Source organism: Arachis hypogaea, chromosome 11 (assembly GCF_003086295.3).
Source record: "Arachis hypogaea cultivar Tifrunner chromosome 11, arahy.Tifrunner.gnm2.J5K5, whole genome shotgun sequence".
Lineage (NCBI taxonomy): Eukaryota > Viridiplantae > Streptophyta > Magnoliopsida > Fabales > Fabaceae > Arachis > Arachis hypogaea.
The window spans coordinates 134,834,736-134,906,824 of record NC_092046.1 but is presented as its reverse complement, the minus strand read 5'-3'; the positions used below and the strand labels follow the sequence as shown (position 1 = coordinate 134,906,824).

Genomic DNA, 72,089 nt, shown 5'->3' with positions numbered 1-72,089 from the left:
TGTGGGATGTCCTTGAATGTTCGAACATCTAGCAGATAATTGCCTTACTGCTTGCTCCAGTTGATGAAGGGTTGTTTGAAGTTGATCTACTGTTTTCTTGAGGCGAACCTCTGATTCTCGGGGTGATAGATTTGGATATAGTACAGGCAGAAGTGGTGGTGTTTGGGAGTAATTGGATTGGAATCGGGGTAAATGTGGATCATGTGGTGGCGAATGGTGAAAAGGAGCTTGTGAGTGTGGTGGTTCGAAGTTACGTTGAGAGGATGGCCTATAAGCACAGGGTGGGGCTTGTTGGTGATTACAAGGTTGTCCACCATGTCTATTTTCTTGGTATGCATTGTAGAATGGTCTTTGTCCATGATATCTTGGAGGGTGTTGTTGCCTAAAGGGTTGATCAGATCCTCTTGGCTCTATCCATCTTTGGTTGCTCTGACCTTGATGCATGTTCCTGTTATAACTTACATTCCTTTCAATAACATTAGAACCAAACTCAAAGCAGAAGGGGTGAGAATTCATAGTAGCTAAAAAGAAATAAAGAGGAGAAAAATAAAGACAAATAAACAAGTAAAAGAAAAATATTTACAATAACCAATAATAAGGCACACGATTGCAGTTCTCCGGCAATGGCGCCATTTTGACGTTAGGATTTTTGCTAGTAAAGAATTTTATAAAAATAGTCGCGTTGTAGATATAGTCTCTAAACCAACAGAAATCCCTTCGTACAAACGTTTTGGTTGTCACAAGTAACAAACCCCTAAATAAATTGATAACCGAAGTATTCAAACCTCGGGTCGTCTTCTCAAGAAACTGCAGGGAAGTATGTTCTTATTATTGGTTATGGAGATTGTAAATTGGGGTTTTGAGAATGAGGAGTGAATAGTTTAATTAGCAATTAAAGTAAATGAAGAACAAGCAATTTAAATGGCAAGTAAAATAAATGAATGACTGTAAATAAACTCTTGGCAAGGTATGAGAAATTAGAGGTCCTATCCTAGTTATCCTTATCAATGATGATGAGAATTGAATCTTAATTCCACTTTGTTAACCTTTACTAAGATAAAGGAAGGTCAAGGGATTAATTGGTTTGATCTTCGGATCCTATTTATTTCCGAAGAAAAGATTGGGATTATTGAAGTTCAGTTTAATTAACAAAGATAACAATTATCAATCATGTTTGAGTTTGATAACTCCTGAGTTACTGATTTCTTAACCAAGACCAAAAGGAGAAAAGTAAATCTACTGGAATAAAAATGTCTTCAGATGGGAATAATAGCAACATAAATAAAATAAAGCAAGATTAAACTGAAATACCTCAAATAACATTAATTCAAAAGAGTAATCTATAACATGGAAGAATTCATAAATTAAATTGCAAAAGTAAATAAAAGGAATATTGAACCTGATAAAGAGATAATCCGGAAAGCGAATAAAATCCTAATTCTAAATCCTAATCCTAAAGAGAGAAGAGAGGGGAGAGAACCTCTCTTTAAACTAAATCTAAATCATGAAAACTAACTAAAGTGAAGACTCTCTTTGAATGGATGTATTCTTCCACTTCATAACCTCTGGTCTATGCCTTCTGGACTTGGATTTGGGCCAAAAAGGGCCTCAGAAATCGCTATGAGCGTTTTCTGCAATTTCTGGTGCGTGGCATCTGTCACGCGTCCGCGTGGGTCACGCGGTCGTGTCATTCGGAGTTTTTCTTTTCACGCAGTCGCGTCAGTCATGCGGCCGCGTCACTGCTTCTTCGCAATTGGCATGCGGCCGCGTCGTCCATGCGATCGCGTGGATGCCAATTTCTCCAAAAACTCCGTTTTGTGCTTTCCTTCCATTTTTGTATGTTTTCTTTCCATCCTTTGAGTCATTCCTGCCTTAGAAGATCTGAAACTACTCAACACACTAATCACGGCATCGAATGGAAATAAAGGTAATTAAAATAATTAATTTTAAAGCATAGAAAACATGTTTTTCACATACATCACATAATAAGGAAGGGAAAGTAAAACCATGCAATTAATATGAATAAGTGGGTGAAGGATTGAATAAATCACTCAAACTAAGCATAAAATATATCATAAAATATGGGTTTATCAGTCGATAAAGGTAAAGAAGTTGATGATGAAGAAGATTACTTTAAAGAAGGAGATGATGACATGGTTGGTACAATCTCGATAATTCCGACCGAATATCTGGGTGAGTATGAAGGTGACCCAGAGGAAGATTATGATATGGAGGATGAAGAAGCTTTTTCCTTCATTCGAATTGAGGATGAGCCATGGTATTTCCTTCGGCCTATTAAGAAGCAGATGTCTCATCTTCGCCCACTTCATATGACCACTACTTTGAGTGGAATTAAGGTAAACAAAGTCTTGATTGATGGTGGGGCAGCAATCGGTCTTTTACCCGAGAGAATGTTAATGAAAGTAGGTAAACATTCTGATGATTTGGTCCCCACAAATATTGTTGTGATGGATTTTAGTGGGGTATCGACACTGGCGAAAGGATTGGTAACTCCTACCGTGAAGGTTGGATCATCTGAGCGGAACACTATGTTTGTGGTGGTTCCTTCAAAAGCAAGCTATAATGCTTTGTTGGGACGAGACTGGATCCATGGTGTGGGTGCAGTACCTTCCACTGTGCATCAAAGTGTTCTTCTGTGGTCAAAGGATGGCAAACCTGAGATCTTTAAGGCAGATTCGAATATTTATGTCGAACAAATGCATATTGATTTCAAGATGTATAATCCTAAATTGAAGCCTCTAAACGTTACCCAGATTTAGGTTTTACTCCAACTAGTTGGGATTGTCTGCCTTGAAGGTCTTGTGGATCTGCACTATGGACCACGTTGAGGAGTTTCCGATTACCTGGTAACATTGCATAATTATTTAAGTAATTTTTATTCTGTAGAAAATAAAGATGATTCTTCTGATGAAGTAGAATCACATAGGGTTAGTAGTATTTCTAATTATAATTGTATCGACTCAGCGTCTTCAGTTGAGTTAGTTATAATTTTACTGCTTCATGTAATGGCAATAATGATGTAAGTCAAACTGCCGATTTAGTGGCTCAGGCCCATTGTGTAGAAAATCAAAGTAGTATTAATGATCAAGTTTTTCTAATTCTAAGGATGATATTGATTCACTTTTGATTGCATCTATGATTTGGAACCATTGGGTTTAGAGAAATATTCAGTAAGAGATGATGATTATTATAAAGGGTTTGAATACCAAGATCCCTTAGAAAAAATTAATTTAGGGACTCTTGATGATGTTCGAATAACATATATCTGCAAAGATCTCATGGATCCTTTTCGAACCGAACTCTTTAATCTTTTACATGAATTTAAGGATTGTTTTGCTTGGGATTATCACGAGATGCCGGGTCTCGATCGTTCCCTTGTGGAACGTCGATTACTATTAAAACCGAATGCTAGACCCGTAAAGCAAACTCCGAGACGTTTTGCTCCAGAAATCAATGGAAAAATAAAGGAAGAAATCAAATGCTTGATTAAAGCGAAATTCATTCAAACTACTCGTTATGTTGAGTGGGTCTCGAATATTGTTCCTGTGATGAAGAAAAATGGGAAGTTAAAGGTATGCATTGATTTCCGAGATTTGAATAATGCTACTCCAAAAGATGAATATTTTATGCCAATGGCAGATATGTTAATTGATTCTGCGGCAGGAAATGAAATCTTAAGTTTTATGGACGGTTATTCAGGTTATAACCAAATCTTTATTGCCGAAGATGACGTGTCAAAAACTATTTTTCGTTTTCCTGGAGCGTTAGGCACGTATGAATGGGTGGTTATTCCTTTTGGATTGAAAAATGCTGGTCCCACGTATCAGCGAGCAATGAATGCTATTTTCCATGAGTTTATTGGAAGATTTATGGAAGTATATATTGTAACAGCCCAGACCACCCGCTAGCACGATATTGTCCGCTTTGGCACACAAGGCCTCACGGTTTTGCCTTTGACGATAGGGATGATAGCCGAAGCCCCCCACACTCACTCGTCAAAACGCGTCATGCTAGGGAGAGGTATCCACACCCTTATAAGGCATACTTCGTTCCTCTCTCCAACCAATGTGGGCCTTACAGGCAGAATAGGGAGTAGAAGCTGGGAGTTCAAAAGTGGAGTTTAAAAAGTCAGATAAAAGCTGATTGAGAAGGGTATTTTTGATCCATGCATCCGGTGGATGATCCAAAAGTTTAAGAAGTAACCGGAGTTGCTCTCGAGTATCAACATCCAATTCGAATGGAGAACTGGATGAAGCAAGTCTAGGGAGTGTTGGAGCAGGAACAGGCACTTCGTCTTCTTGAATAACTCGATTTAAGACAAAGATCAAGTTAGCCAATGTAGCACTTGTGGGTATGGTAGAAGCTCCTGAATTTCCAGAACCTGATCTAGGGAGAGTTTGAAATCCAGCTTGTTGAGGAGGGCTGGAAAACCCTTGAGGAGTTTCTAAAACTTTGGATCGAGATGAATCTGAATTTGTTGTTTCAGCAACTCGAGAGACAGAATCGGAGTATGGAGCCGCTCGGTTCTCAGTAGAAATTGCAGCTTGATTGTTTGGTGAGTTCGACTCAAGTATTTGAGTGTCTATTGGAGAGTGCTGCGAGGGATCTGTTGTTAGATCAACCACCTGTGTTACATGAGGAGGTGGAAAAACAGTCTGAAGTGGTTGAATAGACCCCGTGACTTAAATTGAATCATGGGATGTGGAGTGCCCTTGATCATGATGTTGTTGTAAAAGTGGTTGATCAGGTGCCACAGGAATAGAAGAGAGAAAAAACAGCCCAGAATCGGTCTTCATCCGATTGTGTATTTGGAAAGTTGGGTTTGTAATCAGCTAATCGAAAACCTTCAATATGATGTTTATCAGTACTACCACCTCCAGGTTTTGTCATGAATTTTTCGAAAATAGCATTAAGCCATAGTTGGAGAAGCCAAAGAGGGCCACCTGTACTGATGATACTGTTGTCTCGGAGACAATGAACGAATTGACCAAGTTCTTCAAAAATATGCCCTAAAAGAAGTTTGGCCAGATTAAGAACTTTCCCTTCGTGAAGCAGACCAGCCAAGGGAAGAAAGAGCTTTGACATCTGGACGCTTCGAGAACAGAAAAGGATTACATTTAGCCAGTAGAACAAGAAGGCTACGTGTTCATCGTCTGTAACATCAGTGCCTTCCACGCCCATGTTATGAGTAATAAAATCACTGTAGGAGTTGGTCAAGACAACATTATATTGACGCTTCGGCTGCATGTTAGGAGTACAGTCTGGTGGGTTTATTGGAAGCCCTGTGATAGCGGCTACGTCTAGAAGGGACATTCCTATCATTCCACAAGGGAGGTGGAAGCTGTTGGTTGTCCTGTTCCAAAAACAAGTCACAGCCCCGATCATCCAAGGGAGCGTTATAAGTGAGAAATGGGAGAGTCTTAATAGTTCCTGAATTCCTAAAGCCCCCCCCCCCCAATCATCACTCTTTGTGGGTTCAAGGCGCTAGTACCAGGCTGTGAAATTGAACTCTCGAGGATTAATCTTTGGATTATTTCTGAAGGGTTTTTTATTAATGAAGTAGGAGGTGTTGAAAGGCTGATTAATCAACAGATGTTCTCCTTCAGCACTTGGAAAGAAAGAAAGTTTTTTATTCGCCTTTTCTAGGGATTCAATCGGTCCGAGAAAACAGTGAGTATCCGCGCCTATTGTGAAAGGAATTAAGATTCTAGCATTGTTAATTTGGAGTTGAGGATCGTCAATGACTTCATCATTGACTTGGTTTAGTATACGAAGGGCTGGAGGAGCCGGTGGTGCTACTGCATGACCTTTACCTTTGTCTTGGGTAGCAGTATGAGAAGAGGATGCGGCTATTGTAAGATGAAGGAAAAGGAAACAGAAGATTAAAGATTCTGTAAGGAAGTTTGATGTTAGAGAAATTCAGAGAGCAATGAGTTTAGAAAATTTGAACAGGGGTGAGATTGATGAATTTAAAGAGCTACCGTAGCCGTTACTGTAGAAGGAATGCGAATAGAGGTAACTTCGCAAAGAAGATGAAGTGGAAGAAAGAGAAAGGCGTGAGTTTCGAAAAACGTGTCGAGTGGATCAGTATTAATGGGAGGTTAAATGATAATTATTACTGATTTGAAAACGGAAGTTTGAATGTGGATTAAGTGTTTTATCTTCCAGTAATGTTTTCGAAGGTAAAACACATTAATCCAAGGGGGCAATTTGTTGATCGAAAAATATTTTTGATAAAGACAAAGGGTTCGAAGTGGTAAAGTGATCAAAGATATAAGTAGTTTTCGAAAAGACATACACGCAAGCATTAAATGGAAGTTTTTGACACAGATTTGATTTCAAGGCCCACCTTTCAATAAATCGAGCAAGTCAAATCGACCATGGGACTTGCGTCAGATAATCGAATAGCTTATTCGAATAAGAGATTCGGGTAGTTATGGTAGCAGAGAAGTTAAAGGCTTCTATCACGCGAGGAAATCAGGGGGAACGTTTAGGCAGGAACAGTTACCAAGGAAACATATTCAATGCTGTGATTTTCTAATTAATTGTAATTAATTATCAGTTACTAAAAGCAGGTTATAAAAACTAGGAGATCTTAGGGAATAGGGGTTGAAACTTTTACTCAGAAAAACACTCAAGCACACTCATATCTTAAGGAATTCCTGAGTCTGCAATCGAGTAACTTTTCTGTAGGGTTCCTTCCATATTTTACTCTTTCAATTTATCTTTCTGTAAACTTTATCTTTTCAAGTAAATTTATCTTTCAAGTTCTATTTATCTTCTTTGTCCAATTTATCTTTTTGCATTTTAAATTTTCATGTTAAAGTCCTTTGACTCAGTCGAAGGCATTCTATTGTTTTCTTTTAATTTCAATGCATTTCTTTCCATTTTCAGTACATTTTCCCTTTCGAAAACTTTATCTTTTTGTTCTTTTTATTGGTTTATAACTTTTAAGTTATCTGTATTCTCAACACCCGTCTAATCGAAGGCACTTTGATGCACTTTTAGAAAACTGGTACCTGCATAGAGGAGTAGGTTTCGCTCCCAAACTACTAGATATCGAACCACCGTTGATTTGCTAAAAATCGACAAAACACATCCTCAAAGTCGCGAGTGGCTTCGATGTCCTGGACGGCGCCACCCACTACGCGTAGCATTGCCAGCTCAAGATCTGCATCTTAAGCGGCAATGACACCATCACCAGTGTTACCATCTGGGAGCCCACGGTCCCCGTCTCCGTTGTCACTCTCCACGGAAGGTTCGAGATACTGTCGCACTCTAGCTCGTTCCTCCCGCCGCCTGCTCCTCCTGGCGCGACAAGCCTCAGAATATACTTTCTCGAATAAATCCCTAAAATGGAGATTAACGTCGTGTACCAAAACGTTCTTGAGATTTCAATTCTATCAATTACGTCTCTCCCAAATTGAAAAAATTGCACCATATTAGTGTCTGTCCCATCTTCCGTTAACGATGCGTTGATGTGAATCTTTGGTGACACGTGTTATCTCATGGTTTGGACACACATAATGATATGATGACGTGTCAGTCAGCGACACGTGACATGTTAAGTTGGATGGTTATGTCACGTGTCATAATGCAAACAAGCTGCGAATTTGAATCAACAGCCTGCAAAAGGAAAAGGATATCTAGATATTAAAAATTTTAGTATTCTACTCCAACCTAATTATCATTCTTTGGAAAGAAAAGCTAAGAAATAAACCAAGATGGGGTAAAAATTATAATCATTAATATTTAAACCCACTCTTCCCCCTTAAATAAATTAACAGAAGAATGAAAAATAAACTGCACATTCCTGCAGCCCATTGTAGACAGAATCCTGTCTTTCTTTTCCTGGAAGTGCAAATTTAAGTTCTACTTTGTCATTCATTTTCGCATCTGAGGGAAAAGAAAAGAATTATTAGTAACCAAGACACAAATATATGATTTATAGAACTTAAGCTAAGGAGGAAGGGAAGAAACCTTCAAAAATGTCCTTGTATGAAGGATCACAAACGACAATGATTTCTTTCACTTCAACCATGCGTGAGAAAGTGTAGAAACTACAAAGGATTGACATATATATATATATATATATATATATATATATATATATATATATATCAAGTCATATTGTAAATGAATAAATGAATGAATGAAACAGACTATAAAGCATAAGAGGATACAAAGGCCAAACAAAATCAATAGAGTGCCAATTATGTCTCTTGAAATCATGGTCTTAGCATCAATAATATCATACTGAACATCAATAGGTGGTCCAACATTAAGATTAGGATAAGTTTCAATACTATATTATAACTGAGATGTTACCTATAGAGTGCAATTGGTTGACCTAGAAGTGGAAGATACTGCTTGGGCATGTTAGCCTATTTGGATCGATAAGAAAGATGAATGAGTGAGTGTGAGAAAAAATTGTTTGAAATACATAACAAGAGGAAAGAAAACTGACACCCATCCTCTTCCCCTGGCCTCCAGCGAGTAGGACAACGGAGACACTTTTTTCTTTAACAATATACAACTCCTGCACAACAACAGACAGAGAGAATTTGAAGGATATGATATGATATGATATGAAATTGTAAGGATTTGTAAGTAGCTTACTTGGGGAGTTTGGGATTGTGATTGGGTAGAGCAGAGAGTAACAGTTGATTTAGCAATGGAAGCATTTGTCCTTGAAGGGGGCAATTTGAAGCGCTGACAAGACAAAGAAACAATGAGTTGATTGGCAAATGGCAAGGAAAGAAAATTGAAAAGGCGTTGACTTTACTTGCCTGCATTTGGGAAGGAGGATCTCTCGGGAAGGAAATGATGAGGTCTTGCAAAACATAGACGCCCATCAGAACAGCCAAGGGGACGATTCAGACACATAGTAGCTTGAAACTGAACAACCGCCATCTCAATTCTCAAAACAATAACTGCCTCGCCTGGTCCACAAACAATTCAATTCTTAATACTTAACAGTATATGTATATGATATCATAGCAAAAGCAGAACAACCATGAGCAATTCAAGTTGAATAGCAACGAATTGAAGTTGAGAGAGAGGGGCCGAGGGGGACGCCTACCTGAAATGACGCAATGGCAGAACTCGCACCGATGAGCTCCGGCGACAGCAGAAGACAGCGGAGAGACTCGGATAGGACGCAGAGTAGACGACTACTAGTAACACGGTGGATTTTTTTTGGTAATTTCATTTTTGGCCAAAGAAACTTAATATTTTTCATAGGCGATGAACTGAGTTGGATGAAGCTGATTGGTGCACTCTGTGATTGTGGGACCCATATTACCTATACAAGTCAATTATGGTAGGATCAATTTGGTCCAAGTTGGTTTCTCCAATTTTGAATTAGAACTTTTTAATTTTAATATGAAGGGAGGGTTGGTGTATGGTAGGATTACGGAGGTATATGGTGTTTTATCAGGATATGAGGATTGTGTAAGACAAATCGAATCGTTCGATTGGAGGTATTGTAATCGGACAGATTGAATATAGAAAATTTTGGGTTCGATTTGTGTACTAGTTTCACGTGGCAGACGAGACAGAAAATTCTGGATTTGATTTCAGTACTCCACACAAATCGAATGGTTCAATTTGTATTCTCTCTACAATAAAATCGAACGATCAGATTTTTTCTATTAAAACAAAAAATTAAACGATGTTACAACACTATATATCCTCCAATACTTTATAACTTAGCCTAACTCAGGTATCAACCTCATATAAAAAAATTAGCCGTTGAATTAGGCGGAAAGTAATTTTTATGTTGGTAATTTGAAGAAAGGAACAAATCAGACGTCTAAATTTTTTAATTTGATCAAATTCAATACACTAATTTGTAATTGAAAATATAAAATCGGATTCACCGTTTTTTCTTTTAAAAAATTAAAAGTTTTCATAAATAGAAATCGGAATGATTTGTTAAATAGTTTCTAATACAAGAGTTGTCTCCTTAGATTTTGGAAGAATCCAGTATCGAAAACGCTGAGACTGAAGTTGTGAGTGAGCTGAAGTGGCTACTAGAGCAGAAGCTTGAAGTCGGCCAGGACAAGGAGGCGCTCTCCATTCACACCTTTTGCAAAAAAATTATTTATAATTTGCTTGATCGGAATGACGAGGCGAAGGAACAATTTGGCAAGTATCAAGAGTTGTCACCCAAGAAGTTTGAAGTGGAGGTAGAGGACCGCACAAGAACTCGATTCTCTTGAACGCCATGCTTTCCAGAAAATTGCTCAACTTCGCGACTCTTCTACCCCTCCTTCTTCTCAACAATTCAATCTACAACAACATCATTTTTCAAAACCACTGTCTGCCAACCATTCCCAACCCTTCCCACCAAACCCCATTTCCGATTCCGTCCTCAAAGGGTAAAGTTATCCTCTTTTTTCCATTTCATGTTGTTTCCCATTATGTATTATTGTTCATGGGGCTTATCAAAAAAGTGGACTGTGGATTTCATTTATTTGAACTATGTGATTGTTGTTTAGATTATGAGTATTTTACTAAAACTTCCACTTCGAAAATGGTTCAAAATTTTGCTCACCAATTTTTATTGGTAAGATTGTGGTAAGTTTTCTTTCTAAAATTAGGTTATTTGACTTGGAAATGGTAATATGTGCTCTCCATATTTGGTTTGCATTTGAAGTGGTAAAATCTAGTCAATATTGGTTTCTAAGCCAAAATTAAGTCTCCCAAATCAAAAGATGAGTCTGAATCTCTTAAATTTACTCAAAAGAATCTGATTAACAAGGTTTGCATGGAAGAAGCCCTGAACATAATCTTGACCTGTACAATTTGTTTGGAAGTTTTTCTTATTACCTAGAACTATGATAGGTCTATAGTTTTTACTGCAACATTTTCTCAGGCCTTGGCCAATATTGGAGTAGTTTAAATCATTTTGACTGGTATATGATCAAAACTGAATCATGATATATTCAATTCCAGATATATACTAACTCTGCAGATGACAAGATTCCTGCTGTTCTTGAATATCTCGAAACTGTCATTGAGGTATTGCTCCCCTCCACTGCTTCAAAGCAATAAAATGTCAATAAAGAATTAGTGACTGCACCTGTATGTACTATAAGAAAGTCAAGTTAGGTTCTCAACTTCTCTAGTTTCTCAGCCATCTCCTTTGATTGGTGTGCTTCCATGATGCATGGTTTTTTGTCATCCAATAGTTTAAAATATGTTCAATGTTGGTTAAATTGGTCTTTTCTTATTGCTTTTATTGCAATCGGTTCCCCTTAATGTAGGACCATAAGTTGAATGAATTAAATTGGCTGAACAGTGTAGTGAAAATGTCAGCATATGACATTTTAATACGTATGCCACAATTATTATTGGTGTCAACGTTGGCTGGTGTGAGTGGTGACCAAAATAAACACGAATTGTAAACTAGATTATATGTTAATTCTTATATTTCATCCATCTTCCAGTGGCCCCAAATCATTGTGTATGCTTAATTTGAAAGTTTGATTGCTTCCAATTTTTTTTCTCTTGCTTCCATCTTTCTATTTCGTTTGGGCTATTGGTAGTTATCATGTGTTATATGTTGTGATCACTGCAGGCAGGTTGCAAGTTTCTTATATTTGCGCATCATCAGCCAATCATAGATGCGATACATGAGTGGCTTCTTGTAAGATCAGTTCAATTTTACTCATTTTTTTTATATTGGAAATTATAAACACTTACGAAAACTGTTGAAAATTTTCAGAAGAAAAAAGTGGGTTGCATCTGGATTGATGGAGGTACACCCAGTGCATGGTGCATGAAGGCAACAATTGGTTACAGATTTTTAGGAAAAGGATTATATCAAAGCGGCTGTGGTATGGTGGTATTTTTCGTTGTGCATTTCTTCCATGTGTTTCCATTATAAGCATCTTTTCTGTTGTATGGGTTAGTATTTGTGCTTGAGATAATGATTTCATGTGACACGTTATCATGCAGCTATCCATTAAAGCTGGGGGAGTTGGATTAACTTTAACTGCTGCAAGCTTTGCAGAACAATCCTGGACTCCAGGTGACCTTATTCAGGTCAAAGATCGTGCTCATAGAATTGGCCTGGTATTCTCACACTCATTAAGTAGAAAGGAGAGAGTTGTTACTAGTTGCATGACAACATTAAGAAAACAGATAATCTCAAATGAAAAGAACTCTCACATCTAAATTTTTGAGTAGCAAAGACATGTGCTCTTCTGTTTTTTTGACTAGTTAGTTCTTGTTTGCAGGTCTCATCAGTAAATATATACTAATTGTTGGCAAATGATACGGTTCACGACATCATATGGTAGGTTCTGTTATTTCTGCAGTCTTTCGCTGCTTGGTATAGGATTGACTTAACATGTATTATGCATTGAAGATCGAAATTTTTACATCTTAGGGATGTGGTGTAATTCAAACCGGATAATTTGGGGGCAGGTACATTTCTACATCTTCTTGAACTATCATATGTAATGCAAAATATACATAACGCTTAGTTTCAAGGTTTCTAATCTGGTTTATATTTATATTTGTCAAGATTTATACTCAAGTAGTATTTGAGAGTTACTTTTTGATGTTTTTGAGAAACCATTGTGAATTTTAGTTATTGAAAAATCAGATGTTAGATGGCCATGAGAACACCTTAGTTGTGCCAAATAATCAGCCATTGAGTAGCCCTGCAAAGCATACTACTATTGAGCATAGCCCTTCAAGGCAGAGAACTCTTGACCAGTTTGTTAGAAGATGTGATAACGTGGATAGGTCAGAAGTCGGAACATCAGCCTGAACCGAAACGGCCCTGTCAGTCATGACTTGCAAGATGCAAAATGGATTTCCATTTTCACAGATACGTGGCCAGGGGCAAGTGAATTGGAACTTAAATGTTTATGTCTACATGCAGAACCAGATGTGCTTACATGGGGAATTCACCTTTGATGACTCAAATGCCTTTTGAAGCTGAAATTCATTGTACAACAAATAATAGATTTTGAATAGAACTGACTACACTAAACTATGTTGCTTGTGCTGGAGATAATGGTTTGGTTATGTGAAATATGTATTGGAAGAAAATGTTGATAAAGTCACCCATCAGATTTTAGGTTTCCACTTCTTGTTCTTAACTTTTTGCTTCCCTGTCTTTTGTTTTAGTTTGGGGCTCTGTACAGAGTAGTACATTATCATATATGAATGAGACTTGTAAATTTCTTTACTCCATATGCATGTATCATTATATTTTGTAGCAATGATCATCTTTGAAAGAATAGACTCATAGAACCCCTCTATAGCACTTCCATTAAAACTGACCACCACATTAGCTTATTTTGTTTAGGAACATGACCTATTCTGATAATGTTACTTTTTCCCCTAAATTTATACAAACATATAAATAAAAAAATCACGTCAGGAATGACATTAAAAAAAAAAAAAAAAAACATCATTATTTCCCTTCAATCATTTAGAAACTTGATTTGAATTTTTGTAACTTGGACATTCTTTTTATTTTCTTATTTTCTTAATCTAATCAATAATATAATCAATCGACAATATTATAAATGACTCAAATCAAATTTTTAAACTAATTTTTTCAAACAAGAGTCATTCTAATTTTATGTGAAACATGTTTCTTTTGACATAATACGTGTGGACTATTAGTTCAATTAATTATTTAAAATGCATCATGTATTTTGAAATAGAAAGCAGTGAGTTGATCATTTAATATGATCAGCAGCAATAATGCAAATATCTCAGAAAGCACAGGTAATTTTGTATGACGAGCAAAAGAGAATATAGACACAATTCAACCAAGATTATATTACTGAAAGACATTAATATTTAATTCATTGTTCATTGGTAATCCTATTGAAAACGACTAAGGATAATAACAAGCCACAAGAAATAACAAGAAATGTTACTATGACATAGTTGTCCTGTGCTGAAATCTTCCTCCCTTAGTAGGTGGCCAAACAAACGCATGGCGCATATGATTAGTAAGCCCACAGTCCTCCATGGTGAAGACACTCTTCCTATGGACCGTCACTTGTAAGAAATCTCGCTCCATGGGAGGAGCCCCACTGTCAAATTGCAATGCTGCAAAGTCCACGGACAGTGTGAAAACTGAGAAGCAGAGCACAGATGAATTAGATTTGGAATAAACTAGACCCCCAGAGAGTATTGCACACAGCTTCCCGTTGCCAAGGTCAATCAAATTGAATCTGCCCAATTCTGCCACAGTGGGTTGAATACCCTCAAAACATACATCAAGGTATTGATATAATGCGACACGGCCATTCTGGTGGTTAACGAGAATGGCAAAGACCTTGTCTAAAGGTTCCTTAGGAGGTTCCAACACATATTCATTTGTAAGGCAAACGGTGTAGTTGCTGCTGCCAAGACCCGGAAGGGACACAGAAATGTGTGGGTGATAAGTAATAAGACCGTAGTTATCACCGGTAATGAGCCTATCCTTTATGAAGTTCGAAAGATTGTTAACAGAGGCGGGTTCGGTCGTCCAATTCTCTTTTATGGGGTCGAAGCGGGCCAAACAGGTGTCTCTTCCCCTTCCCCTTTCCCTCGATGAAAAAAAGAGGTTGTTGTCGACGACGAACATGCTATATCGAATTGAGTCGCTGACAGTAGGAGGAGCGATTAACGGTTTCCAAACTCTAGATCCAGAACAAAGGACGTAAGAGCCAGATGAATCTTTGACCTGTGATTCCATATAGAAGTAAACATCGCCTGAGCCTGGCGTGTTTGCGATGAATGCTTCGTGAAAAGGGAGCGGTGCATCATCCAGTGATTCTGCACGCTCAATTCTGCGCTCCCCAAATTTGAATTCGTAGATTGGCCAGGAGATCCTCGCAATCCCAAGTCTACCCGGCTCCGAGGACACTGCCATATAGATCTTGGAGTCGAACTCGAAAGGACACAAATCAGGCTCTGGAAGTTTCAACTCGAAATCGAACAGTGGTGGAGGCAAACAAGTCCAATCTTTGACATCAACTTCTTGTTTCTTTAAATTGCTTAGTTTGATCACGAACAACTTTTCATACGACACAAGGCAAAGGCACGCTTCCTTCGCCATTTCAACCTGCTCCGTTTGTCGTTTTTCTGATTCAGCAGCATCCAATTCCGCCATCACTCTCTCCGATCTAACGAGATCGGTGGTGCTGCGGCAGCAAAAAGCTAGGAAAGCACTGGAAAGTTAAAGGCTGTGAGGTCCCTCAGTGAAATGCCTGCACATGAGGATAGGGGCTTCTTGCTCCATGCAAAAAGGAATTAAAAAAGGATAAAATATATTTGTTGGGAAAGTCACTCAAATACGTTTAAAAGGAATATTTTTAAATAATTAAAATTTAATATATATAATTGATGAAACTATGTTATTTTTATCAAAATTAGATTAAATAAATTAATTTGGCCAAAAAATCGATAAATTATATCTTGAATCGGTCTAAATTAAGACCTTGAATCGGTCTAAATTAAAATTTTTTTTTATAAAAAATAACTACAATATTCTATTATAAAAGAAGACTAAAATACTCTTATTATTATTATTATTATTATTATTATTATTATTATTATTATAAAATTTGAAAATCCCTAAATTTTAACCTTTTTTTTTTCTATGTCATTATAGAGTTAAGATTTAGGATTTTTAATATTAATATATATATATATATATATATATATATATATATATATATATATATATAATAGGAATATTTTAGTTATTTTTTAAAATAGAATGATGGTAGTTATTTTCTATAAAAAGAATATTAATTTAAATCAGTTCAAGGTTTTGTTTATCGATTTTTCGTCCAAATTAATTTGTCTGATTTAATTTTTACAAAAATAACACAGTTTAATAGATTATATGTATTAAATTTTAATTGATAAAAAACATCTTTAAAAAAAAGACGTTTTAAGTATTTTTATCTAAGTGATTTCCTTTGTTGTCACTGAAATTTAGCAAAAATTTTAAAAGTATTTTTAAATTTTATTTATTTTAATTTTATTTTAATAATTTTGTTTAAATTTTTTATAATAAATATATTCTCATACAGTTAAATTTTTAAAAAAATTTCAGATTAATCCATGCACAACAATTATATTTAATTTACTTACTTTAAAAGTTAAAAATTGTTGTTATGTAATTATTATTAAATAGATTCTAAATTTTTTAAAAATTAATTATTAAAAGTATATGTGAAAATATAAGAAAATAATAATGATGGTAAACAATATAAACAATAAATTTAAAAAAATTAAAAATTTAAATTTAAATTTTAATTAATTATTTAATTACAAATTTTAAAATTTAAAAAATTAGAATTAATAATTATACACATTCGTACTATATTTGATTACTTCCAATTTTACCATAATATTCTAATTTTTTGTCCATGTTTAAAATTTGTCGTCGTCAATCTCCGGTCCACTCCCAAAACTCGTCGTCGGTACTGGAGACGGTTATTTCGATACATCAAACACTGCCGTTTTTCCTAACGCCGTTCGGCCGCTGTCCGTGCACGCCGCCACAATCTCATCCCGCGTCGCTGTATCCCATAGCCTGTCGGATGCATCCCACGCCAATATCGCTGCAACCTGCAACCTGACTGCGCATAGTATTTTTTTATTTAATTTTATAAAAAGACCTAAAATCCTTTTCTTTGTGTTGGACAAAATTTATCTCTTTAAATTAATCAAATTTTAAAATTGAGCTAACTTATATTTATAAATTTAAATAATTTAAAAATAAAACAACATCTGATTGATTATTGATGTACAGTCAATGCTTACACTCCTTTATAAACCTTAATTTCTGATGTTCATTCATACAAAAAAAAAAAGAACATATCTAAAAAACAAAAAAAAATTCAAAATAACTGTTCTAGTGTTCTTTATCTTTCCTGGGTTTTCTTACATCTCTCTCAAATATAACGTCTCTCTCAATTCTGACTGAAACTCTCTCTTCTCTCTCACACTAGCCCACTCGTCTCTTTCAGTCTCACTCGAATCTCGTCTCAGTCACACTCGCCGGCGTCTCCACGTGTCGCGGCCTTTCCTGGGATCCTCGTCGTCTTCTGGTTTTGGGACCTTGCCGTAGCCGTAGACCGTAGTCAGTTGGTGAGTCCCTGCATCGTCGGCTTCCCCTGTTCTGTCTTTTCCAGATTTTCTTTCTCCTTGTATTTTGAGATGATGTTGAATTGCTAACCAATTAATTCACTTTGTTTCTGATCTAAATGTTGTTGTAAATCATTGTCGGTAAAATCATTGTAATAATTCTCTTAAAATTGTTCATTTTATAATAATTGATTCAAAGAAGTTGTACCAACTTAATCTTGAAGAAGAAACAAATTATCTTTTGGAAAAAAGGAAGAAGAAGAAGAAGCCCTTTCCCAGTGGAGCTTCCACGGCACCTGCCAAATTTTTTTATGCTTTCACAGAATTCAATTGCAATACCGTATCTAATGCGTTTGTTTGTTGTGTTTCAGGTATTTCTAGGAATTCTTTGCACAAGAGGTGCACTACTGGTGGAAAGAAGAGGGTTTGAGGTTTGGAGAAAAAAGAGAAAGTATGCTTTCACTCTCTTTTTCAATTCTCTGTTTTTCTTAATTTTTTTTTTCGAAGTGCTTAGTTTCTCTTAGTTTCAAAACCAAATCCTCCCAAACTTCAACCCTCGTCTGAATTTCAACCCAAATCCTCTGTCCATATTCAATACCAAGATGATGGCACAGAACTTTGTAGTTGATTTGAATAAGCCCCTTGTTGATCGATGATTCTAATATTTACTTGGATCACTGATTTCACGTTATTGCTTTTGGATCATATTTACAGCTGTAGTAATTTTTGGAGACTGATTTTGAATATTTTTCCCAAATTGACGTTATTGCTTGAGATTTTATGTGTGTGGACATGCATATGGCCTTCTATTTCCGTTGTGGTCAATGAGACTAAAGACTATAACAAACAAATTAATAAAATTGTGTCACTGCACATATGTAAGAAATCATTAAAAATTTTCAAGTGCATATGCTCTATTTCCATGTGCCGGAGGTGGGTGGATGGTGTATCTAAATCTATGCCATTTAAGCAAATTGCTTTGATACTGCCCTAGACTGGCATCTTCAGTTGAATTTGGCATTTACTTTTCTAGCCATGTAACTTATTCTCAGTTGCTACTGTCTGGTTGTTGGTTGAATAGTGCATGTTTCATTCTCTCCCCTTGATCATCCTTTATTTCTTTTGCCTTTCTTTTTGTATGGTTGGAATTTTGGATTCTTTGAGAACAGTTGTTAAGATTTGGTTCGTGGTTGCTGAACTATACTAGCGTGTGAACATTTCAGGATTTATGGCCATCTGAACAAGGATTACATAACAATAAACATATATAGAACTTTCTTTTGTCTAGGATGTCACATAACATAGGGTAAAGATTTAGGGAAAAAAATGAGTGAATCATCTCTAAACAATTTTGCAAACTTCAGCAGAATTAAATGACATTCTCTCATTTGACATGATGGAAATAAGATTGCAGGATGATTAGCATTTAGCATTATTGAGTGGGTTTGTTTTGCAAATGTGGTTTCCCAGGCTTATTTCTTGTTGGATTTTCCATCATAGTTGGAATTGAAGCTGCCAAGGGGTTCAAGTGGCTTCTAAACAAGCTGAATATGTGTTCAGGAAGTGGTAATAACTCTGAAAACAAGCTGAATATGTGGCTTTATATATAACCAGATGAGCCTTCTAAAGAACTGCCGAAGTTTTCGGTCAAACTTTTTCTTCATTTCAGTGGGCATGTTGCGGTGAAATTCCAATATGACCAGGTTTCACATGCTAACTTCATCAAGAGTATTGTATTTTATATTTCTATCGAAAAATTTGAATTTTCCATAATTAGGGGCTATGTCTTTGGCCTTGAACAAGTTCCTGCATACTCATTCTTTATAGGCTATGTTTCATGGCAGGTAATAATTTCTGCTTTTCGGAGAATCCCTAGAGCTTCTTGGAATGCAAAAGAAAGGTATATCCCCCCCCCCCCTTCTCTCTCTCTCTCTCTCTCTCTCTTCCAGCAATAAGTGTGTGTGTTCATCCTAGCACGGTTTTCTGGATTGGCTGTTTTGAGGGCTTATTTATTTGAAAATTTTTGAGTCTGCAGGTTATGGATGTTCCCGCTGTCTTCCTTGTCAGAAGCAGAGAAGGTAATAATTCTTCTATTTTCATTTTCTTTATAATTGGGAAACTGATGTTATTATTTTCTATCTGAATGAGAATTGAGCTTGGCTTATATAATTCCTTTGGGGGGAAGCTGGTCAAGTGTTTGGGATTCCATCCATATAGTAGCTGTTATAGCAAAGTAAATTTTTGTTTCGCAGTACATATTTTTCCATGTTGATGGTCCTTGTGCTTTGTCACTTTGGCATTATTCCATCCATATTTGTGTTTTGCATCTATATCTCGAGACTAGTATAGCATCATGCAGTTCTGGTTATTTATGTTTGAACTAGTTGTGAAACAGAATTCTTGTATGTCTTGACAATATTCTGGTTATTTATGTTAGTTATGGAACATAATTCTTGTATGTCTTGACAACATGCTTATTTTGGGCATATAAAATTATTTTCTATTTACATTTTATAGGGTTATTGATATTCAAAAAAGTGGACTGTGGATTTCATTTATTTGAACTATGTGATTGTTGTTTAGATTATGAGTATTTTACTAAAACTTCCACTTTGAAAATGGTTCAAAAATTTGCTCACCAATTTTTATTGGTAAGATTGTGGTAAGTTTTCTTTCTAAAATTAGGTTATTTGACTTGGAAATGGTAATATGTGCTCTCCATATTTGGTTTGCGTCTGAGGTGGTAAAATCTAATCAATATTGGTTTCTCTTTTTTATACTGCAGTTGGAGGTGGTAAAAGACAAAATTAAGTCTCCCAAATCAAAAGATGAGTCTGAATCTCTTAAATTTACTCAAAAGAATCTGATTAACAAGGTTTGCATGGACGAAGCCCTGAACATAATCTTGACTTGTACAATTTGTTTGGAAGTTTTTCTTATTACCTAGAACTATGATAGGTCTATAGTTTTTACTGCAACATTTTCTCAGGCCTTGGCCAATATTGGAGTAGTTTAAATCATTTTGACTGGTATATGATCAAAACTGAATCATGATATATTCGATTTCAGATATATACTAATTCTGCAGATGCCAAGATTCCTGCTGTTCTTGAATATCTCGGAACTGTCATTGAGGTATTGCTCCCCTCCGCTGCTTCAAAGCAAGAAAATGTCAACAAAGAATTAGTGACTGCACCTGTATGTACTATAAGAAAGTCAAGTTAGGTTCTCAACTTCTCTAGTTTCCCTGCCATCTCCTTTGATTGGTGTGCTTCCATGATGCATGGTTTTTTATCATCCAATAGTTTAAAATATGTTCAATGTTGGTTAAATTGGTCTTTTCTTATTGCTTTTATTGCAGTCGGTGCCCCTTAATGTAGGACCATAAGTTGAATGAATTAAATTGGCCGAACAGTGTAGTGAAAATGTCAGCATATGACATTTTAATACGTATGCCACAATTATTATTGGTTTCAACGTTGGCTGGTCTGAGTGGTGACCAAAACAAACACGAACTGTAAACTAGACTATGTGTTAATTCTTATATTTCATCCATCTTCCTGTCGCCCCAAATCATTGTGTATGCTTAATTTGAAAGTTTGATTGCTTCAATTTTTTTTCTCTTGCTTCCATCTTTCTATTTCATATGGGCTAGTGGTGGTTATCACGTGTAATATGTTGTGATCACTGCAGGCAGGTTGCAAGTTTTTTATATTTGCGCACCATCAGCCAATGATAGATGCGATACATGAGTGCCTTCTTGTAAGACCATTTCAATTTTACTCATTTTTTTTTTTATATTGGAAATTATAGACACTTAAAAAACTGTTGAAAATTTCCAGAAGAAAAAAGTGGGTTGCATCCGGATTGATGGAGGTACACCCGGTGCATGAAGGCAACAATTGGTTAGATTTTTAGGAAAAGGATTATATCAAAGCGGCTGTGGTATGGTGGTATTTTTCGTTGTGCATTTCTTCCAATTGTTTCCGTTATAAGCATCTTTTCTGTTGTATGGGTTAGTATTTGTGATAATGATTTCATGTGACACGTTATCATGCAGCTATCCGTTAAAGCTGGGGGAGTTGGATTAACTTTAACTGCTGCAAGCTTTGCAGAACAATCCTGGACTCCAGGTGACCTGATTCAGGCCAAAGATCGTGCTCATAGAATTGGCCTGGTATTCTCACACTCATTAAGTAGAAAGGAGAGAGTTGTTACTAGTTGCATGACAACATTAAGAAAACAGATAATCTCAAATGAAAAGAACTCTCACATCTAAATTTTTGAGTAGCAAAGACAACATGTGCTCTTCTGTTTTTATGACTAGTTAGTTCTTGTTTGCAGGTCTCATCAGTAAATATATACTAATTGTTGGCAAATGATACGGTTCACGACATCATATGGTAGGTTCTGTTATTTCTGCAGTCTTTCGCTGTTTGGTATAGCATTGACTTAACATTTATTATGCATTGATGATATAAATTTTTACATCATAGGGATGTGGTGCAATTCAAACTGGATAATTTGGGGCAGGTACATTTCTACATCTTCTTGAACTATCATATGTAATGCAAAATGTACATAATGCTTAGCTACAAGGTTTCCATTCTGGTTTATATTCATATTTTGTCAAGATTTATACTCAAGTAGTATTTGAGAGTTACTTTTTGATGTTTTTGAGAAACCATTCTGAATTTCAGTTATTGAAAAATCAGATGTTTAGATGGCCATGAGAACACCTTAGTTGTGCCAAATAATCAGCCATTGAGTAGCCCTGCAAAGCATACTACTATTGAGCATAGCCCTTCAAGGCAGAGAACTCTTGACCAGTTTGTCAGAAGATGTGATAACGTGGATAGGTCAGAAGTCGGAACATCAGCCTAAACCGAAATGGCCCTGTCAGTCATGACTTGCAAGATATGCAAAATGGATTTCCATTTTCGCAGATACGTGGCCAGGGGCAAGTGAATCGGAACTTAAATGTTTATGTCTACATGCAGAACCAGATGTGCTTACATGGGGAATTCACCTTTGACGACTCAAATGCCTTTTGAAGCTGAAATCCGTTGTACAACAAATAATAGATTTTGAATAGAACTGACTACACTAAACTATGTTGCTTGTGCTGGAGATAATGGTTTGGTTATGTGAAATATGTATTGGAAGAAAATGTTGATAAGGTCACCCATCATATTTTAGGTTTCCACTTATTGTTCTTAACTTTTTGCTTCCCTATCTTTTGTTTTAGTTTGGGGCTCTGTACAGAGTAGTACATTATCATATATGAATGAGACTTGTAAATTTCTTTACTCCATATGTATGTATCATTATATTTTGTAGCAATGATCATCTTTGAAAGAATAGACTCATAGAACCCCTCTATAGCACTTTGTTTAAAACTGACCACTACATTAGCTTATTTTGTTTAGGAACATGACCTATTTTGATAATGTTAAAAAAATCATGTCAGGAATGACATTAAAAAAAATTAAAAATAACATCATTATTTTCCTTCAATCATTTAGAAACTTGATTTGAATTTTTATAACCCGGACGGAAGATTATTTTTCCTTTATCGTCATTCTTATTATTTTCTTGTTTTCTTAGTCAAATCAATAATGTAATCAATCGATAATATTATAAATATGACTGAAATCAAATTTTTAAACTAAATTTTTCAAACAAGAGTCATTCTAACTTTGTGAAACTTCAATTAATTATTTAAAATGCATCGTGTATTTTGAAAGTTGAAACAGAACGCAGAGGTAATTTTGTATGATGAGCTAAAGAGAATATAGACACAATTCAAGCAAGGTCATATTTCTGAAAGACATTAATATTTAATTCATTGTTCATTCATAATCTTATTGAAAACGACTAAGGATGATAACAAGCCACAAGAAACAACAAGAAATGTTACTATCACAAAGTTGTCCTGTGCTGAAATCTTCCTCCCTTAGTAGGTGGCCAAACAAACGCGTGGCGTATACGATCATTAAGCTTGGAGCTCTTCATGGTGTAGGCACTCTTCTTATGGACAGTCACTTGTAAGAAATCTCGCTCCATGGGAGGAGCCCCACCCTCAAGTTGCAATGCTGCAAAGTCCACTGACAGTGTGAAAACTGAGAAGCATAGCGCCGATGAATTAGATATGGAACCATGTAGACCTCCAAAGAGTATTGCACACAGCTTCCCGTTGCCAAGGTCAACAAAATTGAACCTGACATCTTCTCCCACAGTGGGATCAATACCCTCAAAACACTCATCAAGGTATTGATATAATGCAACACGGCCATTCTGGGGGTTAACGAGAATGGCCAAGACCTTGTGCAAAGGTGCCTCAGGAGGACATTCATCCACATACTCATTTGTGAGGCAAACGGTATAGTTGCGGCTGCCAAGACCCGGAAGGGACACAGAAATGTACGGGTCAAAAATAAAACGACCGTAGTTATCACCGGTAATGATCCTATCCTTTATGAAATTCGAAAGATTGTTCTCAGCCGGCTCAGTCGTCCAATTCTCTTTTATGGGGTCGAAGCGGGCCAAACAGGTGTCTCTTTTTCCCCTCGATGAAAAAAAGAGGTTGTTGTCGAGGACGAACATGTTATATGGGAAAGGTGGGTCGCTGACGGTCGGAGGAGTGATTAAGGGTTTCCAAGTTCTAGATCCAGAACAAAGAACGTAACAGTCAGGTGAATATTTGACCTTGACCTGTGATTTCATACAGAAGTAAACATCGCCGGAGCCTGGCGTGTTTGCGATGAATGTTTCGTCAAAAGGGAGCGGTGCATCATCCAGTGGTTCCGCACGCTCAAAACTGCCCTCCCCAAATTTGAATTCGTAGATAGGCCAGGAGTCCTTCGCATTTCTACCCTTTTTACCCGGGTCCCCGGACACCGCCATATAGATCTTGGAGTCGAACTCGAAAGGACACAAATCACGCTCTGGAAGTTTCAAATCCAAATCGAACTCGAACTCTGGTGGAGGCAAAAAAGTCCAATCTTTGACATCAACTTCTTGTTTCTTTAAATTGCTTAGTTTGATCACGAACAACTTTTTATACGACACGAGGCAAATGCACGCTTCCTTCGCCATTTTAACCTGCTCCGTTTTTCGTTTTTTTGACACAGCAGCATCCAATTCCGCCATCACTCTCTCCGATCGAACGAGATTGGTGGTGCTGCGGCAGCAAAAAACTAGGAAAGCACTGGAAAGTTAAAGGCTGTGAGGTCCCTCAGTGAAATGCCTGCACATGAGGATAGGGGCTTCTTGATCCATGCAAAAAGAAAAAAGAAAAAAAAAAAAAAAGGGGTTTTGCTAGGTTGACCATAATTTTTGTAAATAGTGGGCTTTAGAATTAATCTAATAAAGCAAAAAAATATTCTACATCAAATTACTTCCTAAACCTTAATATCAGCATAACTATTGAATTGAATATTCAACAAAAATCATTTAATTAAAAATGAGTAAAATATTGTTTTTGTCCCCAACGTTTAGGGTAAGTCCTAAAATTGTTCATAACGTTTTAATCGTCCTATTTAAGTGATGTTGTTCTGCCGTTAGGGATCCGTTAATAAAATTGACGGCGGGACAAAATTGAGACGATTTTAAAACGTTAGGGAGTTAAATAGGATGAAAACATTAAGGACAAAAACGATACATAAAAATAAATTTTAATTTAATTTTATCTTTCAATAATATTAATTTTTTACTGTACATAATATTCAATTATTTTTTAATTACATCTAAATAAATTACACTTAATCACATTACTTTCATTTTAAATAAATTTATTTTTTTATAATTTTAAAAAATTTTGATACATTAGAGACAAAAGCTATAATTTATATTTTATTGTATATATATATATATTTTTTTTTCTGCAAGTTTATATACTAGTCATTCTATAAACATTTCATGATAACTAAAAATTTTTAAAAGTAAAATTATAAAAAAAATTAATTTATTTAAAATAAAAGTAATATGATTAAGTGTACTTTACTTAGATATGATTAAAAAATAATTGAATACTATGTATGGTAAAAAATTGATATTATTGAAAGACAAAATTAAAATTTATTTCTATGTATCATTCTTGTCCCTAAGGTTTTCGTCCTGTTTAAGTTCCTAACGTTTTAAAATCGTCTCAATTTTGTTCCGCCATCAATTTTGTTAACGGATCTCTAACGGTAGGACAACATTGAATCAGTTTTGAAACGTTAGGGACTTAAATAGGACGATTGAAACGTTAGGGACAACTTTAAAACTTACTCTAAATGTTGGGGACAAAAACAATACTTTACTTTTAATAATGAACATAATCATCTGCATACTTATTGAATTGAACATCTAACATATCCATTGTTCACATTATTTAGAATTCTCATTGTCAACCTATACTTTTCCATCAAAAAAGGATAAAATATATTTGTTGCAACTGAAATTTGATAAAAAATTTAAAAATATTTTTAAATTTTATTTGTTTTAATTTTATTTTTAAATTTTTTTTGTATTAAATATATTCTCAGAGAGTTAAATTTTTAAAAAATTTTAGATTAATCCATGCACAACAATTATATTTAATTTATTTATGTTAAAAGTTGTTTTTAGGTAATTATTATTAAATTAATTCTAAATTGTTAAAAAATTAATTATTAAAAGTATAGGAAAACAATAATGATGGCAAATAATGTGAATAATGAATTTAAAAAAAAGGTAAATTAAAAATAAAAAATTATATTTTTTATTAATTATTTAATTATAAATTTTAAAATTTTAAAAATTAGAATTAATAGAGAGAGGAGGTAAAACTCAAAAAGTAGTGTCTAATCACCCAAATCAAAGCAAGTTAAGCTAAGTTAGAGGATAAAGATGATTTATTTCCATCTGCAAGCAATTTACTTTCTTAACTCCTCTAAATTTCTACAATTTCAATTTGGGATAAATGGAGAAAGTGTTCTTTGATAATCACAGCTGTGAATCAAAGGTTAAAATTATTTCTTGGGGACAAAGCACTTGCTCAAAGGTTCAGATTTAAGATTACCGTTGAAACATTTCTCTTTGCTGATCTGAGGTCTTCGGTCAAGCAAAATGACCAGCTTTAAAATCCCTAATTCGGGGGTTAATTGAAGAAAGTAAAACGACAAGTCTGAGAAGTACATAGCTCAAAGAGTTGACTCAGAAGAGATCAATACAACAACTTGAAAAGAGGTACAAAAAGAAAAATCTTCATCTTTCTGAAGACAAGGAGAGTGGACTTGATTTTGAGTTTGTTCTGAAGAGTTTTTCTGTGAAGAGTTCATCAACTTTGGACAGTGCTTTCTAAGTTATAGAAGCATTCCGCCAAGATGAAGAACTCAATCAGAGTCAGCTGAATCCGGTTCAACTTATAGCAACAGAGGCTGTTGATGCATTAATCTCCTTCATATTTTACAGTTTGTATTTCATTTTCAATGTATATCTTTCTGTAATTTCTTGAAAGGTAAACGATTGAAAGAGAGAAATCAAGAAAAAGCGTATGAGTGACAAAAGGTTGAGTGAAACACTTGAGAGAAAAGTCTAGAGTGAATTCAGATTTCTTTAGGTGGTTTCCTATGTCTTGTGTCTTTTACATGTGAGGTGCCCCTTTTTAAGTTGGGTTAGCACTTAGAGTAAATAGTTAAGTATTAGCATAACCAAGTCAAGTTAGATGAGAACTTGAGAGAGAAAGGATTGAGTTAATCCAAAGAATTGGTGTATGTAATACTTTAACTATAGTAGAAATTCTACCACTGTTGTGGTGGACACTGGATGTAGGTTGCATTGCACAAAGCAACTGAACCAGGATACATGCCTGTGTTATTTCTCTTCTCTTTCTCTGAGTTCTATTTTCTGATATTTATGAGACAAAATGAAATTGTCTCATAAAGTTTCCGCTGCACAGTTCAAACAGATTCTAAGTGAAAGTTTGTTATTAAAGCCTTAATTTTTAAAGTAAAAGAAGGTCATAGATTCAACGCCCCTTCTCTAAGTTTTCTATAACCTTCAGCATTACGTACGGTTACTTCTAATTTTACCATAATCTCCCAATTTTTTGTCCACGCTCAAAACTTGTCGTCCTCAATCTCCGGTCCACCTCCAAAACTCGTCGTTGGTACCGGAGACCGCCGTTCCGATGCATCACCCCGCGTTGCTGTCCCCCTATAGCCAATGTCGACGCTGCCGCACCCCACGCCAATACTGCTGCAGCTTGACCGTACGCCGCTGTCTCCGCAGCCCGTGCAGGCACAGCCGTAAAGAGAATCAATCCCATCCAATTGAATAAGAGTAACTATAAATTATCATATCTCCTTTTTTCTGCACTTCTTCTTACAATATCTAGGCAATGGAATTAGTAGAGAAAATATATTTCTTTTTATCAAATTTATACAACATATTCTCACTACTCATAGCCAATTAAAAAAAAAATAAATTTTTATGAAGGTGATTTAATCCATCTTTATAACTTCCTTTTTTATTGAAAATTTCACATTTATTACAATTCAAATCTTTTCAAAAACCATTATATTTTACAAATTCATCTCTATAACTCCCTAATTTCTTGCATGTGGATGTTCATTTTACATATAAGAAGAGATGATTGTTCTTGTTGCAAATCTATTATTATATTTTATTGAGTAAAGTAATGTTTTTGTCCCCAACGTTTGGGGTAAGTCCTATTTGTATCCCTAACGTTTAAATCGTCCTATTTGTATCCTTAACGTTTATAAAAGTGATTCAATGTTATCCTACTATCAATTATACTAACAAATCAAATTATATTTTTCAATTATTCTCATTTTGATGTATTCATTCTCAATTAGGTCTCACTTGGATATGGTCGATTTTAATATTATACCCACTATTTGTGTTTAGATTCAATTATGTCCGTAGAAAAGTGAATTATGTAAATGTTGTAGGAATTAGTTTCAACATTTGATGAGCTATTTTTTGGAATAGATCATCGATTCTATTCCAGATATTTGTATTCTAACTTCAAGAAGAGATTTTTAAAACTCAAACTAAAGCGCTCATGATGTGTAATTGACGGCAGGATAACATTGAATCACTTTTACAAATGTTAGGGATACAAATAGGACGATTTAAACGTTAGGGATACAAATAGAATTTATCCCAAACATTGAAGACAAAAATAATACTTTACTCTATTTTATTTTACATATAAAAAGAATAGACGTTCATTTTACATATAAAAAGGATGGTTCTTGTTACATATAAAAGGAATGTTTATTCTTATTACAAATTCATTATTATATTTTATTACATATAAAAAGAATAAATGTTCATTTTACATATAAAAGAGTTCACAAATTTAGTGTGGGCTGGTGGGACAACAATGAAGTTGATAGAGTTTCGAGAATGATTAAAATTTTGAAAAGATAAGGTAAAAAATTTTTTATTTCAATTGGGTGATTTTTTTTTTATTTTTAGTGCCTTACTGGGCCAAAAAATCAATCTATTATTTACCTTGTTTAAAATTTTTGGTTGCCCCGAAAATATATTTAATATAAATAAAAAATTTTAAAAATAAAATTACAACAAAATAAAAGTTAAAGAACATTTTTATAACTTTTGACAAAAGACAAAAATTATTCTTCACCCTATAAAGTATAAACAAATGAAACTTGCATCTTGCTGGAAGAGAAGAATTAATTTTCTTGATTTATGAAAAAGGATTATGGCAAACAGCTAGAAGTTGTCACAACTTCTTCTCTTCCACTTTACAAAACCAAAATTACACTTTTAACAACACCATTATCACCACTCTCAAGAACAACATCAACAAATAACAAATCGTGCAGCTGCACCACAATTCTCCAATGAAGATAATGATGATTGCAGCTAAGGCAATGGAAGCGGATGCGAAAGAAGTGCTTTTGAGCTCGCCTCCGCCGGCGGAGTCCGCCGTTCCAGGGGCTGTCAGCGGGGTTCGAAGAACAAGCCAAAACTGGCAGTCATAATCACAAGAGAGAGCGCCAACACGCATAGCTTACATCCTCAAAGTCGCGAGTGGCTTCGACGACCTGGACGGCGTCACCCCCTACGCGCGGCGCCGCCAGCTTGGGATCTGCATCTTAAGCAGCAATGACACCGTCACCAGCGTTACCATCTGGGAGCCCACGGTCCCCGGCTCCGTTGTCACTCTCCAAGGAAGGTTCGAGATACTGTCGCACTCTAGCTCGTTCCTCCCGCCGCCTGCTCCTCCTGGCGCGACAAGCCTCAGAATATACTTTCTCGCATCCAGCGACAAACTGAGAAAACTATAGCAAATGCGTGGTGAGCTGCGGGCCTTTACTTAATTTCTTCTTTCTCCTTTCTAAAGGAATACCGAAATGGACATATATACTCTCGGGTTTTGTTTGGGCCGAGTCCAGGTACTGAGCCCAAGTTGAGCTGAGTCCGAGAAAGGAAAAGGAAAAGCCATGACCGAAAAAAAAAAAAAAGGAAAGGAAAAGGAAAAGGAAAAGCTAAGAGGAGGAGTTGGTGTTGGAGAAGAGGAAGAAGAAGACGCATAGGAAGAGAGAGAATGGGTTCAGCAGGGAAAAACACAGCAGAATTCTTCAGGAGGAGGGACGAGTGGAGGAAGCACCCAATGCTCACCAATCAGTTCCGCCACGCCCTCCCTGGCTTCGGTATCGCCGTTGTCGCCTTCGGCATCTACCTCGTCGGCGAGCAGATCTTCAGTCGCGCCGGCGCTCCTTCTTCCCACTCTCACTCTCACTCCCACTCCACCGCTTCTTCCTCTCACTGATATCTCTTCAGGTACCCTCCTTTCCCTCCACCATCCATTCCCATACATTTTTAGGGTTTAGGATTTGTATGCTCACAGATCTGCCCTTTAAAATACATTCAATTTTGACTCTGCTATTGCACCTATCGCACAAATCATGCTAGGGACAGAAATACGATTCAATTTCTATTCTTGCGTTTTAGTTTTACTTGGTGATTATAGGACGCTGGTTCTTTGATTATACTGGTAACTGCACTGGCCCCTACTTTCTATTACCAAGTATTCCTTTTTGGCTGAAAATTCCCTTAAAAAATTACATTGTTCTTGTAGGTGATAGTGGAAGGAGGCTGGGAAGAAGTAACAACTATGGCACTTGCCCCTTTTTAATGTCCATTAATAAGCTTTTAAGTTCAACTTAAACTGGCACCCTTGAATTTGTAAATCTCAGACTACTTTACCTATCTTGGTATTTTGTTTATCACTATTATTGTTGCTACATTCATACATTGTGCTGCTTGTGCTTTTGAGATTTTACTCGTTTTCTTTCTTCATTTATGTTTATATTGCTTTAGAATGTTATCTCCTCCCAAATACCTTTTAGAAAGAGAGAAAACAAGCAACTCTTTTTAATATCAATCACAAGTATTTTGAAGTAACAAGACTATTTGAATTTTAGATTGAGAAATCAGAAATACAACATTATATTTTGGTTTGTGTTGCATAGTCTCCCCTAGTTGTAGTCTTGTCGAAAGCCGTACATACCAATTTATTAGGTAGGCAATTGACACAGAACAACATGAACCCAAGGTATATATAGCTGTAGATTAGCATGACGAGACCAAAGAAAACAGAGATAATAACAATAATCACGTAGCCCAAGGGATAAAGAAAAGGTTTTGATGCTGATGATAGTTCCTCCTGTTTGTGTGGCTTTCTTTCAAGACAAAAGGTAGGCCTTTAAATTACAGACTGTTATTGTTCCTTTTCCTTGTATAACTAAGATAAACATGCCTCTGTAAACATAACTTTTACAAGGATGATTGAACAAAATTCTACGTATGGCGCGGTACGAGGAGGATTTATTTTTTTTATATATAAAAAAAATCTCAATTAAAAAAAAAAAGGCAAATGGCACTTCTATGTTGAATTATAGTATTCAGTTACAAAAAATCTTATAAAATAAAAAGAGAGATAGATCATGGTGGAGGAATATTACACAGAAAGTGTTACAACATTGAGAAACATTCTCTCCTCTTTCCCGACTAAATTTGAAAGCTTTCCAAATCTGAAAATATTTTTATAGCGGAGAAATTTCTCTCCTTGTATCTTCATCTTAGATATATAATAATATATTCAAAACACTCGTAAAGAGGACTACTACACCACAAAGAGAAAATAATCATAAAAGAATTATTTTAAATTTAGATCTGGATCTAAAAAAAATACGGAAAAAGGAAAGAGAGAAGAGGAGAAAGACAAGTGAAAGGCAAGGAAGATTTATTTGAAGAACTAATAAGATTAGGGTTGGCAATGGGTAGGGTTCTACCCTAACCCTACCCGCGGATTGAAAATTTTATTAAAACTTTACCCTACCCTATCCGCGGGTTGAGAATCTCTCAACCCCTAACCCTACCCGCACCCTAAAATTCTGAACCCTACCTTATCCTACTCGCAGAAATATCAAAATTTTTCAAAATAAATATAAAATTCAATCATTTCAAATTTTATACATATTAATAACATAAAAAATAAAAAACTAATGTTTTAAATTACTAAATTAACTAATTAGTTTAGTGGTTGTTCACTTATTGTAAGTTATTATATAAGGGAGGTTGTGGGTTCAACTCTCACTTCCTTTCCTATATATTTAATTTTTATAAAATGTGTTATATATGAGATAGGAGGCGGGTAGAGTAGGATGTCGTACACCCTAAACCCGTACCCTACTCTACCCGAACAGGTCACTTTATTCGCAAGAATTAATGTGTACTGAATAGAAGTTTATACACTCTTGACCAAATAAACACAGGACATCACAAAAGAATCGTTTTATTTGTTCTGCATTCCTTGCGTATCACCTGCCTTTCCTAGGTTGCGAACACAAAATGTGATGCCATTGATGAGGGGAAACAAGAAGATTGATAACTAGGGGCTAGTGCTTAAAAACCAAATCAAGTGTTTGACAGAACACAGAAGAACTGTCTACGGCTCCAAAGTTTAAGCTATACACTACAATAATTAGATACTCCACGTCAAATTTGGCATTATCTACCATGTAGCAGAGTAGTGCCCATTGGCAGTGAGCCGGATGTTCAGATTCTATAGCAAAGGCAGAAATCTGAGGTTGCGAAAAAAATGTGAAAATAAAATGATAATACTGACGAGATATATATACATATTAAGGTTCCACAAGAAAGGCCCAGGTATCCTTCCTACCTAAGTCTAAATTCAAGCAAAAGTAACAATATGTAAAACTATACTGTAAGTCTGTAACAAATTTATTGATGATGAGACTAGTTTTTAACGAGATGATAAAGTTATATGTATGCAAATTGTTGAATCACCAGTAGCTCTTGATTGTTGATGTGTATAACAAGAGATGTGTGCCACTGAGATTAACAATGTCACTGAGAGAAACAAAGCTCAAGACATGGGGCATTGCTTGCATTCTGGAAGAAACCTTGGGAGTATGAATGAGTTTGAAGGAACCAGTCTGTGGGGAATATGAAACTAGAGAGTATGAATCAGAAGCAGAGTCATCCTTGAGCCACATATCACCATTATCAGCGAAGGCAATAGGTCGGTGGAGGTCCGGGATCCTCAAGCCACAATAAGAGTTGATATCAATGTAGAATGAAAGGCTCCAAGAGCGCTGCACGCCGTAGTCTCGCATGAACCACGTCTCGAATCTGGCGGCTCCAGGGACAACAAAGCAGAGGCAGAGGCAACCTTTGAGAACCCCGAGAGTGATGCCAGAGAGGCTGTGGATATACTGGGCATCGAAGTAGGAGGGGGGCGGTACCCATTTGAACTCATTGGTGTGGAGGTCAAAGGAGCATATCAACTGACAAAGGTGGGTATTGGTGGGTTGAGCGAGCCAATGAAGAGAACCGTTGAGTGAGTGGTGAAAGGAGGCGTTGGGCCTCGGAGTCGCAAGGGCAAAAGCACTCCGAATTGTGGTCCAGGCCTTGTCCCCCACACTGTATAATTCAGCCACGCTATGGGCGGCAAATTGAAGGATTTTGTAGCGGTTGCTGTGGGGATCGTAACCAAATGAAGAGAAACCAATACATGAGGTTGTGGTTGTGGGAGGAGGAGGAAGCTCCAGAATCTCCCCCAACAGAGGATTGCACACATAATAAACACACCCACTGCCACGCAAGCACACCAGCCCCTCGCTCGAGTTCACTAAAACTAAATCCACGTCTTTCTTCAAATCCACTGCACTGAATATTGAACTTGTCGTTGACTTTGACCTTGGACAGCTAACGTTACGATCGCGATTGCGATTGCGATTGCGCTTTGTATCGGGTGCAGGTTTTAAGGAGGCGAGGGAGGAGGAGGAGTGAGGGATGAGGAAGGAGGCGCTGCCCCACGAGTGGAGGCAGAGGAGGCGGCTGTTACGCGAGAGGAGGAGAAAGGAGGTGGGTGCACGGGAGACATAAAGGGAACGGAAGCGGGGATCGGAGACGAGGGCTCTGAAGGAGGTGCAGACGGAGGCGCAGCGGATGACGGAGGAGGCTGGCAGCCTTGCGATGATCTCAGAGAGCAAGTGAATTGGAAGGTCCAATATGTGTACGGTGGCTAACCCTAACTCTGCCCCTCTGCAACCCCGACTCCTCTGTTTCTTCTTTTCCATTCAAGTTCTCAATTCCCAATTCCCAATTCCCAATACCCAATTGCCAAAACCCTTACTTTCCAGTTTATATACGTACTTAACGTTAATAAATCACTAATTAGCCGGAGCTACTTCTAAATTTAATATTATAATTTTGGTTTATCTAACATACACGTCACCATTTGATAAGATTATTATTAAAAATAATAAATAATTACTTACTCAAATTACTGAAATTAGTCTCCAAAGCTTTTACAATAAGATATTTTAGCCTTTTAACATTTAAAATAATATCTAACATTAACTTTTATTAGATAATATAATCTTTTTAAAATTTTTAATCTATTTATTTCAAATTTTATTATTTACATATACAAAAGTTTTCTATATATTTTAAATAAATTATAAATTAATTTTAAAAAGACATTATTTTTTAAAAAGTTAAATAATTTAAAATAAGGACAATTTACCTAAATAAATAAATTGAGTGAATTCTTTACCTAAATACACAAAATGAAAACTTGTTACGTGCATGTGCATTTTTACTATTATGTAAACCGTGGTAGCCAATTACGGTTTCTAATTTCTACGTAAACCGTTGTTACTAAGGATGGATTATGGTTGGAACACATTAAGCATAAACCGTGGTAGCCTCCCACGGTTTATGAAGAGAATTCGTTGAACATAAACCCTCCTAGCTTCCCACGGTTTATGAAGAGAATGGCTTCAACATAAATCTCCCTAGGTTCCCAAGGTTTACATGTTAGGTAGTATAAATACATAAACAAACATATAAAAGTGATTCAATTAAACATATAAAATAAATGGACTTACTCAGATGAATTTAGTACACTGAACAAACATATTAAATTTTTTATTGAACAATAATATTAATACTTATTGAATACTCTATTATTTTTTATCATATAAAAAATTAAATTAAATAAATAGTAAAATATAAAATAATATTAAATTAAATAAATAAAAAATATCTAATTTTTTATATTTGAACTTAAAGATAGAGAGAGTGTTGTTTATTGAACTTCTTAGATACTTTAAGTCATAGTAAAGTATTTAAATCAATTGAATTATTTTTTATCTTTTGAAAAAGTACTACTAAGTTTTTTATAAAAAGTTTGGGGGGCCATGTCCCCCCTTATCTGAACTAAGCTCTACCACTGGTTTATTGGGTCGTCGTTGTTGTTTAAGTTGTATTAGGCACTCTTAATTTGAGTAATGTAAGGTTGGTTAAGTCAATGAATGTCGACATGTTTGTTTAGTGTACTAAATTCATCTGAGTAAGTCCATTTATTTTATATGTTTAATTGAATCACTTTTATATGTTTGTTTATGTATTTATACTACCTAATATGTAAACCTTGGGAAGCTAGGAGGGTTTACGTTGAAGTCATTCTCTTCATAAACCGTGGGAAGCTAGGAGGGTTTATGTTCAACGAATTCTCTTCATAAACCGTGGGAGGCTACCACGGTTTATGCCTAATGTGTTCCAACCATAATCCGGTTCCTTGACGGTTTACATAATAGTAAAAATGCACATGCGCGTAACAAGTTTTCATTTTGTGTATTTAGGTAAAGGATTCACTCAATTTATTTATTTAGGTAAATTGCCCTTAAAATAATTGAACTCATATTTATTTTTAATCATATAAAATATTAATTTAATGTAATTTATAATACTATATTCTATAATTATTTTTTGATAAAAAAAGAGAATGACTTAGTGTTGTTTAAAAAGATGGAAGAACTCTCATTTATTATAAAATTTTTACATAAATAATTAAGAATATTTGTGCAAATACTTATAAAGGTAATATTTTAAAATATATGTACAATATGAAGCAAGTCATTTTTAAAGTCAAATTTACAAACTTTGGTAAGCTACAAGATTAATGTGCGCTCAAACCTGCTTCGCACTTAATCCTATCCGTGGCGAATCGAGTTAGCAATCCTATTCAACCGGATTGAGTACCCATGAATAAAGAGCATGTTGTCATCCCTGCGAAAAATGACTGTATTATCTAATAAAAACAAATATTAAAAATTATTTTGCGTATTTTAAAACTTAGAAGATTAAAGTGCTTGATTTTAAAAACTTATAATTTGGATAATTATTAGAAAAAATTGAACGTTTTAGTTTAATAAATATGTAATAAAGACATTAGAAATTAGAATTTTGTATTTCTTTTTCTATAAAAACTTTCGTAACTAGTAACTTTATTATGTATTTTTAGAATATATCTTAGCTACATTTTTTTAATTTTGTTGTGTGATTTTTTAAAATGATATTCATTATTATTATTATTATTATTATTATTATTATTATTATCAAAATTTTAGATTGTAAAGATAATTTGAAAGTAATATATAATAGAAATATGATATTATTACTTAAAAAGTGGTAATATACTAATATCTGCAATTAATAGTTATTTATGTGTTAATTAATTTATCTTTTTTAGGTTTTCTGTTATTCTTATCTTCAATTTATTTTTAACTTTTCAAAAATAAATATTTATTTCATAAACAATAACAAAACACAAATATTCAATATCAGGACTGGTGACAAAAATAAGGATCTCCCAAACTTTATAGTGTGTGCGTGTGTTCATGTAAAAGCTGTACACGAAGGTCTTCCAGATAAAACAGAACTTAACTTTGAAGTTAGAACCAGAACTTATACTCCGTTATTTCGTGCATCTCAGCAAATTTGGACTAATTGGATTAGATGAAACGAATAAATGACCATTTATATCTATAAAAGATGATAATGCTGATATATGTACTCATAATAGATCAAAACTGATCTTGTACCCACGAGAGTTACCCTTCGTATGACAAAATTACCCTGTTTTGATTAAATGCTTGCTTCGTTATTATCCGAACCTACATAGCACCCCAACCCTCCAAAACCCTATCCCTCTTCAATTTCAGTTCTAATTTCAACCACCTATTTCTCTTTTATGGTGGTAGCTTCCTCCTCCTCTGCCGCCACTACTGCTCTTCCATTATTTGGCACTATCGCTTCATCTCCGCGCTTTCCTTCCCAAATCCCAACTCTCCCTCTTTCATCAGCATCGATTGGAGAAGGTGGAGGAAGGGTGTAATTATTGTGCAAAGTATTACATTTGTTGTGATCCAAACTTGTGTGAAAACTATCATCATAGATTATAATGATCTTATTGGTCTCAACTACAGCAATAAGGTTCACGCTTTTGCTATTGTTGCCAAGTTGGATCAACTTTGGTGAAATAGCATTGAGGAGGCAGCCTTGAATGGGTAACAACCCACACTCATGATGCTCTGCCATAGTGATTGGGTACCGAAAAGTCCCAAATTTTCCACAAGTAAAGGAGCTTGGACAGTTTTTATGGTTCCCATTGGCATGAGCAGCAGTAACAATCAGTAGAATGTAAGAAAACAAGAAGCAAAAGAATAAGAAAACATGTACTTTTGTTTGGTTTCGAAATCTAAAATTAGGTTCACAAAATAAAAGTGGATTCATATAATAAATGTGTTCCACTGGAGCCTGGAGTTCCCATTTATTTGAGACTTCACTTTCATCAACATCGAAACCCAAGACTTGAACTCCATGATTGTACAAGCCTGTATGAACATCGAAAATCAAAACTCAAGTCTCGCCAACATCCAAAACGAGCTCGTCAAGATCGGCCCCAAGCCCCACTTTCGTGTTGAGCGCCGCAGTTGGTGAGCAAAGTTCACCACGTTCTTCGTGAGCAACCGCGAGCAACTAGACATAGAAGACTGTAAGGAGCTTCTAGACTATTCAGTTTCGGAGCTGGCATGGTCCATGGGAAGGATGAGAAGAATCCGTGGCGGAGATACAAGTGCGTAATAGGGTTGATAGATGGTGTTGATTTTGTGGAAAATCGTGCGCCAGCGATGGAGAAGGGTTTGAAAAAGAGGGAGAGTTGGAAAAGAGAGTGTGAGGATGAGACGGAGGTGCAAAGGGACGGAAGAGCGATGGTAGCGGCAGAGGAGGAGGAAGCTGCCGCCATGAAATAGGGATGGGTGGTTGAAATTAGAAATGAAATTGAAGAGGGATAGGGTTTTGGAGGGTTGGGTGCCACGTAGGTTCAGATAATAACGAAGCAAGCACTTAACCAAAATAGGATATTTTTGTCACACGGAGGGCAACTCTCGTGGATACAAGATCAATTTCGATCTATCATGGATACATATGTCAGCTTTATGAGTACAAATGGTCATTTATTCTAGATGAAACTATGCCTCATGATTTTTGTTAAACTGATTTTTATTTTTTATCTTTTAATAAAAAATCTTATTTAAGAAATGATAAGGAAATTATGGTAAAACAGCGGGAATAAGTAATTTTAAGGGTTAAGTATTGTTTTCGTCTCTAAGGTTTGAGGCCAAAATCAAAATCGTCCCCGACATTTTTTTGTTATTAAAATCATCCTCAACGTTACAAAATATTATAAAATCGTCATTTTCTACCTTAATTTTATTTTTTTTACCAAATTATCCTTAATAATTAATATAAATAATAAAAATAATATTAAAAAATAAAAATAAATCCTCCCCCCTCCACCTATACCCCCACTCCGTAATCTCTTCCCTTTCTTCTCTCCCCATCCCCTTCCTCATAACCCCTCTCCCTTTTCCAATCCCTCAAAGCTTATGAATATGTATGCCAAGTGTAGCGACCTTGATGCGGCCAAGGGTGTGTTCTTTGGGATGTGGAGGAAAGATGTGGTTTCTTGAACTTCCATTATTGTCGGCAGTGCGCAGCATGAAAGAGCTGAGGAAACATGGGCTCCGTGACAGCATGGTTTCGACTGATGTTAAACCGAGTGAGGTGACATTTGTTGGATTGATTTAGGCCTGTAGTCACGCTGGTTTGGTTGGCAAGGATCGTTGGATTGATTTACCCCTGATGAACCTACTTGGGCTGCTTTACCGAGTGCTTGTAAGCACCATGGTAATGCCAAGATGGCGATTAGGATTGCTAATCATCTATTGAGCTTAAAACCTGAAGAGTCTTCCTCCTATATATTGTTATCTAATGTTTATGCTGGGGCTGATATGTGAAAAAATGTTTCAAAGGTGAGGAAGATGATGATGGTAGTGGAAGTTAAGAAACAACCTGGGTATAGCTGTAGCTACATTGAATTGGGAAAGGAGAGTTATGTGTTTTATGCTGGAGAGACGTCTCATCCGATGAAGGGAATGGGGAGAGAAGAAAGAGAAGAGATAGGGAGTGGGGGTGCAGGTTGGGAGAGGGGAGGGGAGGGGAAATGGTTGGTTTTTATTTTTTAATATTATTTTTATCATTTATATTAATTATTAAGGGTAATTTGGTAAAAAAATAAAATTAAAGTAGAAAATGACGATTTTATAACGTTTTGTAATGTTGAGGATGATTTTAATAACAAAAAAAGGTTAGAGACGATTTTGGTTTTGGCCTCAGACCTTAAGGACAAAAACAGTACTTAACTCTAATTTTAAAGATATTATTTAAAATTATAATATTAGTAAATATAAATAAAAAATATATTTTTAAATTTCCTTCGTTTCTTTTTTATTTTTTGGTAGATGGATTGAACAACTTTTAATTTTAGGTTACACACACTACACCCACACATACACATAAAATTTACTTTTTTATCAAGTTTGCATTACATGAAACTTGAACTTAAGACCTCTCGTTCATTTCTTAATATTTTGTACAGAATTTTATTTTTCGGACTGTTATTGAAAACTGGGCTGAGGCCCAACACATTCTTGACTAACCATAAATCATCCTGGTCCGGTACCACTAATGATGAATAATACGTAAAAGAAACAAAAGCCCAACAAAAGACTAAGCCCAACCTAAACCGATGTCATGCTTGCCTGCAAGATTAAGAGAAATGGGCCTTTGCCCCTGCTGGAATACAAAAACATCAAAACAAGATAAATTGTGGCATGACAAAAAAAAAATTTGTGGCAATGTATATTTTCAGCATAGTCATAGTCATCCATAGTCAACCAACTTGGGTTGGTCGAGTGGTCAGCTCACTCGTCCGCTTAAGCAAGTGTCGGGAGTTCGAACCCCGCCTTGTGCATGCAGCAACTCATTGGCCAGCGACAGACCCTTAAATGGAGCTCAGATTCGCGACGGATTAGTCTTCAACCTGTCGGGTTGGGGGATACCGTTTGGGTAAACCAAAAAAAAAATAGTCATCCATAGTCATGGACAACAACTAATTTCGATTGGTCTAAATAATTTATTGACAAACAACAAATTTTTTAATAAAACTAAAATCTATAATAAATTAGTCATTTGTCTACGGGGACGAACGATACCACGGAGAATTAAAAAAATAGTCATAGACAACCAACCTCAAATCATAAACATTTCTATCGCTAAGATTTCTGACCAAGTTAATATGTGGCTATGTGCATCCTCTTCCATTTCTTTTAAGATGAATAATATTAACTAGCTAAATCATTAAAGGACGAGTAAGGAGCCATCAGATCATAAGACTAACTTCATAGAAAGATGTATGTTCACTATTCGGACCAAATATTTATCAATATATAGAGATCGAAAGTGATGGACTCTGAGCTACCAAACAGAAAAGCACTGTGGTGGTGAGCAGGGTGACAGAATGCGATAGATTAGAGGCAACTTTTTTTTTTTTATTATTTTGTTAATTAATGTATGCACTTCAAATTAAATAAATTATACATTGTCACTGCCATGCATTAACATAATATATATGTTGCAAGTTGCAACGGTCTTGGCTCCGATCCGCGCATGATATATAGTAGTATGTATATTTACCCGCTATATATATGAGTTACAAATTGAAGGGAAAATAAAGGAAGTAGCAGGCATGCATTAAACCCATAAACATGAAAAAATTAATTGCTGGCACGAGAGGTAGGGTTCCTTAGTCCAATATCTAACATATATGTCCTCCAGCCATATGGATATGGCCATGGCCATTTCAGAGTGGCTTTAAGTAAATGATTGCATGGGCTTCCCATTTATGGGAAACACTTTTTACTACTCTCATCCTCGTATCATCATCACCTATGGCCTATGCGCTATGGGCTAGCTATATGGCTCATTCATCCATGCATATTCACTCATTCATTTTGGTTTCATGGGGAATTGGATTCTTTGTATTCAATTTATTGCAACTATACTACTACTACGTACTACATATACCTGCAAATCAAACTGCTGTACGTTCTCATAAGCACGCAGGCACACGCATATATATATATGCGTGACACGTATACTTATATATCAATTTATATTACATTATATGAAGAAGAAAATAGAACGAATGAGTTGCAACAGAATTAATTGAGAAAGAAAGTCAGGTGTACGTGTGTGTTGTTTTGTAATAAGTTGAGGTCGTTTCATGGCCCAGCAGATCTCGCGGATGTTACTTATTGTTTCATCCTAAAAGTCTAAGGTCATATATACATACACATATTATATATGCTGCTCTTTAATGAATAAATTGTAATAAAGTATGTAACTCTTTCATACTCACACACAGATTTCAATTAAGTACTTAATTAAGAAACTTATTTAATTACCAAGCATAAGTGACTTAAATTATAAAATGGGAAAGAGAAAGGAGTAGCAAGTTGGTGGGAGCCACAGGCACGCACGAAGAATGAAGGAGAAAAGGGTAATACAGATGGATATATCAGAGGAGACAAACTTTTGAATGCTTAATTCATGATGCCATTTTCCCTTCGCATGCGTAAAACACCCCTTCCCCTCTTTCTAATATATATTAGTGACTGATTTTAATGTATAAATATTATTTTTAATATTATATAAATGACTAATTAGTATTCTAATATGGATTGAATTTTAATATAATAATAATAATGTAATTGCATGCAACGAAGGTTATTACAAAGTGAATTATTGCTAAAATTGATTAAATGTCTCCATAAAAAAATTGAATATTAAATGTATATAAAAAATTAATTATTATATAAAGGTTTAATTATTCTGTTGGTCCTTATAGTTTCGTGAAATTTTCAATTAGGTCCCTGTACTTTTTTTCTTTTTAATTGGGTCCCTACACTAATTTTTTTTTTTCATTCCCTCTTAGTAGTAATTGACTTAATTTTATAGTGACCCAACTAAAAAAAAAATTGGTATAAGGACCTAAATAAAAAGAAAAAAAAATGTAGAGACCCAATTAAAAAAAAAAATTGGTGCAAGAACTCAATTAAAAAGAAAAAAAAATATAGGGACCTAATTGAAAATTTCACGAAACTATAGAGACCAATAGAATAATTAAACCTTATATAATATATATATATATATATATATATATATATATATATTAATTTATTTTTAATATATATTTATATTTTAACATATATTTTATATTGATAATTATTTTGATAGCTGATTTTAGTTTACATATAGTATATAGTATAGTCGATATATATATATAAAATACATAAATATATAACATAAGCCATAAAAAATACAACAGAAGATACTACTAAAATTAAAAGGATAAAAAAATAGCACATAAACATCACAAACATCAACATAATAAAGTGAGACCAGCAATATATAGAACATAATTAATCCTATATATAGAAGTTTTGTCATAGGTCAACTTAATCTATAGTAAAAGAACTTTGGTGATTTTACATCCCAGCCACCTGTCGTGGTTATATATTGTACCTACTTTGTTATGGCTATTATTATATAAACCCTAAACTAATTAACCAGCTATTAGCATTAGTAGTGACTGATAATTATTCAAAACGCACGCATGCATGCATGCAGAGAGTTTCTCAAATTGAAAATTAATTAAGTATGGAATGAAGTTGTAGCAACGAACACATATTATTTGGTCTCCTGATATTAATATATCACTGCTTTACTATGATATTAATTCATGGGTCGTCAATAAATGAAATTAAAAAGGATACAAATAAATAAAAGTGTTGGCTTCTTTTATTGTGAGAGTAGTGAGGCAATTTGTCATTACTTATTATTAGTTAGTTACTTTGAATCTCATGGCATAGCTTAGGTAGGTAGCTAGGTTGCTTTGCAGATCAGAATATTGTATGTATATATGTTGATGGATGCATATGCATATGCATGTGCCCCTTTTGGCTTTGGCTTTCGAGTGTGTGGCCTTTACAATTATTAATTTGGGTGTTACGTACACTCTTTACACAAATATTTAAAGCAATGGGAATGTTCCCAACGGCTACTTGTCCTTGCTTTTCATCATCATATATAATAAGCAAAGGAGAAGAATGGGGTCCCCCTAATCCCACACACCCTACCCCCCAATTTGCTTTAATTCATTCAATGCTTTCTATATATTATGCTTAATTCTTCACATAATTTATAATCTTTCGTGTTAATCAAGTGCATAATATGATGGTAAAATGATTGTCCATTACTATGGTGGATTCGGACTAAGATCATTATTATAAAGATTGGAAGGAAAGAAATTAATAAAGTTGTTACACTACACACATACAGTACAACACACATTCTGAACATTTGAAATTGAAGCTTAAGGAACCAAAGTGTAAGTAAGTGTGTGTGTGTGTGCATGTGCCTTTGCCTGTGCAAGAGTGAAAAATGATCCTTCCTTTCAATTCATTTCCTACATTTTATGACTCACAGAAAAAAAGGTAGGATGAAAAGTTAAATTGTCCATGAGTAGGAAGGGAAGCTAGCATGCAAGAATCATGTCTGTCATCAATGTTTGTCGTGGTGGTGGACACTTGCCTCCTCTTCTAGCGCTTCAAATTACTTAATAATAAGTGTCCTTTAAGATAAGAAGAATGATATAGAAGGTTTACAGAATTTAATCAACAATGTTTAGAAGTGTACATTAAAAATATGTTATTAGATTGTGAGACTAAAAAAATTGGACTCATACTAAAAGTGCTGACAAAAAAAATAATAAATTTTATTAGATTTTGGAATTTTTTAAGATATTTATTAAGGTAATTAATATTAAAATTTTATTCAAAAAATCAACAATTTAAAGTAAAAAAAGAGTTTAATTTTAATGAATTGATATAATAAAAATTTTTATATAATTATCTAATTAAATTGATGTATTTAAACAATATTTAATTTTAAGTATTATATGTAAAAATTAATTATTTTTATTAATGGAACAGTATATAATTATTTATTTATGTAAAAATGCCAACAATGTATGAAAGTTAAATTTTAGAAAATAATTTTTTAAAGATTGATACATAGATAATTTTTTATCAGTAACATATATTATCAATAACATTATATGTTCCGCCACTAATACTAATAATTTTATTTAATTTAACTAACATATATTTTAAGAATGAATTATAAAATTATTAAATAAAAAAAGTTGTTTTTATAAGAGAATACAAAATTTAAATTTGTAATATATTAATTATGTATTTATTCAAATAAAAAAATTATTAATAATAATCTTAGCAGGATGTAATTTAAAGAGATACATAATAGCTAAATAACTGTTAATTCTTTTTCTGTCAGCAAGAAAATGAGAAAAGGACAAATAGGTTTCTAACATTTTGTCCTGCGGATATTTTCATCCTTGACCATTAAAAAATACTTTTAAGTCTCTGACCTTCACAAAACTTGGACAGATCAGTCCCTGACGGAGGCATTTGGACGGAGGGACTGATCCGTCCAAATTTTATGAAGGTCAGAGACTTAAAAATATTTTTCAATGGTCAGAAACAAAAATGTCTGCGGGACAAAAAATTAAGGACCTATTTGTCCTTTTCTGCAAGAAAATTAAACCCGACTTCCTTACCGTACAAACTCCATAAAACCAAAGTTATTGTGACTATTAAATAATGCAAAACATAAACCTTGGCCTCCAAATGTGCAAACACAGGTGTATATATGATAATAAAACACATGTGTTAGTAGCTTTTTATAAGGAAACGAATTATTTCGCTGCTTGTCTTCATGATGACAAGCATGTCGAAACCAAATCATCCAAATTAAATTAAAGGAGGATGGAACCAATCCAATCTAACAAGCTAATCTGATTCGTTAATGGAAAATGATTGGCCTAATAAAGGTACCATCGGTTTCCTAAGACAAGGGCACCTAGGAAAACGGGTTGGTGATAGTATATATACATAATTAGCAACAAAGTTGAGCATCTTATGGAAAAGAAAGCAAACTACAAATTATGTATCATGAGGATCAAATCTAGTTGACCAAGAATAGAATTTACTTTTCTTGTTTATTTGGTCACTGAATAATTTGCTTTTTAATCAATGTAAGCTAAAAAAGTTTTAGCTTTTCATTGGGAACATCTACTCTGATCTTTCATGTAATATTCCTTTCATTTCTTGTCCGCTTGCAAAAAGAAAAGCACAATATATATAGCAGGTAATCAACACTAACCTTTGAATCTTCAATGATGTAACAAAACAATAGATATATAATAATGTTCTCTGGATTTACCAAATTCCAATTAAAGCCCCTTTTGCTAGCCAGGCTATACTATATATAATTATATATACTATACGCATGAGTGTAGCTGTTTTACATGGTTATAAAGGAAACACTTTTACATCAAACAATTGTAACTAAATTAATTAAATCCTCTAATATAATCTTCTGGCAGACTGATAGACTTATTGTGTTCCTTTCATCTTAGTAATTTCTTGATGAGTCGTTCCTTTCTTTTTTTGGGATGTAATTATATGCTCTATTTTGCAACATAAACTTAACAATTATGTCAAGTATATAATACAAAAAAATTAAATTGTATATTTAAAAAATATTAAAATTTATTATTTTTAATAATTATTTTTTATTTTTAATATTTTTTAAATATATAATTTAATTTTTTTAATTTAATAATTTTATAATATATTTAGTTTATATTTTAAATATTAATAATTAAATAATAATAAAAAAATAATAAATTAATATTTGTTTATATATTTTTATATAAATATATGATGACTAATTTTAGTGTATATAGAAGTAATTATATAATTTGAACCCATATAATAAAAAAGAAACGGAGTTTTCAAAGTGCAAATTAGAATTTAGAAGGGCTTGCCCCGAGGACCGACACATGTGTTTGTCATGTGTTGTTGTTGGAAACACATAACTAATTGGTTGTCACTTGTCAGTAGAAATATTAGTGGAGATTTCAGGCAAGCTAGTCCTAATTATACTAAGATAACTACTTATATAATATTTTTTTTATATATAAAAATATAATTAAAAATTATTAAATGATGTAATATTTTTGCCTAAATTGCTTGGCCATTTTATATCAAACATTGCCAAGACTTAAAACCATGAGAAGATTATTATTATTATTATTATTTAACTAATATATTCTAAAAATATATGATAATAAAATATTTTAAATATTTTTTTAATAAATAAAAAATAAATACATTAAAATTTTAAATTTTTATATTTTTAAAATATTTTTTTTAATTTTTCATTTTAATATGTGTCCTTAAAATACAAATTAAATAAATTCTTATTATTATTATTATTATTATTATTATTATTAGGTGTGCCAAATCACTAATGATCCATACCAACAATTCTAACATATCCAAATCAATCAACTAATCTGTTCTGATAGGTAGACAACGAAAATTGTGAACAACGTGAACAATAGGTCGCACTCTCGGCTCATAGAAAGGCAAAAAAAAAAAAATAGTCCATCACAAATTATCCTTTCAAAAATCCTACTTTCACCTTTTACATTTTAACCATTTACTTTCTAACTTTTTTACCGCCGCATACCCCTCCCCAAACCCTCATTGCGCCGTCGGTCCCTTCCTCACCAGCCAACCTCAACGCCGTCGAGTTTCTTCTCTATCAAGAACGTCAGTTTAGAATAAAAATAAGCATCCATATACCTAGTAAAATAAACATCTAGCAAATTTTCATTGTATCTATTTAAATCTAATTCAGATGTTTATTTTTCCTACAAACAAGATGTTTATTTTTCATACAAATGGAATGTTTGTTCTTAATACGAATCACATTCTAAAAAGAAAAAGAAGAAGAGGAAGAAGAAAAGGATGAATCACGGCGGCAGAAGGAGGATGGCAACGAAACAGTAGCAGGCTAGCAGCGCCACCCAAGAATCGCGAGGCAGCAGCAGCGATGCCCGTAGAACACGAGATAGCCGCAGCAGCGCATGGAAAACGCGTTCGGTGGCATAACTCACGCGGCTGCAGCCGACAGCAGCAACCTGGCCGGACAACGACGATGAGCGAGGCTGGTGGTCGACGCAGCGACGGCGTCAAGAGCTCGGCTGCGATGATGATGAGCGTTGAGGGAGAGATCGACGCCGGTGAGGAGAGCTGGTGGGGTACAAAATGGCGACACTGAGAAGGGTTGGGAAAAAAACTTATGCGACAGTGAGGAAGGCGCCGGTGTTCTTCTGCGTCTAAACGGTTGTCTCTGGCGACCACGGTGGGATATGGTGGTAGATTTAAGAGAGACTAGTACGAACATCGAAATTATAGTTATTGTGGGATTAAGAATAACCATACGTAATCTAAATATATTTAGATACTAATCCTAATTTTTTTAATTTTAAAATCTAATAATAATTATTTAATTAACTAAAAATCTGAAATTTAAAATTAATTTTACTTTTTTTTTAACCATTCTTTACGTTATTCACTATATACTTTTCCTAAACTAATAAGTGTACAAGCAAGTGATGCATTAAAAGTTCAAAACAATGCACCTCTAAAGAATATAAATGAGTTTATGGATTTGTAGAAATCAAAGTAGTTATCATCACTTATTCTCGATATACACAAATATTGAATCATCCAAATAGATTACTGTAAACTAGTTTCAAACACACATAGATTACTATGCATTCTAAAATATGCACAGTAGCAATAGTACTATACGGTATGGTATGGGTGAAAGTGAAACGTGTTTGTGCTTGTGTGAGTAATAAGTTACATGACAAAACATGAGATGAAATATTATATATATAAAAAAATATTAGTAATAATTAGCTAATGGGTAATGGGTCTGGGCATATCATATGTATGTTATATATGTGGTTTTCCCAAAAGAAAAAGCGACATCAGAGAGAAAGAGAATACACAAACACAATTACGCAATTGCATTGGGGGGCTCTGAATGAATGAATGAATGAATTGAAGAAGCATCTTGAAAATTGTGATCCCATCTCATCTGTCATCAACACTATTTATTCCTGTGGACCCTTCTTCCCACCACCACTCTTCCCTTCTCGTTTCTCACTAATCTCAAATCCAAATTGTAAAGTCTCCTTAATTAACATCTTCATTAGCATTTGATATTATTAATAAATCTGACAACCAAAAAATAAAAGTGTGTGTGGCCTCTTTAAGTGCATCATACGTTTGGAGCAGCTCTTGACAAATTACAAAAAGAGAAAAGAAACAGAGCATAATTTTGTCCGAGACAAAAAAGAAGAAAAAAAAAGTAACAAAGAAAAAGTAATATTCATGCAGAATTACTAGAACAAGAGACAACCGAGATAAAAACAAAACTCTCAAAGATGGATATAAAGTAGTCTTAATTAAATGTGGCGTAGAAACTGGAATAAAGGTAAGGATAATAAAAGAATAAAGCGATTGCGATCAATTATTATTATTATTATTATAAACAAATAAATTAACAAAAAAGAAAAGAGGGAATCCTTTTCCAACTTCCCAGTAGAATGTGTAAATACCAGCTTTACAGAGCAGCCGTGACGTCCTGGTAACCCTTTTTTTACCACCATCTTTATAATAAAAATGTTATTGATGTTTATTAATTAATTGTGTAATATTATTGAAATTAAAGAAGAACTAAGTAAGCATGTTTTTATTGTCTTTGTGTGTAGCATAGCTAGCTTATAGGTGTGGTTATATTTCTCTCTCACATGTGCTAAATCTGAATGAAATTCAGTTGCTGGTTGTATTCCAAAGGGACATCATTGACATGTTGAGCAAACTATTTCTCGACACAACACCACAAGAAGCAATTGCACACAGCAACAAACAATGATTTAGTTATAGTGTTTTAATTAGTTTTCCCTTACCAGTAATGCTGGCGCGTGAAGAAAGATTCCCACTATCACCCAAAACAACCCTAGCTAATTATATCACCTCTGCTACGTGTACTAGTACTATATATATATATGTTACTAATTTATTATCATCTTTATTTTAATACACTGACCTAGAATAAAAATATTTGATAATAAAAAAATTTAGCTAAAATTAGTTAAATTTATTTTATTTATTTAAAATTTATTAATTACTACTATAATTAATAAATATTAAATAAGACAAATTATAACTATTTTTTTGTCTTTCTAATATTATAAAAATATAATCCATCATTTTTTTTTCACACTCAAGGATGAGCACAAATTTACTTCTTTTCAAAATAAATTCTATAAAATTATGTTCATTTAAGTTGTAGTTTAATAAACACCAATTCAAACACACACATAATCGTTATAGACATGTAACTGTACAAAATATAGGGATAGATAGAGATATAAAGAAAAAAAAAATGAATATGAGAAGGAGTTGGATGTGTGTGTTAAAAGTATGGATTTGTAAGAAGAGAAATTTGATTTGGTTGTTAATTGAAATAGAGAAATGAAAGAGTGAAAGAGTGTGTGTGTGTGGTGTCCACTAGTGTCTGACACACTGACTGCTCCCCTCTAAATGGCGTAAACTTGATGGCTGATAGTGCAAGCAAAGCAACCCTTCCTCCTTTCTCTCTCTCTTTCTCTCTCTTTCTATAAGCTCTTGCTTTACTGCTTCACTATCAAACCAACCTCCATCCATTACTTCTCCATTTTTCAAATCCTCTTCAACTAGTGTGTATCTCATGCATCATCGCTAGTAGTTCATTCCCATGCCCTAAATTCTCATTCCTCCTCTTTAATTTCCTCTCTTCTTCTTCTTCTGCCTTAGTTAATTAACAAGCTAGCTAATTAGGGCAAAACACTGGATTATTCTACCTCTCTCTTCAGTGGATGTGTTTCTTGGCTTTGCTTTTCAAACATAGATAGTATATAGGGTTTGAAAAAACAGAATGGAACTTTCGAGTCAAGAAGGAGATATACCAATCGCAGTAAACACCACCGCCAATTATGGTGGCAATGGCCATGGCGCCCACATCAACATTCACCACACCCAAAACCCTTCCAATGGCTCCTCTATGCACCCGCTCGACAATGGACCCTACAATAGCAAGCAGGAGGAGGAAGAGGAGGAGGAGGTGGTGGTGCCGCTCGTCAGGTACAGAGAGTGCCTCAAGAACCATGCCGCCGCCATGGGAGGAAATGCCACCGACGGTTGTGGCGAGTTCATGCCAAGCGGAGACCACGGCACCATGGAAGCCCTCACCTGCTCCGCCTGCCGCTGCCACAGAAACTTCCACCGAAAGGAAATCCAAGGCGAGCCTTCAGCCCCACCCCCGCCCTTGCTGGAGTACCACCACCACCACTTCAACACCGCCACCAGGCACCTCGCCGCTTCTAGAAAGTTCCTTCACAAGAACATGCACCATCATCATCATCTCGGTTACCCTACTGCTGGCGGCGGTAACATCCTTCCGTCGAGAACGGTGCCCCCGGCGCAGATGATAATGCCCTACAACATAGGCCCCATGCCGTCGTCGGAGCACTCGGACGAGCAGGACGAGCGGGTGAAGAAGAAGCGGTTCAGGACAAAGTTCAGCCAGGAGCAGAAGGAGAAGATGCTGGCTTTTGCGGAGAAGGTTGGTTGGAAGATTCAGAAGCAAGAAGACTCGGTTGTTCAGAACTTCTGCAACGAGATTGGAGTCAAACGCAGAGTCCTCAAGGTTTGGATGCATAACAATAAACACAACCTCGCTAAAAAAAACCTTCTCATCATTCCCCCATCCTCTTCTACTTAATTCTTTCTTAACCCTTCTCCTTCTATTATAATTAACTCTATATTCTACTTCTACTACTACTACTACTACGTCTCTTAAATATTATAATATTTAAAATAACATCCTTAGTTATTCTGTTATCGTTCTCATCATGTATGTCTAGTTTAGGAATTTAATTTCTTCTACTGTTTCTGGGTGGTATTTTAATTTGTTTATGTCCTCATCAAATCCCCTTGTTATTAGGTGATGAAGGCATACATGGAGTTAATATTATTAGAGCCTGATGGATGAGATAGTGTGTGCGTTTATTAAACAAGATTTATTTATATATACAGGGCCTTTAATTAATTTGCTTATTACTACTTTTCATATGTTTCACCTACCTTAGCTTATACTATCTAATGCTACTACTGTTTCTGCTAGTTATTAACTATATATATCACAAGTCTTAATAATAAAGCCATGAACAAATTATTGGATAAGTAAGAAATAATAATTTCGTTATTTAGGTGAAGATTTTCCTCAGGATAAGCTTGCATTGTGATGATAAATATAAACTTTCCCTAGCTAATATGTACTTGTAGAGTGTATGTAAAAACACTAAATTACCCTGACATCTACTCATTAATATTTGATTGTTTTAACATTCACAATTATTTGTTGTTTTCATTATTCGTATAATTACTACAAACACAAGGCAGTAGTATATAAAACATTGATATTGAGCAGCTTACATTGCGATAACTAAACCCTATATATATATATATATATACTCTTTAATTCATCTTATTTTTTGATTATCCATTTCTTCGACGGGTATGAGCGAGCCTCTTCCAAGAGTGTGACGAGATAGACAGTAATAAGTACACCAGACACAATTTTATTTATTTATTTATTTATTAGTAGTACTATGTATATCAGTATAGTACATATGTGGAAGACTTTTATCAAAAATTAATAATTATAATTATGTACGTGGAACACTTTTTTACTTCAACATAAGTCCAAACTAAAAAACAAGGAAAATATTTTTAATATGGAAATAGAGATGTATTTTGTTTGAATATTGGCATTTGAAGTATATTATAGTATTGTGGAAATTATTCAATACGTCACCTGAGTGTTGGTCAGAATGTTGCCACGTGGACAACACGTCTCCACGTGTTGACTCCTTGCCTATCAAATTCACTCATCCAAATGTCCTACATGACAGCAGCACAAGAACAAAATCGATAAGGAAAAGTCTAGGAGCCAGCAACTTTTTCAAATTCTGGCCAGCATGTAACCAGCAAGAAAAAGTGAGCCATTGGATGAAATCTCACATCAATCTCACACCATTAAAATCATCATTGATGGTTATTTGATAGCTACAAATCACAAAAGTTACTGCACCCTAGCACTCCTCAATCGATAATATGGAGAAATCAATCGTGAATGTATCAATACATGTATTTATCATTTACCTTAGTTCTATAAAAAATATTTCATTTAAATTGTAAAAAAAATGATAAATAAATGTATTGATGCATTCACAGTTGATTTTGTACCTCTAAAACTTGTATTTATTCTCCAGATTATCGACTTTGTTCTTGTACTGCTGTCATGTAGAATATTTCATTAATTATTTAACTTTGACATCACGTGGTGGAACTATATTGAAGTTAAATGAAACTTTTTTAGATTCAAATATGACACTTTAAACCTTAAAAACCAAAACAATATTACATCTAAACATAGGACACCAATTTAATACTTTATCCTTTCTAAAAAAATGCTTTCAATCAAAATTTAATAATGTATATTAAAACTTTCATTCCATAGGTACATATCCTTGTTCAAAGAAAAAAACATTTTATGTTTGAAAAAATAATTAATTATTATATCCTTGTTAAGAAAATTAACTAATTATTTTATGAGTTAGTAATGATTGTGAAGTGATGATATCAATTTCGTCTGCCATGCATCAGACTTTAGTTATGAATAATGATGCAAATGATGGTCATGCAAGCATGCATTGCTTTGAAAAGGGGGAAGAGTGAAAATACGAATGGTAATACTTGCAACGAAAAACTAATCAAGAAAAAAATAAAGGGTGAAAGGAACAAAGCTGCACCCTTTAATTTGTATCATCGGGATGCACATTCTTCCATGCAGAATGTTCTTTGGTTCAAGGGAAAGCAACACAGTTACAGAAAGATGTTGAAACTATAGAAAAGTAACTTAAAGCAACAATACAAATTAAAATTTCATCTACACAGCCACAAAGGGCAACATTTCTGCATAATAATGCACTTTACTGTACTCCACAAATGCACTTTACGCGTGCTTCATTCTGCCTAAAAATTGCACTTGAGACTTGAGATCCATAATACTTAAATTTAACCTACTCTAGTACTCTTTTTAATCTTGATTTGATATCGTGCCTTTATATTAATATAAAATGAGTTTAATTTTGATATCGTGCAAATATATTTGTTCTTTTAGACGTAATTAAATGAATGCACCAAAATTAAATTCATATAAAACATAATAAAATAAGAATTTTGAGTAAGTATGTAACTACTCACATAAAATACATAAAGATAATAATTATTAAAGAAATTTTTATAGAAAGATAACAGTTAAAAAAATTAAATAATTTATAAATTTTATTTAATTATTTGATATAATATATATTTTTATTTCAAGTGATTATTTTCACATGAAGTTTACTTTAACCATCTTCACGCGTGAGGAATTACCTTTTAAATAATCAATTTAATTATACAAAATAAACAACAACAAAGGTTTAATACAAATTTGAATTCATAAAGAAACATGACTGCTGAGAAGGGCACCGATTAAGATGGCAAAATATTGTAGTGTGTTGTCAGTTTTATAAACAGTAATGTAACATGTTTAGTTATTTTTGTCTCTCTTTGATTTAAGCAATAATGCACGAATGAAATAACTGCCAGGCGATGCAATGCAACGGTCTTTTTATGGACTGAAACGACTGATGAGTATCACAAATTGAAATATAAAAATTTTTAAATACTTTATTTAATAAATATATAATAAATATATTAAAAATTTAAATTTTATATTTTTTATAATAACTTTTTAATTAATAATTTTATCATGTATCTTAAAGATACATCTTAACTAAACTTTTTAAATAATGCTATAGAAAGAAAATTTAGTATTGCAAAACAGTTATGATTCATTAATTTTAACAGTTGAACTTAATTTTTATATATTGTAATAAAAGATAATGACTAAAATTATTAAAAACAAAATTTGAAAAATTTTCAAATATATATATTAATCATATATAGTTTTTTTTTTTTTTAAAATACTAAAACATCATTACAATTTATTATTTTTGTTTATTAATTAAATATAATTAAATATCTAAAATATAAATTAAAATATATTATTAAATTATTAAATTAAAAAAATTAATAACTAAAAAAGAATAATAAAAAATAATAAATTTTAATTACCTCTGTCCTTTCTCAAATCCATCATAGTTAAATGCAGTCAATGATGTTTGAAGCTACAACTACCATATGGGATGGTACGTAGATTAGTGCTACTATTCACCCCCTAACTACTAGTAGTGTTACTACTATACTATACGGTAATAATACGGAGTAGTAGAAGAGAAGAAGGGTTGAAAATTGAAATGGCTAGGCACGACACATTAAAGAGGGGGATAAATTGTAATAAATATGGAAACATGGAGTTCACAGCCATATTTAATATGGCGCCATTGCTGACAGTGAAGTGACGTACATATTAAAAAGACAAATTTGTGTTCGTAAGCAGCCTCACTAGTCACTGCCTGCACGGTAAGTAAAAGTAAAACGACAACAACAAATTCAAGTAAGTATGCCACCGCTTACAACGTAACAATAATCTCTGCTATTCACTCTCCTCCACACCACGCACACCCTTCTACATTTACAATTAGGGCGATCATAGCCTAAGATATAGACCTCCCACCTATAATTAAATTGGTCGGTCATAATTTACGCCACACCCATTTCCTTTGATTTTTTGTTCGCTATCACGTGACTAATGTATTGCTAATTTATATTCCCAGGTTACCCGTTTGCTTTGATTAATTCAACCATTTCCACCAGAGGAAGTACTGGAAGTCAATAAATTTAATGTATAATATATATAATAAAATAAAATTAAAATTAACATCAAATAATAATTAAATTAATTAATTTTTAATAATTTTTAATTTAAAATTTAAAATAAATAAAGATTTGTAACAGTTACGTATTTCTATAAAAATGGTTTTTTTCTTTTTTATGTGATGTGATTTCTTTTTCGTCCAATTTCTTCCTATTTTAACAGTATTGTACTGCCACCGACAGCAGCTACTGTCGCTCATAACAATTAAACTCATTTACAATATGGACGGTTACTCCTATTCTCATTATATATTCTCAATTTTCAGTGTCCCTCTTGCTACCGCAGCCTCATCTACACCGTTGCAATCTCTCCCGGCCGACCGTGCTGTCGACGCTACCGCAAACTCCAGCCGATGCTACTACGGGTTTTCGCATACGCTGCCAAAAGCTCAACGATGTCGCTGTTTGAATTAACCGTGTGAATATGGTGGATGTAACACACGCGTGCTTGAAGACAATATTAAATCAAACACTCAATTACTTACTTTTGATTCTCACTCATGTCTCCTCATCTATTCAAGTTTTTTTTTCTATTTTTTGTTTCTCCAGTTTTATGGTTACATCAAATCATAAGATTCATGTGTCAAATTATACATTTTTTTTAAATAAAAATTAAATTGTTTGATGATCATAGTTGCTTCTTCTGTTTATTCATCATCATCTTCTTCTTCTATTTTAATGGTCAATTTAGTAGGTATGCGGATGGTTATTTTAATTTTTATGTAGATGATTATTTTGATTGGATTGGATTTAGTTATATATAATTAAAATATGTTAGATGTTCAATTCATTAGGTATGCGGATGATTATTTTTATCCTTAAGTGGATGATTATTTTTACTAAGGGTGAGTGGCGTGTGGCAAGTCAAGCAACGACGATGAAGTGGGATGATTATTGATGAAGGTGGGGTGGCCGCCGGTTGAAAAAGAAGAGAGCATTGGAGTAAAATACTTTAGTAAATTAGGATTTTAGATGGTTATTTTTTTGAAATCAAGGGATTTGAAATTTGAAATTTGATGTAAAATAGTTGAATGAGAGTTTTTGAATTTAGGTAATCTGTGGAGTGATTTTTATTATTTATCCCTATTGGGCTAAATAACTAACCCATTGTACACATTGTTAAGATTTCTCATTGTCTCCTTAGCGGGATTCCTTCCATTATTAACTACAGGAAAAGTAAGAAGGCACATCCATACAATACCTATGTTATGTATATCTAGATAGACAATAAAGATTGTGAACAACGCAAATAATATGTCGCAGATTTAGCCTATTAAGATAAAAAGATACTCCATCTTCATCAAAATCCTAATTTTTACTTTTCAATTTTTAACCATCTTCCTTCTTATCTTGTTGATCACCGCACACCCACACTCTCAAAACCTCTCGTTGGCGGCACTCCATTATTCATCAGCCACAGTGGTCAACGTTATTCCGTCCCTCACAGCAAGAATCAGAGGCGTCTCACTATAACATCCTACCACACAGAACTTTACGTTTAAGTCGTAAAATAGAGCCTTGAAAAGGAAGTTTAAACAAAAGTCGTAAAACAAAAAGCACAACACTTATGCAAACGAAAATCAAACACAAAAAAAGGGTAAAGAGTGAAAACATAGAGAGTAGAATATTAAAGGTACAAAATATCAAACTCCAAGCTCGACTTGCGAAACCAAGGCTGGCCAGAGAATATATATACCCAAAATACATAAAATAAGTACCTAGTTCTCCATAAAAGCCTCTATGAGGATTAAACATAATGTACACATGGAGAAGAGTCTATATACATATATACATAGCAAAATAACAAAATATAACATCCCCAACTTTGCTTGCATTAGGATTTAGGAACTTTCAGACCCTTAGTGAGGTGCCTCCCGACCTGCATCTGAAAAGTGACAACATATGTATGGGATGAGAATCGGGAGTTCTCAGCATGGTAATGGTTCCCATATACATAATATATAAAGTCCCAGGAAAGCCAAAGGCGATCCTAGAACTTTGACACTCAGATATAAAGTTTAGAGTTAAGTTTAAAACCATAATACAAGATGAGCTATCTAAGGTTCCTAAGTCTAACTTAATTCTACTTATTCCCTCAACTTCTCGCCTTCCTCCAATCCTCCAAAGCTCTAGTGCACAGACAAGCAATATAGACAAAGCAAACACAAATAGGATACAGATACAGCAGGTAGCAAATATAGCAGGTAAGCATAATAATCACATCGACAAGCCCAATTAATACACAATTAAACAAAACACGCATATGCATATGATGTATGCCTACCCTATGGCTAATGAGTCTCATCTGTCGATTATATAGCCAACCCGACATGTCCAGTAGCTAACCCGAGCATCGTCCTCTTGAAAACTGGTGAGCGGTAAACTAGCTCGATCCCCACCATCTGCGAGCGGTAAACCACCTCGATCTTTACAGACGTTTTCAATTGGAAAACAGTACACACGTGTGTGGTAAATAACCACGATCCCCACAAAATAATTTCATATCAAATCTGGTGGGTAGTAAATAACCACGATCCCAAAAAATAATTTCAAATCAAGTTCATTCTCATCATCACATAGTATTTTACTTCATTCAAAATTATTCATTGTCATTATCATCGTTAAATCATCTCCCATATTATCTCAAATTCATTCAACATTGTCATCATTCATATATTTCCAACATTTCCGCACTTCTCATCATAAGTCATCACTCTAAAATCTTCCTTCACTTTCAAATTACTTCCCTCTCTAGGTTCAACTAGCTCACTATGATTAAAACTAAGTTTTAGGATCTTAGAAAGTAAAAATAAAGCTTCAAAGCTTTAAAATCATGTTTAAATCACAAAACACAATGTTGCTGAAAAACAAGGTCCCGCGTACACATGACATGTCGCGTGTACGCAGGGGTGTCATTTTTCTCACTCGCGTACGCTACCCCTGTCCACATACGTGAGTACCCCTGGACAGAAATGATTGCTCGCGTCGCATGTACACTCGCGTACGCATGCCCCTTAAATTGGTCAAAAAGCTATTAATGCTGCAGAGTTCATCTTTACACACTAAACTTCCGACAAGCATACCTTTTTTGTAAAATATCATTTTTGGTCCATTCTTCAAACGACGTAAATTTCACAAACCTAAATTTCATATAAAATAAGTTTGAGAGAAATTGAGGGTCCGGAAGCCAAGTTATGACTCGCCGAAGTTTGGCCAAAAACTAAATTTTCATTCAAAATCTCAAAAATAATATTTTTACAAGTTTTGATCTTCAAACCCAAGTTCCTCAACCCAAAACAACACCAAATTTTATCCATAACCATACCATACTCTTTTCACCCCATTCTCAACACATAAATATCCAATTCTATCAATTACAAAACAATAACTTCATAATCAACAACATTTATGCATAATTCAACAATATATCACTATCATCCCTCATCATCAACCATCAACCTTATCAACAATTAATAATCCATCACATTATCATAATTATCTCATCATGTACATCAAGAATTACTAACTCATAACAAGTCCAACTAATCCAACTTATCTTACGCTCAACTAGCCTAAGTTTTCACAAGACATTATATACTATCTACGAGAAACCAAGATCATACCTTGGCCGATTCTTTCCTAAGCTCGGAACTCCAAAATCTTCTCCACCACAAGCTCCAATTCCTCCAATTATCAATTCAATAAGCTCAGACCTGCATCACTTACTCCACTTCACCAACTTGATTTCAACCAATTACCAATTTCAATCTAATATCACATATTATCACTATAATCAAAATAGAGTTTACTAAATTGGAAATTCACCAAGAAATAGGAGTTTTTTACTTTACCCACGACTCAAATGAACAAGACCTAACAATTTCTGTTAGCTAATTCAATCCTACAACATCAAAATCACAAAATCCTCAACTCCAAACCCCATATATATTCAAAACTGAAGAGAGGAGATACTGAGTGTGTACAAAGATTTTCTTACCACAATGTTTAGTGAATTTTGTAGAGAATTTCAAAATGAACGCATGGTCGCTGACGGCTTGTCAATCGGAGCTCCGGATTGAAAGTTATGGAAGAAAGAAGATCGAGAAGGAGTTTAGGGTTCTTGATTGCACCCATTCTCCAAATTTTCAGCGTGCTTCACTTGAAATTGGGGGAAGGTGGCTGAAATGTTTGCTTTATATAATGGGCCTTGGCCCCGGTTTGGGCCTGGCCCAACCGGTTCGGTCTGTTTGGCTCAATTTTGGGCTAAAATATTTGAAATTAGTGTTAAAATTTATATTTTAATTTTTTCTACTTCATTAAACTATAAACTTTAATTTTTCTAATTTTATTGATTAATAATTAATTTATCGGTTAATTATTTACTAATTACCCAAAATTTACACCCACCTTCTCACCCAGCCAACCATCCCCCTACCAACAAGAACAACTATTCGTTTTGCATGTAAAATGAACATCTGCAAGCAAATAAAACCTCCAATAAATACCTTGTCAGAAATTTGCACCTCCAATATCATCGGATATCATCTTGGCCTTTGGCTTCTCCACGTCGTCGCTGCTTCTTGTTGAGATAAGAATGCAATTAGTTTAATGATGATGACAAACATTAATTTGTTGAGTTAAATACCCAATTGTTTATTTGATCAGCTTATGCTAAGTATTGCTGGCTAAAGAAATAAAATAGCAGCAACCTGAAAAAATGGAATAAAGAAACAGAAGCTGCTAATGTGTGCGTAATTCACAAATAAAGCCCAAATAGAAAGTAACAAAGAAGTCACTCGGGCCAAATGGTAAGAAGCTAATCCAAGCCCACGTTATTCATCCAAGTTGAAGCCATCCTAACAACCATTGTTCACATTGCTTGCTTCGGTCAAACTCATGAAGAAAGAGAGAAAGCTTCTTCTTTATTCATTCACGAGAGAAGAAAGAAAGAGAAAAGTATATCACAAAGCAAATTTCTAATCGCCCTAATCAAAGAAAGCTAAACCAAATAAGAGAATAAAGGTAATTTATTTCCTTTTGCATGCAATTTATTTTCTTCACTCGTTTTCCAACTTTCTGCGACATCATTTTTGGATTAATGAAGAAAGTAGGGTCTGATTACTTCTGCTGAAAATCAATGACTTACAAAGTTACTTGGAACCAAAGCACATTTTCAAGGATTTGGATTTGAGATTATCACTGAGGAAGATCATCTCTGCTGCTCTGTTGACCACGGTCAAGCAAGAAAATTAGATTTGATATCCCTAATTTAGGGATTGATTGGAAAAAGAAAATGGATGGTTTATCAGAGCTCAAAATCCAAGAAGTTGACTTGGAAGAAATCCTAACTGTGACACATCATAAGGTACAAAAATAAAAATGTTTTTGGTGAAGAAAAAAAGGAGAGAGAGAACCAGTATCTGAGTTTGTTCAAAGAGCTTCCCTGAGAAGAGTTCAAAATTTTTGGACAGTGTTTTCTAAGTTAAATAAGCATTCCGCCAAGATGAAGAACTTAATCAAAGTTAGCTGAATCCAGTTCAACTTATAGCAACAGAGGCTGTTTATGCATTAATCTCTTTCATGTTTTATAGTTTGTATTTCATTTTCAATGTATATCTTTCTATATTTTCTTTGAGATGTAAAAGGCTGAAAGAGAAAAATTGAGAAAAAGCCCAAGTGTGACAAAAGGCTGAGTGAAACACTTGAGAGAAAAGTCAAGAGTGGATTCAGATTTCTTTTGGTTGTAACTTTCTATCTTGTGGTGGATTCAGATTTCTTTTGGTTGTAACTTTCTATCTTGTGTCAAGTACCTGAGAGGTGCCCCTTGCTAAGTTGGGTAAGCACTTAGTGTGAGGAGTTAAAGTATTAGCATAACCAAGTCAAGTTTAGGAAGAAACTTGGGAGTCTAGATAGGATTGTGTGAATCCTAAGGAATTGGTGTATGTAATACTTTGACTATAGTAGAAATTCCACCACTGTTGTGGTGGAGACTGAATGTAGGTTGCATTGCACAAGGCAAATGAATCAGGATATATGCCTATTCAACTTTCTTCTCTCTCTCTAAGTTCTGTTTTTTGATATTTATGAGACAAAATGAAATTGTCTCATAAAATTTTTGCTACACAGTTCAAATAGATTTTAAGTGAAAGTTTGATATCAAAGGCTTAATCAATTAAAGCAAAAGAAGGCCATAGATTCAACCCCCAATCTCTAAGCCTTCTGTAACCTTCAATTGGTATCAGGAGCCAAGGTCTCAAGAATCAAGCCTCACATCTTGAAGCAAAGGTCCAATGGTGAACAATTTGGACACAACCATAGTTGCCTACACTCTAACGAAAGGTCAGTTTAACAATAGGCCTCCCTTCTTCAACAGGAAGAACTATGCTTACTGGAAAGAAAGGATACAAATCTTCATTTAATCCATCAACTACAACATATGGAGGATTGTTGTTAGCACCCCCAAAATTCTAACAAAGACAAGTGCTGATGGAGTGGTAACTCCAAAAGAGGAAACTGAGTGGAATCACGTCGACAAGAAGAAAGTGGAACTAAATGCGAAAGCCATCAACTTACTACATTGAGCTATCAGCTTTGAGGAGTACCGAAAGGTATCTAGATACAAGGCAGCCAAAGAAATATGGGATAAACTCCAGGTTACACACGACGGCACCAAACAAGTCAAAGAAACAAAGATTGATATGCTGCAAAAAGAGTATGAGATGTTCAACATGAAGGATGGAGAAAGTATTGATGAAATGTTTGAGAGATTTTCAATCATAATAAACAGCCTTGATGCTATGGGTTTAACTCACACAGAACAAAACCTAGTGAGAAAAGTCTTTAGAAGCCTCACAAAAGAATCGGAAACAAAAGATACAGTCCTAGCCAAGAGTAACAACCTAAGTCCTATAACCTATGATGAATTGAGAGAGAAACTACTTGCCTATGAAACCACACACACAAACCAAGACTCAAAGAAAAAGGGAATAGCCCTTAAGTCAAAAGTCGAATCAAAAGAGGGTGAATCTAGTGATAGCTTTTCAAATGATGAACTTGTATTTTTTGCTAGGAGACTTAGAAGGCTAATGAGGAACAAAGGCAAGTACAAGGGCTCAAGCTCAAAGGAGTACAAGAAGGACATGAGCAAAGTGATTTGCCACAACTGCAAGGAGGCTGGACATCTCAAATACAACTATCCAAAATTTAAGAAGGAAGACAAAGGAAAGAAAGAAAAGAAGAGAGTGCTCATGGCATCTTGGAAAGATCTTGAGAACGATTTGGATGAGGAAGAAGACTTTAAATGCGAAGCTCAAATCTGCTTTATGGCTGGTGAGGACCAACTTGATGAGGTAAATTACTATGACTTGTCCATAGATGACTTACATATTATCATTGATGATCTCACCCTCAATTCTGAAAAATTGCTGAACAAATACAATAAATGCAAATCTGAAAAAGAAATATTGAAAGTTGAAAATGATTTTTTGAAAGAAAAGGTGAAGGAAAACGAATGTGCTTTGGATATCATTGAAGAAAACAGATTTCTAAAATCTGAAATTGAGAAACCTAAAGGAAAGCACATTATGGATTCCTCCCAAGAGCTTGTTGCTGAAAATAAAAAATTAAATAAAATGATTAAAAGATTGAACAGTGATCTAGCAAAATTTGCTCACAGTTCTAGTAGCTTGGACAAATTACTTGCAAATCAAAGATCTTTATTTGAGAAATCTGGTCTAGGATATGTGACAAAGGAGGACGCAGTTTTTGAAAAACCTTTTACACAATTTATTACTTCTTCATCGAATTTAAAAACCACTTTTGACAAAACTGGGATTGAATACCCCTCCAACGATGATGCTTTTTGTGAACAGCTGTATTGTGATGAATGTCCATCATCTTCTAAAACCAAACCGATCCCAAACAAATCGGTTTTGGGCTACTTAAATAATGATGAGGGTTTTTTCAAGAGACCACAATTTTATAAAAATACCTCACATTCAAGAAGCTAGTTTGCATCCAAAAATTCTGGTTTGAGACTGTTTGCAAATGGGAGTGCTAATTCTATAAATAAATTTGTCAAAAGAAATTTTCATTTTTCAAAAACCAGAAAACTTCCGTCTTTTAATTATTTCCAACATCAAAACTCAAATCAATCCCAGCAACATGCATTAGAAAATATTGCTTTAATTGTAAGAAAATTGGTCATTCTTACTTACAATGCTTCATTAAAAAAAGAAGAGTAGGAAACCAAACTTACAATGTTATTTGTGATTTTAATGCACTTGGGCAACTAAGGTGGATTAACTTCAAAGGATCCAAATTAATTTGGATAGCTAAGGTTACTTGAGATTTTATGAAGATTTGCCTAACATCCAAGAAGAAGAAAGATATGTGGTACTTGGATAGTGGATACTCTAGGCACATGACTGGAAGGTCAACTTTTTTCATCAAACTCAACAAATATGATGGAGGGTTTGTGACCTTTGGAGATGATGGAAAAGGTAAAATCATTGCTGTTAGAAAAGTAGGTAACAATCATTCTACTTTCATTGATGATGTCTTTTTGGTTGATGGTTTGAGGCATAATCTTTTGAGTATTAGCCAGCTGTGTGACTTGGGGTACTTAGTAATATTCAAAAGATTAGAATGCCAAGTAGTAAGTGAAAAATCAAATGAAGTGTTGTTTGTAGCAAAACGTTGTGAAAATGTGTATGGTCTCACTCTTGATGAACTAAATAATCAAAATGTAGCTTGTTTTCATTCCAAAGAATCTAAAAAGTGGCTATGGCACAAAAGATTGGGCCACGCTAGCATGTTTCAAATTAACAAGCTTGTCAATAAAGGATTAGTAAAAGGTATTTCTTTGATAAAATTTGACAAAGATATCACTTGTGATGCTTGTCAAATGGGAAAACAAACAAAGAACTTATTTAAATCAAAGGAAGACATCTCTACTAAAAGACCACTTGAATTGCTGCATATTGATTTATTTAGTCCAATAAGAACTCAAAGCTTAGGTGGTAAACATTATGGTTTAGTGATTGTGGATGACTACACAAGGTTCAGTTGGGTTTTATTTCTTGCGCACAAAAATGAGGCCTTTTCGGCCTGTGATATTTTTAGCAAGAAAATTCAAAATGAAAAGGATTTAAAGATTGCTTCAATAAGAAGTGATTATGGAACTGAATTTGAAAATCAATTATTTGAATCCTTTTGTAAGGAATTTGGAATATCACACAATTTTTCTTATCCAAGAACACCACAATAAATTGGTGTTGTTGAAAGAAGAAACAGAAGTATTCAAAAAATGACAAGAGTTATGCTTTGTGAAAGCAATGTTCCAAATTCCTTTGGGCTGAAGTTGTTAACACGGTGGCGTGCCACATTTTGAATAGAACAATCATAAGGAAATTCTTGAAGAAAATTCCTTATAAACTTTGGAAAGGTCACCTTCTAAACTTGAATTACTTTCATATTTTTGGATGCAAATGTTATGTCCTAAATAACAAAGAAAATCTAAGAAAATTTGATCCAAAAGCATATGAATATTTATTTGTAGGATATTCCACAACTAGCAAAGCCTATAGAGTTTATCATCAAGATGTTAGAATTATAGAGGAGTCCATGCATGTTACCTTTTGTGATACTAACTTGGTTCAAAGTATCTTGGAAGAATATGATGTAGGAAATCAGGTTCAAGACAAAGAAAAAGAAGCCCCAAATCAAGAAAAAGACATTTATGGGCAACCTGAATCTATAACTGATGCTGTTAGAAATTCTGCAGGAGACAATTCTGTTTTGTCTCCTGAATCAGGCGAAAATTCTGAGAATTCCCATTCTTTGGATCCTACAGTAACCGAAACTGCTCCTAAGTCTACAAGACCCCGTGAGTGGAGATTCTTAAAGAATTATTCACAAAAATTTGTTATTGGGGATGTCTCTCAAGGTGTCAAGACACGTTCCTCCACAAGGAAAGCAAATGAAGAAACAAATTTGGCTTTTCTCTCTCAAATGGAGCCACAAAACATCAATGAAGCACTCAATGACCCTTCTTGGGTAAAGGCTATATAGGAAGAGCGTAGTAAATTTGAAAAGAATCAAGTTTAGACACTTGTTCCAAAGCCAATTGAAAAGAAAGTTACCGACACCAAGTAGATATTTAGGAACAAGTTGGGAGAAGATGGTAGCATTGCTAGAAACAAAGCAAGATTAGTGGCTCAAGGATATAATCAAGCAGAAGGGATAGACTTTGATGAATCATTTGTCCCTGTTGCCCGAGTGGAAGCCATAAGAGTACTTCTACCTTATGCCGCTCATTGTGGTTTCAAATTGTATCAAATGGATGTGAAATGTGCATTTTTAAATGGTGTAATAGACAGAGAAGTGTCTGTGGCATAGCCACCTGATTTTGAAAATAAAGAATTTTCTAACCATGTTTTTAAACTCTCAAAAGCTTTATATGGACTAAGACAAGCTCATAGGGCTTGGTATGACAGACTTAGTTCCTTTCTTTTGAAAAATGGATTTTAAAGAGGCACCACAGACACTACTCTATTTATTAAAAGTTCTAATGATTCTTTCATTTTAGTCCAAATTTATGTTAATGACATTATATTTGGATCAGCAAATGAGACCCTTTATACTGAATTTGGAAAACTCATGACAAGTGAATTTGACATGAGTATGATGGGTGAACTTAATTTTTTTCTTGGGTTTCAAATTAAGCAAATTGAAAATGGTATTTCAAGAGAAGTATGCCAAAGAACTGGTTAAGAAATTTGGTATGAAAAATGCCAAACCCATGGGAACACCCATGCACCCTAACTCAAAGTTAGAAAAGGGTGAAACTGAAAAAGATGTTGATGAAACTAAGTATAGAGGAATGATTGGATCTCTTATGTACCTAACTTCTTCTAGACCCGATATTGTGCAAAGTATTGGAATGTGTTCAAGATTCCAATCAAAACCAAAAGAATCACATTTTTCAGCAGTTAAAAGAATTATTAGATATGTTCATGGCACATCCAATTTTGGTTTCTAATATCCTAAGATTGATGAGTTTTCTGCAGTTGGTTATTGTGATGCAGACTTTGCTGGAGATAGAATGGATAGAAGGAGTACATCAGGCATATGCTATTTTCTTGGAAAGTTCCTAAACGTTTGGTCAAGTAAGAAGCAGTCCACAGTGGCATTATCTACTGTAGAGGCTGAGTATATCACTGCTTCTTCCTGTTGCTTTCAGCTTATTTGGTTGAAAATCCAACTTGCTGATTATAAGTTAAATGCTGAAAATATTCCTTTATTTTGTGACAACATGAGTGCCATAAATATTTTCAAAAATTCAGTCTTGCACTTTAGAACTAAACATATTGAGGTGAGGTTTCACTCAATAAGGGAACATGTTCAAAAGGGGAATATTAGCATCCAATTTGTTGAATCAGAAGATCAATTAGCGGATATTTTCACCAAACCTCTACCTGAAGACAGATTTTGCAAACTTAGGACAAATTTAGGGATTGTAAGTAATGATACTTTATTTGAGCATTACTGATGTATTTGATGAAGTTTTTGTCTCTCGGGTGGGGATGAGACAATTATGGCCAAATAAAGAACCATCCTTCTGAATATCATTTTCTAAGCTCATTTGCACGATCTGAATCTTTTGGGCCAACCCATCAGTTCAGAGTTGCTGTGGTCCAATATGTTTCCTTAAACTCTACCATCTCTGGGCCCAATGAGGGTTTCATTATCCATGTGTTATTTTGTGTTTTGTCTTTTAGTGAAAATGTTTTTTTTTTAAATCTGCTTTGTTTTATTTTTTAATAAAATCAAATCACCTTTTGTGATGTCAAATCTTTTCAAGGTCTAGTCATAGGTGATGCAGTTGCATGTTTTCAAGAAACCTCCTTTCTTGGTGCAGTTACCAAACTTCTCTCTTCATAACTCCTTCCACTACCTCTTCGTTTCTTCCCCATTACCATTAGTATTTTGCTTCATTCGAAACCTGGGTTCACTCTAATGAGGAAGAAAATCGTGATTCAAAAGAGTCCAAGGGATAAAATCCTCAAACTCCTAGAGAAACCTAGACCCTCTACTCGCTCTAAAGATCAGACTTTCACACCTTCTCCATCTCCTCCTACCTTTCCTCCTCACACTGATCCAATGGCAATAACCAAAACCACTCCAAGGTATCCCTCTTCTGGCAAGCCGACAGCTTCACCTAGTACTCCTTCCAAACCAAGTACTTCGAAGGGAAAGCGCCCTACTGCTGACGAACCTGCGCCTGAACCTTCTCGACCTAAGCCTAGGTCTGCTCCTAATCGTCCTCAAAGAGGTAACCCTCGTATCCCTCTAAAATCAGTTAAAGAGCCTTCTATTGATCCTTTTGCACACAAATCACATTTTATGACCTCACACTCAGATTACAATCCTCTCTGTTTTTGCTCTACCATGAACAATGATTTCTATGAGGGTATTGTCGTTCATCATACCATGTGTCCTTCCTTTTTAGTTGATTTATCAAATCTGAAAAAGAAAGGTTTTGTTTTTGCTGATAATCTTGAATTTCTGGATTAGAACCATATTTTCAAAATCAAAAAACCTATTTACCCAGTCTTAGTCAAGGAGTTTTATGCAAATAGGACCTATCATGAGGGCAGCATTCACTCCTATGTAAAAGGCCGTGACCCTGTTCTAAACAATGAAACCATTAGTGATTCTCTGAAATACACTGATGTTAGTACTTGTGTCTACACCTCTGGTAAGTGGGATGACGGGATAGGTATCTCATACAATGATGCTCTGGCCCATGTGTGTGAACACATATCTTTTATTGATGGCATCACTCCAACTCACAAAACTCTTAGTTACACTCGTGCTTAGTTACATCGCATAGTGAACCATATCATCCTTCCTCAAAGTGGCTCATATCAAAGGGTGTCTTTTTGTGATACTTTAGTTCTGTATGTTATCCTCACAAAAACTGAAATTTCTTTTGCATACTTAATAGTAAGGTATATGTTTGATTGCATTAAAAGTGAGAAAGATAAAGCTCTTCCTTATGGCATGTTCTTAACCTGCATTTTTGAACATTTTGGTGTTGACTTGTCAAATGAGACATATGAAAATAGACACTCATATCTAAAAGGAGGTGGTTTAGTGAAACAGCAGAAAAAGGGACCCACTCAAACTGAAAGGGTAGTTCTTGATGATGATGATGATGAATATGAACTAGAAAAATCCTCTCCTCTATCTGCCTCTGGGACTTCAGCTTCCACTGGACACAAATCACTTTCATATGGAATGGTAAAAGATGTAGTCCAAGAATTTGTCTCTCAATCCAACCATCTAATTGCAATGAGCAAAGAATAGAGGAAACTTGCTGCTAAGCATGAAAACTTCCTCAGAAAGTCTAGAGATAAAGTGGCAGTTTTCATGAAGTTCATTGACAATCTCCAAGAGGATGACACTATGGCCACTGACCCTAAAGACCCTGCTAATTCTGAGGAGGATGGTTCGGATACCTGAGGATGTCTTTTCTATTGGTCTTTTATGTGCTTTTTTATTTTGATAATTGTCTCATAGAACAATTGTAGTTTATTTTGAACTTTGTCCTAATGCCTTGTCTCAGATGATTGTAAACCGATTAACCACTGTTTTCTTTTGCACTTGGTTTATCTAGTATTATAGGCTTTGCACCCTAACAGTTTGCTGTAGGTTTGAAAATGCTTGCATTTCTTCCCTTGATGACAAAAGGGAGAGTAGTATTAGTAGTATTATAGTATTAGTATTACTCTGTTTTATATTGCTATTTTTTTTGTATGTTCCGTTTCAGCATGTTTTGTATGGCTGATTGTTTTTGCTACTTGATGATGACATGCTCTGTTTTGTAAATTTAATCTAAGGCTTGAAACTTTTTTGGAATGCACCATCCCCGATAATGATTTGCGTGTTGTACATAGTTGTGTTTTCTTTATGAATGTGTGGACAGGAAACAAATAAAAAGCACAAATCCAGGAGGAGTAACTTTTGAAAAGGAAAGGGGGAGCAAGTCGAAAGCAAATGATATCACTCAAAAAGAAGTGCATTATATTTATCTAATTCAACTCATTTAATTCTATCTTTTGAAATTATGTTTGTCATCAAGTGGGAGATTGTTGAGATAAGAATGCAATTAGTTTAATGATGATGACAAACATTAATTTATTGGGTTAAATACCCAATTGTTTATTTGATCAGCTTGTGCTAAGTATTGCAGGCCAAAGAAATAACATAGCAGCAGTCCAAACAAATGGAGCAAAGCAACATAAGCTGCTAATGTGTGCATAATTCACAAATAAAGCCCAAATGGAAAGTAACAAAGAAGTCACTCGGGCCAAATGGTAAGAAGCTAATCCAAGCCCACGTTACTCATCCAAGTTGAAGCCATCCAAAAAACCATTGTTCACATTGCTTGCTTCGGTCAAACTCATGAAGAAAGAGAGAAAGCTTCTTCTTTATTCATTCACCGGAGAAGAAAGAAAGAGAAAGGTATATCACAAAAGCAAATGTCTAATCGCCTTAATCAAAGCAAGCTAAGCTAAGTCATAGGATGAAGGTGATTTATTTTCATTTGCATGCAATTTATTTTTTTCACTCTTTCTTCAACTTTTTGCGACACCATTTTTGGATTAATGAAGAAAGTAGGGTCTGATTACTTCTGCTGAAAATCAATGGCTTACAAAGTTACTTGGAACCAAAGCACATTTTCAAGGGTTTGGATTTGGGATTATCACTGAGGAAGATCATCTCTGCTGCTCTGTTGACCACACTCAAGCAAGAAAATCAGATTTGATATCCCTAATTTAGGGATTGATTGGAAAAAGAAAAGGGATGGTTTATCAGAGCTCAAAATCTAAGAAGTTGACTTGGGAGAAACCCTAACTGTGACACAGCACAAGGTACAAAAAGAAAAATATTTCTGGTGAAGAAAAAAAGGAGAGAGAGAACCAATATCTGAGTTTGTTCAAAGACCTTCATTGCGAAGAGTTCAAAATTTTTGGACAGTGTTTTCTAAGTTAAAGAAGTATTCCGCCAAAATGAAGAACTTAATCAGAGTTAGCTGAATCCAGTTCAACTTATAGCAACAGAGGTTGTTTATGCATTAATCTCCTTCATGTTTTACAATTTGTATTTCATTTTCAATGTATATCTTTCTGTATTTTCTTTGAGAGGTAAAAGGCTGAAAGAGAGAAATTGAGAAAAAGCCCAAGAGTGACAAAAGACTTAGTGAAAGACTTGAGAGAAAAGTCAAGAGTGGATTCAGATTTCTTTTGGTTGTAACTTTATGTCTTGTGTCAAGTACCTGAGAAGTGCCTCTTGCTAAGTTGGGTAAGCACTTAGTGTGAGGAGTTAAGATACTAGCATAATCAAGTCAAGTTTAGGAAGAAACTTGGGAGTCTAGATAGGATTGTGTGAATCCTAAGGAATTAGTGTATGTAATACTTTGACTATAGTGGAAATTCCACCACTGTTGTGGTGGAGACTGGATGTAGGTTGCATTGCACAAGGCAACTGAATCAGGATATATACTTGTGTCAACTTTCTTCTCTCTCTCTCTAAGTTCTATTTTCTGATATTTATGAGACAAAATGAAATTGTCTCATAAAATTTTCGCTGCATAGTTCAAACAGATTTTAAGTAAAAGTTTGATATCAAAGGCTTAATCCATTAAAGGAAAAGAAGGTCATAGATTCAACCCCCTTCTCTAAGCCTTCTGTAATCAGCCCTTGCACAAGCGTCACTCTCTCCCTAGCCGAACATCATCATCGCCGCTGAGGTCGTGGGCGCTGTTGCTGCTTCGCCAACCATCCCCCACGAACATGAACACTCATCTCTTTTGTATGCAAAATGAATAACCGCATGATAAGTTGCTATCTGAAAGTGTAGAATTGTCACTGCTTAATGAGGATGGGGATTAAAAATTTCCCCGCCCATAGAGGACTCCATCCACGACTATGTGAGGGGAAGGCACGGGTTGCTATTTACGGCTGCGTCTGCACGGGCTGCGGAAGGACAGCGGTGCGCGGTCAGGCTTAGCAATATCGGCATGGGGTGCAGCAGCGTCGGCACGGGCTGTGGCGGCGTGCACGAGCAGCGGTGTTTTGACTGCGTCTGAACGTCGTTAGGGTGAACGGTGACGTTATGATGCGTCGGAACGACTGTCTCCGGCATCAACAGCGAGTTTTGGACGTGGACCAGAGATCGACGACGGCGAGTTTTGGTCGTGAATCGAAGATTGAGAGATTATGGTGAAATTGGAAGTAACTGTGCCTAGTGTGAATGTGTTTAATTGCTAATCCTAATTTTTCAAATTTTAAAATATGAAATTAAATAATTAAATCATTAATTAAAAATCTAATTTTTAATTTTTAATTTATCTTCCTTTTTAAATTCATTGTTTACATTGTTTACAATCATTATTATTTTCCTATACTTTTTCTATATTAATAGTTATCTCTATTGAAAATTTTGTCTAACACATTTATATTTCTAAATTGGAGCAATTTTATATATGCTTTTCTGACATAATTAATAATAATTAAAATATACTACACAGAGCTCTTTAAAAATTTTTGGATATCTCATGATATTTTTTAACCCGGTATGCAAAAAATTAATTTATGGTGAATCTAAATTCCATTTAAAAATTTATCACAGACTAATAAATTGCTGTATATGCAAGACTTCTTTAAAAATGTTATTAGGAAAGTTTTCACTTTCTCTTCCAAAGCTAGAAATGTCCCCGGATTAATTCTATTGGTTGATTGTTGCCCCTTGAAAGTGGAGCAAGCTTGCGCTCAGCTTAAATCAAACATCGCATATTTAGATGTACAAGAATCCAACAAATAGATTGAATTCATATTCTTATGATTTCTACAAGTATAACTAATTTTTTGAACTGGTGAAACAAACGGCTGCAAAATTGAAACTAAAACTTACACGAGTAATTCCCCATTAAGGAAAAGAATAGAGACCAAGAAAAGGAAAATAAAAACAACACTAGTGGGGAGAAAAGCGATAAAAGAACATTTGTATATGCAACAACGCGTGGTCATGCTAACAACTCATTCCTATAAACTAATTAAATCCAATCACTAAAACCATCAACCATCAGGATTCAGGAGAGTTTACTTTACTTGGCTTCTTTGAGGATAAAAGATCCCATAA

General features: G+C 34.6%; 5 protein-coding genes and 1 long non-coding RNA gene across 27 annotated transcripts in view; 3 read left to right on the top strand and 3 right to left on the bottom strand.

Moving 5' to 3' along the window:
* Window positions 1-7,341: 7,341 nt before the first annotated feature.
* LOC112722754 (2-C-methyl-D-erythritol 4-phosphate cytidylyltransferase, chloroplastic) lies at window positions 7,342-9,244 on the bottom strand. 2 transcript variants are annotated; one of them, XM_072207348.1, is made up of 8 exons: window positions 9,104-9,244; window positions 8,811-8,963; window positions 8,641-8,733; window positions 8,489-8,560; window positions 8,350-8,405; window positions 8,002-8,081; window positions 7,840-7,917; window positions 7,342-7,652 (listed from the first exon to the last, which is right to left on the bottom strand). In XM_072207348.1, exons 2-8 carry the CDS (start codon window positions 8,874-8,876, stop codon window positions 7,564-7,566), a joined length of 534 nt encoding a protein of 177 aa, XP_072063449.1. In that variant the 5' UTR covers window positions 8,877-8,963; window positions 9,104-9,244; the 3' UTR covers window positions 7,342-7,563. The 2 variants fall into 2 exon arrangements, with proteins under 2 accessions (XP_072063449.1, XP_029146112.1); XM_029290279.2 differs by lacking the exon at window positions 7,342-7,652 and having other exon boundaries at window positions 7,655-7,917.
* A 7,609-nt stretch (window positions 9,245-16,853) lies between these two features.
* On the top strand, window positions 16,854-22,456 carry LOC112722755 (uncharacterized). 21 transcript variants are annotated; one of them, XM_072207335.1, is made up of 14 exons: window positions 16,854-17,145; window positions 17,514-17,593; window positions 18,643-18,708; window positions 18,812-18,845; window positions 18,987-19,042; window positions 19,178-19,375; window positions 19,928-20,017; window positions 20,212-20,362; window positions 20,840-20,904; window positions 20,985-21,087; window positions 21,203-21,319; window positions 21,487-21,545; window positions 21,639-21,675; window positions 21,858-22,456. In XM_072207335.1, the coding sequence occupies exons 6-10, from the start codon at window positions 19,286-19,288 to the stop codon at window positions 21,033-21,035; spliced, it is 447 nt and encodes a 148-aa protein (XP_072063436.1). In that variant the 5' UTR covers window positions 16,854-17,145; window positions 17,514-17,593; window positions 18,643-18,708; window positions 18,812-18,845; window positions 18,987-19,042; window positions 19,178-19,285; the 3' UTR covers window positions 21,036-21,087; window positions 21,203-21,319; window positions 21,487-21,545; window positions 21,639-21,675; window positions 21,858-22,456. The 21 variants fall into 21 exon arrangements, with proteins under 21 accessions (XP_072063436.1, XP_072063447.1, XP_072063429.1 ...); XM_072207346.1 differs by having other exon boundaries at window positions 20,836-20,904; XM_072207328.1 differs by having other exon boundaries at window positions 18,812-18,870; window positions 19,178-19,220.
* A 7,096-nt stretch (window positions 22,457-29,552) lies between these two features.
* Window positions 29,553-30,448, top strand: LOC112722758 (uncharacterized). Its single transcript, XR_003812367.2, has 2 exons — window positions 29,553-29,946; window positions 30,245-30,448. It is a non-coding gene; the product is annotated as an uncharacterized lncRNA (long non-coding RNA).
* A 1,618-nt stretch (window positions 30,449-32,066) lies between these two features.
* On the bottom strand, window positions 32,067-33,773 carry LOC112721870 (F-box/kelch-repeat protein At3g23880). Its single transcript, XM_025772894.1, has 2 exons — window positions 32,595-33,773; window positions 32,067-32,252 (listed from the first exon to the last, which is right to left on the bottom strand). The coding sequence occupies exons 1-2, from the start codon at window positions 33,771-33,773 to the stop codon at window positions 32,067-32,069; spliced, it is 1,365 nt and encodes a 454-aa protein (XP_025628679.1).
* A 15,545-nt stretch (window positions 33,774-49,318) lies between these two features.
* Window positions 49,319-51,042, top strand: LOC112722750 (zinc-finger homeodomain protein 4). The gene has a single exon (XM_025773884.3). It carries the CDS (start codon window positions 49,870-49,872, stop codon window positions 50,713-50,715), a length of 846 nt encoding a protein of 281 aa, XP_025629669.1. The 5' UTR covers window positions 49,319-49,869; the 3' UTR covers window positions 50,716-51,042.
* A 20,701-nt stretch (window positions 51,043-71,743) lies between these two features.
* Window positions 71,744-72,089, bottom strand: part of LOC112722749 (protein root UVB sensitive 6) — a 4,853-nt gene continuing 4,507 nt past the window's right edge. The window contains exon 13 of the mRNA XM_025773882.3: window positions 71,744-72,089. This exon is cut by the window's right edge and continues 200 nt beyond it. The gene's annotated coding sequence lies outside the window, so the exon portion shown is untranslated.

What these genes read in the sequence shown, in the direction of transcription:
- LOC112721870 (XM_025772894.1), bottom strand. Translation starts at nt 33,773, where the DNA reads ATGGAAAAGAAGAAACAGAGGAGTCGGGGTTGCAGAGGGGCAGAGTTA. An exon ending in AACTCATTCATACTCCCAAG is followed by an intron (nt 32,253 to 32,594) that starts GTTTCTTCCAGA and finishes TCGCAACCTCAG; the next exon opens with ATTTCTGCCTTTGCTATAGA.
- LOC112722750 (XM_025773884.3), top strand. Translation starts at nt 49,870, where the DNA reads ATGGAACTTTCGAGTCAAGAAGGAGATATACCAATCGCAGTAAACACC.
- LOC112722754 (XM_072207348.1), bottom strand. Translation starts at nt 8,876, where the DNA reads ATGGGCGTCTATGTTTTGCAAGACCTCATCATTTCCTTCCCGAGAGAT. An exon ending in ATCCTCCTTCCCAAATGCAG is followed by an intron (nt 8,734 to 8,810) that starts GCAAGTAAAGTC and finishes TTGTCTTGTCAG; the next exon opens with CGCTTCAAATTGCCCCCTTC. An exon ending in GCCAGGGGAAGAGGATGGGT is followed by an intron (nt 8,406 to 8,488) that starts GTCAGTTTTCTT and finishes CGATCCAAATAG; the next exon opens with GCTAACATGCCCAAGCAGTA.
- LOC112722755 (XM_072207328.1), top strand. Translation starts at nt 18,838, where the DNA reads ATGACCAGGTTTCACATGCTAACTTCATCAAGA. An exon ending in TCTTGGAATGCAAAAGAAAG is followed by an intron (nt 19,043 to 19,177) that starts GTATATCCCCCC and finishes TTGAGTCTGCAG; the next exon opens with GTTATGGATGTTCCCGCTGT. An exon ending in CCTTGTCAGAAGCAGAGAAG is followed by an intron (nt 19,221 to 19,927) that starts GTAATAATTCTT and finishes TTTATACTGCAG; the next exon opens with TTGGAGGTGGTAAAAGACAA.